Source organism: Sorex araneus, chromosome 4 (assembly GCF_027595985.1).
Source record: "Sorex araneus isolate mSorAra2 chromosome 4, mSorAra2.pri, whole genome shotgun sequence".
NCBI lineage: Eukaryota > Metazoa > Chordata > Mammalia > Eulipotyphla > Soricidae > Sorex > Sorex araneus.
In genome coordinates this window covers 72,072,257-72,143,691 of record NC_073305.1, presented here as the reverse complement: position 1 = coordinate 72,143,691, position 71,435 = coordinate 72,072,257, and the positions used below count along the sequence as shown (strand labels likewise).

The window sequence follows — 71,435 nt, the reverse complement described above, 5'->3', positions numbered from 1 at the left end:
CGAGGTGTGATCCCTGAGCACAGAGCCAGAAGTAACCTGAGAGCCAGACCACCAGTCCCAGAACTGGGAGTCACAGATGGGGGGCGGGTGTCTGGGTGTCCCCTGCACATCCCCCACTGAGGAGGGTCCAGGCAGGGGAAACAAGGAGCAGCCGTGTCCCTGAGCTTGTGTCCACAGATGTGTGGCTCTCAAGGCTGCCCTGCGGAGGATGCAGCCAGCCATGGTCCCCACACCAGGCTGAGGCCGCTGCTGCCCCGGCCATCCCCGCTGGCATGCGGGGCCCGTGAGCAGCAGGAGGCCGCACACCTCCTACCTCAGACCCTGAATCCCGAGTCTAGGGGGGCACCAGCCTGTCAGCCAGAGGCTGCAACACCCCCAGGCCAGAGCGGGGGGTTGGAGGCCTGGGAATCTAGATAAGGGAAGGGGGAGGGGTTCCCTGAGGGCCTGGGAATCTAGATGTGAGAAGTGGGGGGTCCCCCAGGGGCTTAGGAATCCAGACAAGAGGATGGGGGTCTACGGGGGCTCCCTGGGGTCCCAGGGATCTAGATGAGGGGGAGGGCTCCCTGGCGAGAAGGGGTGGAGGGCCTGAGGCACAGGGAGCTGCCGGATCAGGAGGCCCAGGCCGAGCGCAGGAACTTGGGAAGGGTCCCTTGGGGGCGGAGGGGGGTGAGCGAGGCTCCGGAGCCGCTACCCAGGACTCCTGACACTGCCTGGTCACGTGAGGATGTCCCTGGTCCCCACCCCATCACACCGGCCAGAAGCCCTTCGGAGCAAGCTCTGTCCCGGGTGCACAGGCCGAGCCAGCCAAGGAGAGGACGCTGCAGCCGTCAGACCCCTCCTCATCTCCCATCTCCCCTGCCAGCCCACAGTGCCGTGGGCAGACTCTCACTCCCACCTGCGGGAAGAGAGGTTCAAGCAACTGCTGCCCAGTGGCTGAGGGACAGAAGCCACGCCCCCACACCAGCCTGTCCCTCCCCACCAGTTCCTGGAATCCTGGGAGAACCCAGGAAAGAGAGGAAGGCGGCGGGGGGGGGGGGGGGGGGGGAGAGGAGGATACTCCAGCATTGCAGGTGGGCGTGTGCATAGGACCCCTCCAGCCCCCTCCCTACCCTGGCAATGCTGCTGCTCCAAGCTCCCCCTCCCCCTCAGCCGCCCATCCCTCCGCACAGGGGCACCCACTAGAAGCCCAGGGCAAGGGCGAGAGAAGGCCTCGGGGCCGGCACCCAGTGGGCAGCATTTATTGTTCGTGCCTCGAACACTCAGGCCTGTGCTGTGCTGGGCGCAGAGGCAGGCAGGGAGTTGGGGTCTGGGCTGAGAAAGTGGGGGCTCATTCCCATCTCCTCCGACTACACATTCCCTCACCAGCCCCCATGCCAAGGCCAGTGGGCTGCAGACCCGGGAGGGGCTTCCCTGAGTGGCCAGGGGCTGCTGGGCCCCCCACGGCGTCCTCAGTGCCCCCGGCAGCTGTAGCCCCGCAGCCCAGCCCCAAGAGCAGTGTGGGGCCCACGTGAGCCGTGAGAGGGCCTCGCCCCCAGAGTGCCAGCCCCGAGTCCACTCATCGGGGCCGCTTGCTGTCCAGGATGGCTCGCCAGTCGTCAGCCCAGGACTGCAGTCGGCGCTGGGGGGGCTGCAGCTGCACGTGGCGGTTATGGCAGGCGGTGAAGAGGATGTGCTCCCAGCTGGGGTGGGGCTCGGCCCCTGCGGGAGGAAAAGCAACACTCAGGTGAGCCGGGAGCCAGAGGCTGCACCCTAGGGGGTGGGGCGAGCAGCCAGCCCCTGCCACAGCTTCCCGGGGAAGCCAGCTCCTGGTGGGCAGTGCCTGCCAGCATCACCTGGACGCCCCCAGGAAGCACAGGGTCCATGGAGCTAGGCGCTTGGCAGAGTGACCATGGGGTGGTCACAGCCACGGCCACTGTGGGGTTGACCTTGTCGCCCTGCAGACTCAAGTCCCAACTCTGGCTTTGGTTTTGGTTTGGGGGCCACACCTGGCGGTGCTCAGGCCTGGGGGACCATGTGGGTGCTGGGAATCAAACCCAGGTTGGCCGTGGGTAAGGAGGAACCCTACCCACTGCACTGCACTGTCTCTCTGGCCCCTCAGCCCGACCCGTTAGCCCCCTGTCCTGCACTGGCCAGGGGTGAACCATTAACTCCACAACCCCATCCTCACCCCAACTTCAAACCCTCATGTGTGCATGTCCACCGGGGCACTGCTGGGAGCACCCCATAGACCCTGACAGAGGGAGGTGGGCAGTGGTGCTGGCTGGGCTCGCTCTGTCCGCTCACAGCCTCTGCCGGCACCCAGTGGGAGAGGTCAGGCTGGAACAGATGTGGCTGTGACCCCCTGTCCAGGTTGGCTCTGCACCCTACCAGGAAGGGAAGAGGGTGGGCTGCCTCCATGGCGGACCTGTGACCCTGCACCCTGCCTGCCCAGCGAGACGCCCCAGAAATTGCCTCTCTCCTTTTGTGTCTGTTCCAGGTGGACTTGTCTGGAGTTTGAGAGGAGAATTGGCCAGCCAGGGGCAGATTCACCTCTGAGACCACCTCCAGCTGAAGAGATAATGTGTCACTTCTGTTTTAGAGATGAGGTTCTGTCTGAATTGCTGTGGAGATCAGAAAAGGGTTCTGCTGGGGGCCAGAGAGATAGCACTAGGTTAAGGCACTGGCCATGCATGCAGCTGCCCCTGTGTGACCCTAGCACCCCGAAAGGTCTCCTGAGCCCTGCCAAGAGTGGGGACCCCTCTCAAAAAGTGGAGGGGCTCTGGCTAAGAACAAATACTTGGAGTCGAATCCTGGCTCCTATTTTAGGAAGGAAGTGAGGCTGCGAGGACCACAGGGCTCAATACTTCCCCAGGCTTTCCCCAGATCACTTTCCAGAGATGGCTCTTCCAGGCAGGAGGTGGTGGGCACGGGGCTAGGGGTGGGCAGGAGGCAGCTCTGCCTGTGGGATCTGAGCGGCTGTTCACCTTCTGCAAGCCACTTGCCTGTGATGTCTGGCCGGTCATCTATAAGGAGGTCAGCGGAAACCACGGTCTTGTCATGGGTCAGCACGATGTGTTCCAGAAAGTCCGTGCCTAAGTGCTTCTCCACCCAGGCATACTGCACAAAGCGGGGGAGAAGAAAGCACCCGCCATCAGACTGGAAAGCCGCGCCTGGCAGACGTGTCTGCTCCGGGCTGGGGAGGGAGCAGACCTGAGGTGGCTGCCTGCTCCCTGGGCCCCACCCTAGGGCAGCAGAAGCGCTCCCTGCCCACCACCCACCCCCCCACACCCACTGGGGACGAGGAGATGGGGGTGGGGCTCAGAGACACTGGAGCAGTGGGTGCCGTGCTACCCCAGCGAGGAGTCAGCAGGAAGCAGACCTGCTCCTTCCGTCCCTGGAGCCGGCTGTCATGAGCACTGAGCCAGTGAGCTAAGGTGCTGAGGGCAAGGCCTGAGAGCAGCGGAAGACTGGGGGCTGCCTAGGGAACCACCGGTGTGTGCAGGGGGTGGGAGGGAGAGGCGCGTCAGCACAAGGGCCTCCCACTGCCCCGGCCTGCAGCCCAGGCCCACGGGAGGCTGGAGGAGTCTGAGGGTCCCGCCCTCCTACTGCCAGGCAGTGGGCACCCCAGCCACTCCCACAGCACGGGGAGGGTCGAGGAGAGTCACCCCCGGCGCTCCAGAACCCCAGCCAGGTCCCCACATCCTTCAAAGCCTTTCTGAATCTCTGCCATCTACAAGCCAGCACGCCCCGCCCCCAGGACCAGAGTGGTGCTGGGCTGTACGGCTGCTGTGGCAGAGGAGCCAAGCAAATGAGCTCCCTCTGCGCCCCCCCCCCCCGCCACACCCCTGCCCTCCCGCAAGGGGCAGTGGGCAACAGACCACACACACAGGCGACTTTGGCCAGGGAAGAGAGGCCCTCACAAGCCCGCAAAGACCCCTTCGAAGAGAGGGAAGGTGACAAAGCAGCGAGCCAGGCAGAGCACGCACAGATGCCTCGTCCCCTCCAGCCTGCTGTCACCCCTCGCTCCCGGCCCAGTTGCACGGACTGTCACCTGGTCTCTGGACGGTGCCTGCAGCCCTCTGCCACTCATCCTCAGGCACAGACATGGAGATGCTTCTCCACACATGGCAGTCACCAGCCTCACAGCTGCATGTGTGTGCATAGGGACACATGCAGAGACAGACACACATGCAGACATGGACACACAGAGTGACACATATGAAGAGACAGATACAGGCATGCAGACACTGACACAAACACAGACTGAAACACATGCAGAGACATACACATGCAGACATGGACACACACAGAGACTGACACACATGCAGAGACAGACACGCATGTAGACATGGACACACATGCAGACAGACACATGCACAGACTAACACACATGTAGAGACACACACACAGACATGGACACACAAGCAGACTGTACCGTGACAGACACATATATATGTATGCACATACATACAAGTGTACATACCTAGTTGTACACTTGCATACACACATGTACATAACAGACATGCACCATGGCGTATATACTCTCACATGTGAAACATGAGCCCAATTGTGCATGCATGTGTGGACACGTGTACCCTCGCTCGCAGCCAGGCTCTGCTTTTGCCCAGCTGTCACTCCCTTTACCCTGACTTCTCAGACCAAGTTCCTGACTAGGGGTGGTCACAGGTGTTGCCCCCTATTTGCCTAATTACTTGTTTCACATCTCCCTGACCCCACTTGATTGCAAATTCCTTGAGGTCAGGGATGACATCTAAGCTTCCAGGGTCCCAAATGAAATATTAAAAAGTTCCTAGAGGGACCGGAGGGAGAGCAGAGGAGTTCAGGCCTTGCATAAGCCAACCCCGACTCAATCCCTGGCACTGCATACGTCCTCTGGGCTCCACAGGACTGAACCCTGAGCACTGCCTGCTTCCACAAGCTACTTGAACTAGTAAGTTTAACAAAGTAATGGGACACAAGGTCCCTTGCATTTCTATGTTCTTGGGTGCTGAGAGAAAGAAAACAAAATCATTTACAACAGTACCAAGATATGGACCAGCTGACTGCAGGCTGAGGAGGAGTTCCCTTGGTTCTCGTGCTCACTATTTCCGAAGCTTTTTGCCACCAAGTGAGCTCCATGGCCAGAGATCAAGACGCAGACCTACTCCCACTGGCGCCAAGTGCTATCTAGGGACAAGGCGAAGGCTGTACTTTGGTCTGGTCAGGAAATGCAGGGAGGCCCCTGTGGCTCATGGCTGAGGAGTCAGATGTGCAGAAGGCCTGGCACCTGGCTCTGTGTGTGTGTGTGTGTGTGTGGAGTGTGTGAATTCAGGATGCAGGGGACAGGCAGCAAAGACTTGATAGGTTATGGCCAGGAATGAGTGTGTGTGTGTGTGTGTGTGTGTGTAGAAATTTTAATAGAAATTTTAAGTGCAGAGTGGAACTGTTAAAAGGCTTTCACATAGTAGGCTGACATGATCTGTTTTATGAAAGAACCTCACTGGCTCTGAGTGGAAATGAAACAAAGACTGTTTAGGAGGCAGCTAGTAGCTCTGGGAAGAAATGAAAATGTGAAGACCCAGTGGCAACAGAAAAGTAGCAATTGCCACATATACTTTATAAACACTCTGACAGGAAATACAACCTCTGGTCTGCTCAAGTGATGTGGAGGATGTCACTTGGATGGCTGAGTGCTTCCAGCCTGCGAGAAGGGGATGGGCAGAGATGGGGACATCAGCGCCCCACCAGCGGATACTTCAGGAGTGTGTGTCTGTGTCTGTGTCTGTGTGTTGTTTTGGGGCCACAGCCAGAAGTGCTCAGGGCTTGCTCCTGGCTCTGAGCTTAGGGATCACTCCTGGTGGGACCCGGTAATTGAACCCAAGTCAGCCACAAGCAAGACAACCACCTCTGCGCCCCAGACACATCGTGTTTGACTGGTCCAGTCAGAGGCAAGTCCTGGGCGAAGGCTTCACAGGTGGGGTGGTCAGATAAAGTTGATGCTGAAATCCACAGGGAAGGATAACTGAAAATGGCCAGTGCAGCTCATTCTAACAGTGCAGAACAATAACTGACCATCCCATCTGCGATAACCATGGCGGAGACTTACTCTAGGCCCATGTTTCCCCAAGTGGCCAATATCGGCCCCGTAGGGGGAGGCTGGGAGACTGGGGACAGAGGAACCGTTGGCGCACTTTCTGCCTGTTCACTTAAGGAGACTGCTTGTACCCACAAGTGTATGGTCACCTAATCTTTGACAGAGGAGCTAAGAGTGTGAAATGGAGCAAGGAAAGCTTCTTCAGCAAGCGGTGATGAGGAAAACTGGTCAGTCACACATAAAAAAAGCAACCCAAACCCTTTTCTCATGTCATGCACAAAAGTCAATAAAAACTGAATTAAAGGCCCCAATATTAGATCTGAATTCATAAAATGTATCAAAAATATAGGCAGGACCCTTCATGACATCAATTCTAGAGACATCTTCAATGATTCAATGTTATCGGCCAAGCAAATGGAACAACAATAAACAAATGGGAATATATCAAACAAAGAAGCTTCTACATGGCAAAAGAAATAATGACCAGAATAAAAAGACATGCCACAGACTGTGGGAGACAATAATAGGTCACCAATATCCAAGATATCAAGAAGAAAACAGTAAGAAGAAAATAACAAATCCCATCAAAAAATGAGCAGAAGAGATGAACAGAAACTTTCTCAAAGGAGGCATACAGATGGCCAATGAGTATATGAAAAAAATGCTCCGCATCACTGATCATCAGGGAAATGAAAATAAAGACACCGAGATACTACCTCGCACCAGTGAGACTGGCACACTCCCCAAAGAATAACAACCCACGTTGGCGTGGATGTGGGAACAGCAACACTTATCCACTTGCTGGTGGGAATGTCGCCTGGTTCAGCCTTTCTGAACAATAAGAAAATATTTCAATAAACTAAGAACTGAGCTTCCATATAGCCCAGGACTCCACTTCTGTGTATCTAACCTCAGAGTCCAAGTATTCTCATCAGAAAAGACATCTATGCTCCTATGTTCATTGCGACACTATTCATAATGGCCAAAAAACCTGCAAACGCCAAGCCCAGTGTCCAAGAACAAATAGACAAAGAAACCATGATACATAGACACAATGGAATACCACTCAGCAATTTGGAGGGGAAAAAAAAGACAAAATCAAGCAATTTGCTGCTATGCAGATGATCTAGAGAGCATCATGCTGAGTGAAGTTAGTCAGAAGGAAACAGAAACAGCTAAGCAGAATTGCAGGGGAATAACAAAAGGCCAAAAGCAACAGAATCTAACACTGGTTGCCGGACTGAGCTCTCGGAGGCCATGGCTGGGGGCAGGGGAGGTCCCTGAGACGACAATGGGAGTTTGCTGTCCTGTCCCATCCTTGGAGCCCTCCATGGGCGGTGGGGCTCAGGGGACGGGACAGAACTACCCTCCCAGGGACCCTGTGTCTTCCACAGGTTCCGTGCAGAGAATGAGGCAGAACTGCCTGCTGTTGCTAGGGGAGCTCTCGGGCCAGGCCCTGCCATGCAGACAGAGGGTCCAGGGAGAGGAGGCAGAGGCGGTGGCGGCACCGGCCTGCAGGGGCCGGCACCTTGAAGTCAGGGGCAAGGCCCAGCTGCGTGCCTGCGCCTTACCTTCTCGTAGGGACAGTGTCTGTACATCCTGATAGGGCTCGTGCAGATGAGGATGTGCGTGCTGCGGGCAGAGAAGGAAGAGTGAGCACGGCCGCCGTCCCCCCACCCCGCCTGCCTTCCCATCCTCTGGCTGCTGGGTCCTCTCGGGGGCTGAGCCCCTCACCCGGATCAGAAGACACGCTGCCCTGGGTCCTTCCCCACCACCACCAATGCCCGGAAGCCGCTGAGTTTTGTGCAGCCAACCCACAGCACTGCCGAGCTCCATGCTCTCAGCCACGGGCCCAGGAAGAAGAGACTAAAAGAGGCAGGGTGAGCTACCCGCTGGAAAGTCAGGGCTCCTGCGGCACAGAACAGAAGACCTGGCATGTTCCGACCAAGTGTCGGGCAGTGGGCCGCAGAGGCAGGGGCCAGGGCCAGGCCCAGCCAAGTCCCTAAGGACAAATATTCCCTCGAGACAGGCAGAGGTGTTCCCCAGAGCTTGTGGCTGTTGGATCAATGCAGGTGGGCCACCTAGAAGGGCCTCTGGTGCTCCCACCCCACCAGCCCAGGCCTGAGCCCCATGGTCCACAATCCACCTCACCCTTCCCCCCCCAAGGCGCTCAGCCCCTGCTCCCGGAAACAGGCGTCACAGGAAGCCACTTATCTTGGCTCCCCCCTGCCTCAGAGATTTAGCCTTGCTGAAGAGTCTTCCTGAGTCTCCACTTTCTGCTACAGGTCCCGGACTCCAGGGAGCCAGACCCCAGCTGCCCTTCCCCACTGCTGCCACCCTGTCACCAACCCTGCCCTCCCCAGCCTCAGGGGCTCACTCAGTCCCTCCTGCCCTGGTTACACTCACACCCACAAACTCCCGGCTCCTACCCCTCTCATCTGGACACCTCCTCTCGACCCTGTCTCCTGTGTCCCTTCATTGCCACCTCCTGGACCTGGTGGTCACTTCTGCCAAATGCCTCTCTGCCCTCTGACCACCACCCACTCCTGTTCCAGCACACACATTCTAACACTGTCCACTCTATCCCTTGCCAAGACTGGGCTCTGCCATTCTTTCCTGGCCCCCGCCTCCCAGGACCTGTTCCTCCGTCCCTTCCACTGGGGCTCACGCCTGCCAACACTGCCTGATTTCTCTTCCTCCACTGAGGCCTGTCTGTCCTGGAAGAACCCAGCAATCAACTTCCCCCATCTCTACTCCAATGAATGTAACCGGAAGAAAACCTCCCATACTTGGTCCGACAGTTTTGCCTTAGAGCAGTGCCACAGCAAGCATGTGACCCTGCGGAGCACCCTGCTGTGTGCACACCCTGGCCCCCAGGACAGCCCCAGGCCTCAACTCCTCATCAACTCATGGCAGCATGGCATCCACTCGAGACAAGCCCCCCAGAAGCCCACTGATCGTCACATGGACTTTGCCCCTGTAAGACTCCCTTTCCCATCACCATCATTCAAACATGTGCTGTATCCCCCTTCCTTTTCATTTGTCGGGTTACAGCCAGCAGTGCTCATTATCTCTTGGTTCTGTGCTCAGGAGTGACACCTGGAAGTGCTTTGGGGACCATATGGAGTGTTGGGAATGGAATGAGGACCAGCTGTGTGCAAGGCAAAGTGCCATAGCTCCTATACTTTATCTCTGGTCCTTGTATCCCTTCTTAAAACAGAGAGAGGGAGCGGATGGAGCAATAGCACAGCAGGTAGGGCGTTTGCCTTGCACACGGTCGACCCAGGTTCGATTCCCAGCATCCCATATGGTTCCCTGAGCACCACCAGGAGTAATTCCTGAGTGCAGAGCCAGGAGTAACCCCTGTGCATCGCCGGGTGTGACCCCCCAAAAAAAAACAACACAGAGAGGGAAAGGGAGAGGGAGGAGGAGAGAGTGGGGGAGAGGGAGAGACAGGGGGAGGGGGAGAGGGAGAGGGAGAGGGGGTGATGGAGAGGGAGATCTTTATTGAGAAATAACCAGCATGCAATAAAAGGTACGTCAAAAGGATATAATTTAATGAATCTTTTTTTTTTGGCGGGGGGCGATACCCGGCGATGCACAGGGGTTACTCCTGGCTCATGCACTCAGGAATTACTCCTGGCGGTGCTTGGGGGACCATATGGGATGCTGGGAATCGAACCCGGGTGGGCTGCGTGCAAGGCAAACACCCTACCTGCTGTACTATTGCTCCAGCTCCTTAATTAATCTTTTTACTGGGCCCACACCCAGCAGAATTCAGAGGGCCACACTGTGCTGGGGATGGGCTCAGACCTTGCTGACGGTAAGCATGGGTTCCACCACCGAAGCCATATCCCTAGGCCCAGTACAGTAAGTTCTGATATGTGTGAAACAGATAATCACAATCAAGACAAGAAACACATCCAGCGACAAGAGATATAGCATGGTGGGTAGGGCACTTGCCGAAATAAAGAGAGAGAGAGAGAGAGAGACAGAGAGAGAGAGACAGAGAGAGAGAGAGAGACAGAGAGAGAAAGAAAGAAAGAAAGAAAGAAAGAAAGAAAGAAAGAAAGAAAGAAAGAAAGAAAGAAAGAAAGAAAGAAAGAAAGAAAGAAAGAAAGAAAGAAAGAAAGAGAGAGAGAGAGAAAGGAAGGAAGGAAAAGAAAGAGAGAGAAAGAAAGAGAGAAGGGGGAGGGGAGGAGAAGGGAGAGAAGGGAAGGAGACAAGAGAGGAGGGGAGGGAAGAAACACAGACACCATACATTGTCATTTCTCAGCTTGGCACTCCTGGTCCCTACTTCACCCCTTGGTTCCTGAGTCACCACTGATCTGCTGGACAATATATATTTTTTAATCATTTTGTTTTGGGGCCACACTCATCAGTGTTCAGGGCTTACTCCTGGCTCTGCACTCAGGATCACTACTGGTGAGGTGCAGAAGAGTAGTGCATGCAAGGCACTACCCACTGTATTACTGTTCCAGCCCCTATATTTTCTAGAATTTTATATAAATGGAAGCATAGAGTATATGTATTTTTTGTCTTCTGTCATTATCTGGAAAATTCATTCATGTTGTCAGATGTATCCAAAGTTCTTGGTGCATTTTTTTAAATTAGATAGGTATAATTTTTCAAGTGGACAGACTGAATTTTTATAAACAGTTTCATTTGAAATATAATTCACATCCCAAGGAGTTGTCCACTTTATGTACATAATTTAATAAATTTTAGTATATGAGATAATTTTATAATTACCAGTCAAACTCAGAATATTTTCATTTCTCCAAAAAGAAATCCTATTGTTCCTGGCAGTGACTTCCTAGTCCTGCTCTGAGGTGTAGGAAACCACTTTTTGATTTTTTTTTTGTCTCTATGAATTGCCAATTCTGAAGATGTTTGTTCACAGAACCCTCACTGGCTCCTTTTATTCAGCATGTTTTCGTGTATCCTATCCAGGGCAGAGCATATTAACGTGTCATATCTTCCTTTGTTCAGTCACAGCGCACGGTCTGAGCATTCTGCCTTCGGTTTACTTATTTATCAGTCAGCATGCATCTGTGTTGCGCCCACCTTCCTGTGACTAGTGCTGTCAGAAACATTCCTGCAAAAGCTTTTGCCTGGCTCCGTCCCCCTTTCTTATTCCTAAGAAATAGGACTGCTGGCTCACGGGGTAACTTCACATTTAATATTTTGAGAAAATGTTCTCCACAGCAGACATGCCATTTTATGATCCCACCCACAATGATGAGTGTTTCGAATTCTCTACATCTTGAAAGCAGTAAACGGTCATGGGTCTATTTTTACTCTAGTCATTTCATTGGTGCAAGTTGTTTCCTGCTTGTGGTTTGGGTTTGAATTCTCCTAATGACTATGGATGATAAAGCACACTTCTGTGCATTTATTGGCCATAGTACACTTTGTTTAGGGAAATGTTAATCTAGATTTATGGCCCCAAGTCTGTGTATTTAAACTCTAAGCTCGATCACATTCTCTCTTCACTCTCCCCCCATGTCATCAACCCATTCTAGTCACAGAATAATGTTATCTTTCTGCTGCTCAAATGGAAACGTCCTTGCTTTACTTGCTTTTTCTTAGACTGAGGGAGAAAGCAAATATTGGCTCTTCACAGGTCATCCTCCTGGTAAGGTTGGGTGGCGCCTTCTGCTCCACCTGAGGTAGCTCCTGCCCCACTTACTCCAACATATCACTTTGTTCATTTCCTTAGCAAAAAATATTGCCATCCGAAATTATTCTGTTCAATTGTTTCATCTTCCTTAATTTAACAAAAATTCCTTGCTGCCTGAGACATCAGGTATCTTTCATACAAACATATCCCCAGTCGCTAGCACATAAAAAGTGATAAAAATTCATTTTAGTGAATGAATGAAGAGTCTCTTATTTCAGGTTCCACAAGAGAATATTAAGAGACATGTTTAAACACAGCTTTGAAAGAGCAGTGTTTCCTTCAAAAGTACACCTCTAGGATGTCTTCCTCTATGATAAGAAGACTCGGTTTGACAAATGTTAATTACTGCTTAATACACATTTGGATTTATATCTATTACTATACACTTATGAGTGAAATATATGTGAAACAACAAAATTTGTGAGGTTGTAAGTGACTTGGTATCTTATATTTTAATCTTCAAATATTAACCATTTGTATGCTAGGGAGAATATGTCAACAGCAGAGCACATACCTCACCTGTATGAAGACTTGGATTTGAATCCCCAAATTGCAAGCAAGCAAAAATTAACCACAAGCCATAAGCTTTCTAAAAGCAAACTATTTTTTGTTTTGTTTTGTTTTCTTGAAGGGACCAAATTCAAAAACCCATTTCAATTACATGAGGAAATGCTCATTTGTTCAAATATCATAGATTTTTTTCATAGATTTCTTTGATTCAACATATATTGAAATCGATTCCAAACTCTGAGAAGTGTCAGTTGTGACTCACTTATCTATTGGCATTGACTCCAAATAAGTTATTTTGGTTGTGTTATACATCAAATATCCCCATAAAGATCATCCCTACTAAGGAAGCGCAGTTCACTGTGGAATAGACCATGCTAGTTGCTGGCGTGCTCATCTCTTAAGAGGGTGGCACCTGTCATGAAGTATCTGTTATATTCAAACTGTTCATCGCACTTGGTTTTGGCCCAACCATGGACTATTAAACAGAAATATCTACACAAATTACAGCTAGATGCTCTCTACAGCCTGGACATATACATAAAAACGAGAATCAGGGCTGGGGATGTAGCTTGGCTGAGAGACCTTGCCCTGGGCGTGAGAGGCACTGGGTTCAATCCATATCACTGCCACAAAACAAGAAAGAAAAAACAACCAAATGTCTATATAGAAATCATTAAATAAATTATAGATACATATGATAAATAACATGCAGTACTGATATGAACAATACCTAATGCTCTTGCTAAATAAAAAAGAATGCTACAAAGAACTCATTCTTAAAATAATAACCATTATGGAGTGTGTGTATGTATGTATGTATATATTTATGTGTATATATATATGTTCATCCAGCATTTGCTGATCTGACTTCAGGAAGCTTGAAGAGGAAGGGACAAGTAGAGACACAAAATCTCAGCTTGAGTACAAACCCAGGGGGATGGGACAGAGGACTGGGAGGACCATGAGGGTCAGAGAAGACCCCTTTTAAGGAAGGACATTCAAAGTGCTTTCAGTGGAAAGATAAGAGCCTGGTGACCATGCAAAGACACAGTGACCAAAGTGATGCACCACTGTGATGCGCTGGTGGCCCTGAGTACTGCTGGGCTTTGAATTCAGGGATCATTCCTGGTGGTTCTCAGGAGACTAAGGGAACTAACCCGGGGCCTCCTAATGGAAACATACACTCAGAATGTTAAGCTATCTCTCCAGCTCTCATTAAACTACATTTTAGTACAGGGGAAAGGCACATGTCTTACATACAGCCAACCCAGATTTAATCCCTGAGCCGCATATGGTCCCTCAAGCATCGCCAGGAGTGATCCCTGAGCACAGAGTCAGGAGTAAGCCCTGAACACAGTAGGTATTGCCCAACTCCCTCTACCCCCAAGAAAAGCTACGTTTTAAACCTGGTCTCGCCTGAGCAGTACAGTAGGTAGTGCATTTGCCTTGCACACATCTTGTGTGCATCAATGGCATCCCAGACGATCCCCCCAATCACTGCCAGGATTAATTCCTGAGTGCAGATCCAGGAGTAACCCTTGAGCATGGCAGATGTGGCCCCAAAACAAACAAAAAAAATCAATTTGGAGCTGGAGCAATAGTACAGTGGGTAGGGTGCTTGCCTTGTATACAGCCGACCCGGATCTGATCCCCAGTACCCCAAGTCCCACCTGGAGTGATCCCTGGGTGCCAATCAGGAGCAAGCCCTGAGCATGGTCAGGCATGGCGCCAAAACCAAAGAAATAATAAATAAACAAACAAACTTGATCTCTGTCTGCCTCAGCACAAGACATGCAATTATTCGCCAATATTCTGACTACACCCCTCTCTTTCTACATGACGGGCACTGACTGGCTACAGCAAACCTTCACCAGTTAACAGCTTCAGAGGAGGTGCTCCAACCAGGCATTTCCAGACCGGAATTTCTCAAAGGCATTCATAGGGCAGCTGTAGTGAGGGAAAGGGTTCCAGAATAGAATACATTTGAAAGGGCTGTATTCTCTGCCACCCCAGTGGGGACTGCATTGCATATCAGCAAATAAAAAACTCTGCAGAGTGCTACAGTCAAGAATCTTCATTGAAAAAAAAAAATCTTCATTGGATAGCCAGAATCTGGATAAAACCCCAGTGCCCGAGAACAGATGACTGGCTAAAGAAACTTTGGTACACCTACACAATGGAATACTATGCAGCTATTAGAAAAGATGAAGTCATGAAATTTGCATATAGGTGGATCAACATGGAAAGTATCATGTTGAGTGAAATGAGTCAGAAAGAGAGAGACAGACATAGAAAGATTACACTCATTTGTGGAATATAAAGTAACAGAATGGGAGACTAACACCTAAGAATAGTAGAGATAAGTATCAAGGAGTACTCCACAGCTTGGAAGCTTACCTCACAAGCTAGGTGAAGAAGCAGCTCTGATAGAGAAGGGATCACCAAGCAAAGGGTGCTAGGCGGGCCCACTAAGGATGGGAGATAAAGGCTGAAAATAAGACTATAGACCGAACAAGAAGCCTACTTAATACCTCTGTAGCAAACCACAACACCCAAAAAAGAGAGAGCGAGCAAATGGGAATGCCCTGCCACAGAGGCAGGGTGGGGCGAAGGAGACAGGGTGGGGGTGGTGGGAGGGATGCTGGGACCATTGGTGGTGGAAAATGGGCACTGATGGAGGGATGGGCACTCGATCACTGTATGACTGAAACGTAAGCATGAAAACCTATAAGTCTGTAACTTTGTCTCACGGTGATTCACTAATAAAAAAAATCCTCTATTGGAGGATAGAAAGACAGCTCATTGGTATGGAGCACATGCTTTAATACAGGAGGCCAGGCTTGATCAGGAACACATGGCCTCCCAAGCACAGCCAGGAGAGACCCCCAAGCACGGAGCTAGGATTTGGCTCTGAGCATCCTGGGTGGCACTAAATAAATAAATAAACAAAAGAAACATTCATTCAATGTGTTCTTTCACTGATTTTGCTAGAGTATTTAGTTGTTTGGGTTTTTCCCCCTGTTTTGTTTTGCTTTTTGTTTTATTGCAGTACCAGTGAGAGAAGAACCCAGGCCTTCATACAGGTCAAACATGTGCTCTACCACTGATCCACATCACCACTGCAGACTCAGTAAAAGTGTTGGAGAATAAGTTAAAGAGATAAGTGTATGCTTTGCATACAGGAGGTCCAGGTTTGCTCTCCAATACCACATGATTCCCCAGGCATTCTGGGAGTGACCCCAGAGCACAGAGCCAGGAATAGCTCTTGAACACCAGCTAATATGGCCCAACCACCCCCATACTAACAGAATAACAATAGCACTAACATTTACTGAGTACTTAATATGTATCAGGTACAGTTTGGGGGGCTTTCTCATTATCCTCATTTTACAGAATTCTCTGCATCCAGAATTCAATAACTTGACAACAGCAGAGAATCACAAGAAGTCCCAACATGAGGACGGACTGTGTAACCCTGAAGCCTGATGTCTATGCTAAGCAGTTCATCCAAATACAGCCAAAGATTGTGGTCCAGAACATCAACACAGACAAGAATAAGTACTCTGAAAACCTTCAATGTCGATACACAAATTCTGTACCTCTCCACATTCTTGCAACAGATGGAAGAAGTTATATACCCCTCTGCTGGAGGACCAGTTCAAATAAAAAACCAAAATTAAATAGTATTGATCTTCAGGAAATAGGCTCAAGACCAAAGTCCATTACTGATGACACAAATTTACAATTCAACTCAAACTCTAAGCATTTTGTATTCCTCTGATGTCAATTTATCATGTAAGAACTTTGAAAGCTGACAATTTGCAGGAGCATAGTGAAGGCCAAATTCAGATGTTAAATCTCAGCATAACTGTGACTAATAAAAATTAATCAGTTTTGTATGTCCTGACATAGTCAATTGATTTTTGCAGGGCTCCTCATTTTGGTGGGGGGATGCTAGAGGCCCTCCCAAAGCTCTTGGCCAACAGAGCCTGCAATTCACTGTGAGAACCCACAAATGTGGTGCTGCTTGGACCCTGAAGTGCTGAATTACCTGGGGCCTCGGGGTCTGCATTCACAATTCTCAGGGTACCATGGGATGCTGGGGACCAAACAAAGCATGTGCCTTAGGTTCTGTGTGATTTTTCCAGCCCCTGGTAAATCAACTTTTGATAAGAAGGTCAAAACAATTCGATGCAAAGAAGAGAAACTTTTCAACGAATGATTTTGCCTGTGATACATGTATGCAAAAGAATGAAAGGGGACCCCTTCTTAACACCACACAAAATGGATCAAAGACCGCAGGGTAAGTACTGAATCTTTAGAAGGAAACAGGAACAAGTCTTTGTGACCTTGGATTAGGGAAAGGATCCTTAGAGATGATAACAGCAAAAATACAAGTGAAAGTACAAAAGCCACTATATGGAATGCCTGACAACAGACAAATTGACCAAGAAGTTGTGGTACATATACACAATAGAGTTCCATGTCACTACAAAAACAAAAAAAAATAAGATTAAAAAAATGATAAAATCATTCTATGTTTAGTTTGCTTGTGGATATAACTGGGGGGGTATCGTGTTAAGTGGGAGAAGTCAGAGGGAGAAGGACAGATACTAGGTGTTCTCACTCATCTATGAGAACTTAGAAGGTGGCAGGCTGCAGACTTTTCATATCAGTACTATAGATATTAATACTACTGTAATCATGTAATGTAAACTATAATAAATTTAGTTTTTGGACTAGACAGACAGTACGAGGTAAGGTACTTGCCTGGCATGCAGCTGACCCTGGCTTGATACCCAACCTAGTATATGGTGTCCTGAACACCTTCAGGAGTAATTCCTGAGCATAGAGGCAGGAGTAAGCTCTGAGGCTATTTAAACACAGAAAGCAGAAAAGAGAAAAAAAAAAAGCAAATAAATTTAATTACAAAATAAATATGTTTGGAACCCAAGATGGCTCAAAGGGCTGGGGCCCATGCCTTATATGAGGCTGTCCAGGGCTGATTTCCCAGAGTGATGTTGGGTGTGACCCAAAAAACAATGTTTGCATTTAAAAGACCATCAATAAGGAAAAATAAAAATCCACAGAAATGAGAGGTTATATTTTCAAATCATATGTGTAATAAGAGACAATCTAAAACAGGTTGAAACCCACTGGTCTCTGAACCAGTATGCAGAATAGGTGCTGGGTCACAGGTGTAAAAAGGTTAAAGAACGCGGAAGTAGGGCCCGGTGAGATTGTATAGAGAGCACTGCTGCTGGGTTCAATCTCTGGCACCCCAGATGGCCCCCCAAGCACCTTTAGAAGTGATCCCTGAGCGCAGAGCCAGAAATAAGCCCTGAGCAATGCCTGGGATGGCCCAAAAACAACAACAACAACAAGAATAAATAATGCTGATCTAGAATATATTAAGAACCTTTACCAAGTGACAATTTTGAAAGAATACAATTTTTTTTTCTTTTTTGGGTCACACCCAGTGATGCACAGGGGTCACTCCTGGCTCATGCACTCAGGAATCACCCCTGGCAGTGCTCAGAGGACCATATGGGATGCTGGGATTCAAACCCAGGTTGGCCGCATGCAAGGCAAATGCCCTACCCGCTGTGTTATCACTCCAGCCCCATAAGAATACAATTTTTAAAAATAGTGAAGTATTTCAATAAATGTTTCTCAAAAAATAAGGTATGCAAATGACTAATAAGCACACAAAAAGATGTCCATATTTTCAGTTATCAGAGGAACAAAACAAAAGTCATAATGAAATATACTTCACACACTAGGATGGCTAGAGTGAAAAACAAAATAGCAAGTATTGGTGAAGAGGTACAGAAAAATGAAGCCCTCTTGTAATATGAGTTAACATATAAAATGGTGCTACACTTTGAAAAATAACTTAGCAGATCTCAAAATGTTAAATCGGAATTTACCCAGAAACCTTAGTCCGAGGCATAAAACCTAAGATAAATGAAAAATTCACACCCCCATAAACACACAAACAACATGAACATGAATATTCATAACAGTATGATTCATAATATCTAAAAAGTATATATAAAAGTAGATTTAAGCCAAATGGAAAAATGAATGAGCAAAAATTGGCCTACCGATACAATGGAGTATTATTCTACAATGGAAAGGAACAAAGAACCAATTTGAGCTACTACAACACGGATGAGGGGGAGGGAGAAAAAAAAAAAACGGATGAAGTGTTGAATTCAGTTGGGAGTGTTGAGTTCAGTTCGGTTTTTGTCGGGTTCAGTATCATGAAATGAGCTTGGCCTTAGGTAGGAGGTGGCAAGTGAGAAAGGAAGGAAGCGGAGGAAAGAGTCGGGGGCAAGGAGGTGCAGACACTTACTTTTCTAGGTTGGCCATCTCCTTCACAGCTTCAATGGCTCCTGGAAGAGGATCAAGGTCCAAAAAAAAATTCTCCGACTGCCATATGCTGATGGCCTTCTCCTAAGAAGACGAGAGAAGCAGGTGACTCTCCCACATTGCCTCACGGCAGGGAGAGTGAGTGGGGAAGGGCTGCTGGCAGAAGGTGGGTCTCCCAGGTCTGTGTGTCCAGCTGCCTGTGTGTCTGTCTCTGTCCTTGGGTGGGGGACACAGAGACACAGCTTGTGAGTGTTCTCTCTCTAGGGGTGTGTAACTTTTGCAAGGACCCAGCAGAGATGGGTTGAAGAGTCAGGGCTGAGGGCTCCAGAGCCAGCTGTGCCAGAGACACCCCTGCAGTCATCAGAGAACAAGGTGAAGGCCAACTTGCACCCCGGATTTGCTTGCCCCAAATGGTCAGAGGCATCATGGAGGCTCTGAGGTGGTCCAGGCCTTACTATGGCACTTGAGTCATTAGACTGGAGACCTGGAGGAACCCAGATATCCCTTAAGAGCGCTGCTGTGGGGCGAGGAAAATGGCTCAAAGGTTTGAAGCGGGGCTGGAGCCATAGCACAGCGGCTAGGGCATTTGCTTTGCACGCAGCAGACCCGGGTTCAATTCCCAGTATCCCCTATGGTCCCCCGAGCACCGCCGGGAGTAATTCCTGAGTGCATGAGCCAGGAGTAACCCCTGTGCATCGCCAGGTGTGACCCAAAAAGGAAAAAAAAAAAGGTTGAAGCATCACGCTTTGTATGCAAGAGCCCTGAATTGATCCTTGGCACCACATGGTCCTCATGGGACTATAAACCCTCCAAAGGAAAAAAAAAAAAAAAAGAGGAGCTGGGCTAGAGGCAGATGTGGCTCATATGGCAAAGCACATGTCTTGCATGAAGCCCTGGATGATCCTCAGCACAGCACCCTCCCACAGCAGACTGCAGGGCAGGTGGGAGCGGACGCCCCGATAATAGAAAGGCATGGAAGCCAGGCCTAAGAAGGGCTCGGCTCGTAGGGCTGGGCAGCACATCCTTGCTGACAAAGGCCCAAGGTCAAGCCCCAGCACTGCATGACCCCCAGGCATGACCCAAGGTGACCGGCAGTAGCAGACCGGAGTTACCATCACATCAACAGACCTGAGTCAGGCCAGTTGACCAAGGATCCCAGGAATGGCCCCAGGGGCCCCCTGGGCATTGTGTGAGTGTTGCTCCCCCTTGCAAATAAAAAGTTTGAAAGTCCCAAGTCTAGACCCTCATTTACACATGAGAAGAGCAGAGGCTCCAAAGGGAAAGGGCTTGCCACTAGCACAGACAGACCAGGTGGCTGAGCAGGACATGGAAGCTTGTCCCAGCCCTGGGCAAGCAGTTTCCACTTTATGCTGCTAGCCCAAATTCCTTTGCTGAACGACAGTTTCTAGGGCCAGAAGAAGGGACAGTGGTAACAAAGCAGAAGCTAAGCCTTAGCTTTGAAAAGTGGGAACGTGAAGCCCACCTGTGTGCGAAGGAAGACCACCTGCTGGGCTGGATGGTGCACGTTCCCCAGCAAATACAGCTACTACTAGCACACGCAAGTGCACTATGACTGGAATGTGCCCACAGTTCTCTTTAGAATTACACATACGAGCCTCCTGCTAGTAAGTTCTCTCCAGTGAGGCCCTTAGGTCTTACCAGAGGGAGAATGGACAAACCCCCCCAAATCACAGATGAGATGAGGGTCACAGAGCAGTTAGGGGGAATCTGGTCAGAACTGAACCCAGAGTCATATGGATTGGTGGAAAAGCATGTTCCACTTAGGGCCCATACTTTTTCTTGCTGTGAGACTCTGGATTCACTGCATCATTCTTAGCATCTGTCCTGCCTTCACTGATCTTCTCCCAAAACCTGCTCCAGCCTCTTCCTTTCTTCAGGTTCAGTTCCTCAACAGTCCTAACACTGACTCTAAGTCCACAGCCAAAAAGATAGTACAGAGGGTAGGGTGCTTGCATTGCATTTGACCAATCCAGCTTTGAGCCCCAGTACCCAATACAATCCCGCAAGACCTGCCAGGAGTGATCCTTGAGCACAGAGCAAGGAGCAAGGCCCTGAACACTGCTGGGTGAGGCCAAACCCTCCCCAACCCGCCTCCCCAAAAAGATTCTAATTCCACTCGGCTAAAAATGAGCTATATGCCCAACTTCTTCCCAGTTTTTCTCCCTGAGCACTATGAAGATTAAAACAATACAGACATAAGCGAGTGTTGTAAAGAAGAAATGCCTACATATGTAACCTGGGTGCTGGAGGCTGTCCTTAACCACAGATGCTGGCCCAGCCCAAACAAGCAAGGACCCAGGACGTGGTTCTTTAGACTTTGCTAGGGATAGAGTATGTGTTCATCTATTGGGGCCATTTCTTGCAATGTCCCCAGAAGCTGTAAGAAGCACCCCTTGTAAACTGCCTCCTGAGCATCTCTGTAGTTCTACTCCTTTGCCAAGTCCTGAGGAAATAGGGCTTCCTCTCCTGAGGCTTGGAGTCTGCACATCTGCACAAACAACTGAAAAACTGCTCTCCTTTTGAACACTGGAGTGGGTCTAGTTTCGACAGCCTAATGCACTTCTGGGTAAAAATAAGGTTGCCAAGTGCCAGTGCCACTCATGCCCGTAACTGAACCCATATGCTGCAGGGAAATGCAGCAACAGACGGCAAACACCAGAACAGTGGGTAGGGCACTTGCCTTGCACACAGCCAATCCAGGTTCAATCCCTGTAACCCAGAGGGTTCCCTGAGCCCACCAGGAGTGATCCCTGGGCACAGAGCCAGAAGTAAGTCCTGAGCACCATTGGGTGTGGCCAAAAAAAAAAAAAAGCAAATATATCAATAAATCAGAACAGCATTTTGCCAGGCTCAAGTTTCAAATGAGGTACCAGGAATGGGAGATTTATCCACAGGGGATGCAGGAAAGTGGTTTCTCAAGCATCTTCCTTTAAAGACAATATATGTATTCAATTTGGGGGATCCCAAACAGTGCTCAGGAGGTCTGTGTTTCCCTCTTGTGACTGTCTGCCAACTGGGCTATTCAGCTCAGGAGTCCGAAGAAACCAGACTGCCTGGTTCAGCAGTGCGGCAGTCACTGGCCCACATCAGTGGTGCCTGGATGAACATGTGGTGCTGGGATTTGTCCTGGGAGTGCCCTAACTGCTGGACTATCTCCCAGCCCCACACTCAATTTTTTAATAGCTGCCCTGAAGAAAACAAAATACGGTAAAGGTGTCCTTTTCAAGGCACTTGGAGCCAGCCAGGGAGAGATAGAACTTGAGGGAGGAAAAAAGCTAAGTCAGAGAGTCACACTTTCGGGGGTCTCTTATCAGCCAGGCCACCGGATGGAACCTGTCTCATCACCTTCCTAAGGGAGGGGCTGTCTCTCTCAAGAAAACCAACCTGTGGTGACCAAACAGGCTCTCACAGCAGGAGAGGCACTCCAGTGATGTCTCTTGATGTCTGTGCATGGCAAAATAGCTTAGTCCTTTTGCAAAATGGCTGACATGTATAAGCAAGCTATATAGGGGACACGCCTGGCTCAGCGATGCCCCCCATCACCCCTATTCCAATAGGTACTCAGAGCAGGGCACAGACCACTTAGGGGGCTGGGAGGGCTCATGAACTCTGCAGGACCACAGTCTTGGTTCCACCCCACCTTGGCTACTGACTCGCTAGGTGATAAGCCTCCCTGGTCTCCACTGCCACTGAGAACCACAGTCCCAGGGAAACGGGGCGGGGCGGGAAGGAAGAGGAGGAAAAGAATGGTAAAGGCTGGGCAAGAAAATGGAATGTGGTGGTCCGAGGGGCGAAGTCAAGGAGGGCTTCACTCGTAACTGCTTCTTTTATTTCCGAAAGAAAGGACGGCGCGGGATGCAGCTCCGAGCCGGAGCACAAGCCCGCTCGTGCAAGGCCCTGGGTTCGAGCCGGGGGAGAGAGATTTTTAAAGCCAAGGCCCGGGCGGTGACCCGCGGCGCGGGGCGGGGGTGCTCACGCTCAGCCCGGGCCGCAGGCGGCCGTACTGCTCCGACAGCCAGAAGCCGCGCCGGTCCTCCAGCGCCACGAAGGGCTGCTCGGGGAAGCGCGCGCGGAACTTGCGGAGGAAGCCGCCCTCGAAGTCGGCCAGCACGCCGTCCATGTCCAGCAGCACCCGCAGGGCGCGGCGCATCATGGCCCCGCGCCGCTCGGCCCAGGGACATGACGGCGCCGATGGGAAGCGCCGCGCCGGGCGCGCGCGCGCGGTATCGCGGCCGGGCGCGCGCAGGCGCCAGAGCGAGGCTGGGCCGCGCGCCCCCGCGGACGAGCGGCGTGCTACCTTAAAGGGACACGCGCCCGCGCCGCGCTCGCTGCTGGGGCGTGGCTTAAGCCCCCCTGGCTTCCCGGTGGCGTCTTCCCGCAGAGCCCCAGGCCTGGCCTCACTCTGCCCTGAGCTGCTACTCCCAGACGAAATGCAAAAGCAGTGCACGCCTTTGTCACGTGGGCTGTGGGCAAACTAGACAAGGTGCTGACATCCTGGAACCTACCTGTTGGCAATCAAACCAACAAAATAGGCAGAAATAAAGAAATACGCACACACATATATAGACACACAGACACACATACAACACACAGACACACACGATGATGATGATGATGATGATGATGATATATATATACTTCAGGGAGAGACAAAAGTAGAAAGAAACCAAAGGAAGGTGATGTATAGGGGCAAGAGCTGTAGTACAGCGGGTAGGGTGTTTTCCTCGCACGCAGCCGACCTGGGTTCAATCCCCAGCACCCCGTATGGTCCCCCAAGCACTGCCAGGAGTAACCCCTGAGCATCGCTGGGTGTGACCCAAAGAAAAAAAACAGAAAAAAAGGTGATGTACACTCTGACGGCCACTTTATATATTTTGTTAATATTTATTATGTATTTGTTTCATATATTGGTTTTAGAGTCAGTATCTGGAGAAAAGCCAGTATTAATACAGTAAGTGTCTTGCAAACATCACAAGACCCTAATAAAACTGGTGATTCAGAAAACTTTTTTTTTTTTTTTTGCTTTTTGGGTCACACCCGGCGATGCACAGGGGTTACTCCTGGCTCTGCACTCAGGAATTACCCCTGGCCGTGCTCAGGGGACCATATGGGATGGGAACCCGGGTCGGCCGCGTGCAAGGCAAAAGCCCTACTCGCTGTGCTATCTCTCCAGCCCCATGATTCAGAAAACTTTTAAAGACTTCACCCCCAGAATTGTTACGATAAACAAATGCAGTCAAGTTTCAGAATACAAAACTCAACGTACAAAAAATCTGTCCCATTTCTTTACTAAAAGCAAACTATCAGATAAATTAAAATCATTCCATTTACTGAGGGTCGGAGTGATAGTGCAGTGGGTAAGATGCTTGCCTTGCATGCGGCTGACCCAAGTTGGATCCCTGGTGTCCATATGGTTCCCAGAGCCCTGCCAGGAGTAATTGCTGAGAGGAGTAAGCCCTGAGCACAATCTGGTGTGCTCAAAAAACACATGTTTTTGTGCCCAAAAATCAAGACAAACCCAAATAATCCCATTTACCATTCTATAATAATAAGATTACTTATTATTATTATTATTATTATTCTATAATAATAAGATAACAAACAATCCTGAAATCTGTGTGGAAGCACACAAAACTCAAAGTAGTCAATACAATCTTTATCTGGGGCCAGAGATATAGTACAGCAGTTAGGTCACTTGCCTGGCACTCGGCTCACCTGGCTCGATCCCCAGCATCTCAGATGGTCCCTCAAGCTGCCAAGAGTGATCCCAGAGCACAGACCTGGAGTAAACTGAACCCTGCTGGGTACAAATCCAAAAAGCAAAGAAAAAAACAAAGCTGAGTAATTACATTCCCTAACTTCAAACAAATATATAGACCAACAAAACTATGGAGAACTAATTATGGAGAGCCCAGAAATAGCCCCCTGCTTGTGTAACCAATTAATTTATAACAAAGGAGACAAGCACAGACAATGTAGGGAACAAAAGCTCAAAGGGCTGGAGTGCATGCTGGAACCCCGAGTTCAGAGCCAGCACTGCATGGTTTGGGTTACCCAAAAATATAGATAGAAATAGATAGGTATGGTGCCACCTACCTGCACAAGGACCCGAGAGATAGTATAGTGAGTCTACTATACCTACTATAGTGAGTCTACTATACAACTTACCTTGCATGCAGCTGACCCCTATTTGATCCCTGGCATCCCATATGGTTCCACGACCATGGCCAGGAACAATCCCCAAGCATCACAGGTGTGGCCCCAAACCCCTCTTCCACACAAGATATATTCTGCACAGGGCAGGGAACAGGGCATAGGGGGGTTAGGTGCTTGCCTTGCATGCAGCCTGCCCAGGTTTGATCCCCAACACCACATATGTGGTTCTCTAAGCACTGCCAGGAGTGATCTTTGAGAGCAAAACCAGAAGTAATCCCTGGACACCACTGGTTGTCACACAAACTGCCTCCCCTTAAAAAAGAGAGAGAGAGAGAGGAGAGAGAGAGAGAAAGAAAAAAAGAACACTTCTGCACAGAAAATAAAATCATTGATTGAATTAAAGGACAACCTATTGATGGGAGAAAATGCTTGTAAATAATATGTGTATATAGATATTCAAAATATATACTTAAGACTCATATACCTCAAGAGCAAAAAAATTTTTTATGTGAAGTTAGTCAAAAGGAGAGGGGCAGATACAGAATGATTTGTCTCATATGTGAGATAAAAAGAAATATAACTAGACGAAGGCAAAGAACATGAGAACTGGTCTATAGAACTGAGCTTAGAATGAAGGGAATATTAAGACAATGATGGAGAGAAGTGAACACTCTTGGGGAGTGTGGCGCTGGTATGCATAAACCCTACCTTGAACAGTGTTGCAAACGATGAAGCCTCAAATACAATTTAAGAAAGAGAGAAACTCACAAATAAACCTTCAAAGAAGAAGAGAGGTACACACTGCAGAGATGCCTGCAGACCCTTCGCCAGGGCAACCCAGAGGGGCTCCAGTGAGTCCCATCACCTGCCCCAAAAGAGCCCTGGCAGCCAAAAACCTCCAGATCTCAATCGCCACCATGCTCACGGCCGATTTCCACAGGCTCAGACAAGCCTCATGGATGAGTGAAACTGCTGAAAAACCCAGGTAAGTGGGACTTGTGACCAAAATCTCCAGGCTCGAATGGAGTCAAATGGATGACCTCTGTCATCTCCCTGTGCTTACGTAGCCCGGTAGCCTAGTAGTGATGGCCACGAACTGCCTCTGGCACCATATAAGCTCATTAACAGCCCTAATCCAGGGACTCACAAACAAACATTGGAAGAGGAAGAGAGCAGCACACCTCAGAGATGCCTCTGGACCCCCAAATCATCATCCAGTTAAAAATTTAATTCTAGCTGTATCACCCTATTTAAAATCTTAGAATTCCTGGAGATTCTAAGGCACCTCATACTCTATACAAGGGCTTAATGGGTCCATCTTCACATCCTTTCCTCCAAGGAAAACTTTTTGGATCATCATTAGCAGATTATTCACAACAAGCAATACAAAATAAATTATTTAGGTCCTTGGGGAGAGGCTTTGGGATTGGGGTGGAATAACTTGAAATATGGTGGTGGGAAGGTGTAATGGTGATGGGATTGGTATTGATATATGGGATGTAATCAATTACTGTGAACCAATTTATAAAAATAAAATACAATTCATTTTTAAAAAGAAAGAGAGAGAGAAAATGGATAGAATATTTTAAAAGTTTCCCCCAAGAAAGCATATAGGTGACCAACAGGCACATAAAAAGATGTTCAACAATACCACTCATCAGAGAAATAAAATTCAGAAGCACAATGAGACATCACTTCTTACCTATGAAGTAAGTATTATTAAAAGACAAGAAGCAACGTTAGCAAGGATATAGACAAAGGGAATGTTTGTACACTGTTACTGGGAAAGTGAACAGGTGCAACCACTACAAAGAGTATCATGAAAAGTGGGTTTGGGTCACACTCTGTGCTGCACAGAACTTACTCCTGGCTTTGTACTCAGGGATCACTCGTAAAGATGCTTAGTGCAGTGCCAGGAATTGAACCAGGTCAGCCATATCTCAGGCATATGCCCTACCCACTGCACTATCTGGCCCTAAAATTTTAAGTATAACTACTCTCTGATCCACCAACTGAACTTCTGAGTATCCAAAGAAGATGAAGAAAAGTAATCTCAACAAGACATGTATGCCCCTACACTCACTATAACATAATTTACAATAGTCAAAATATGGAAACATAGTTAAGTATCCACTGATGGATTTATTTTATTTTATTTTATTTTATTTATTTGCTTTTTGGGTCACACCCAGTGATGCTCAGGGGTTATTCCTGGATCTGCACTCAGGAATTGCTCCTGGAAGTGCTCGGGGGACTATATGGGATGCTGAGAATTGAACCTGGGTCAGCCGCATGCAAGGCAAACGCCCTACCTGCTGTGCTATCACTCTAGCTCTTGATGGGTTAATCTTAAAATCCATATATAAGTATATATGCAGACACACTGCTATGTTAATGATTAATTCACAAAATGTATAAACTATTGCTGTTTAAGATGACCTTAGTGGACTTTGAGGGCATTATTCCAGGTGAAATAAGAAAAACAGAGAAAGACAGTTTTCACAAATATGTGGAATCTTTAAAATGAAATATCAAAGACTCGTGGTTGTAAGAGACAGAAAGTGGGGTGGGCAAATGGGTTAAAGGGGTAAAAAGGTAGAGATTTCCAAATATAAAATAAATCAGCCATGGGTATAAAATCAACAGTGACACGGCAACTCTCATTAACACCACTGCATTGCATATTTGCTCTTTGTCTGCTTTATGATTTATTTTAAATTCTTGGTTACAATAGTTAATGTTTACGGTATTGATGTACAAAATTACTATGTAGTGCATATTGGAAAGTTACCAGGAAAGCAGATCTTAAAAGTTTTTATAACCTTGGGCCAGAGAGATGGGGACATTAAGCACTTTCCTTGCACTCAGCTGACCTGGGTTCGATCTCCTGGGTTCAATCCCTGACACTGCATATGGTTTCCCAAGCTCCACCAAGAGTGATTTCTGAGCACATGACCAGGAATAAGCCCAAAACACAGCCAGGTGTGACACCCCAAACAAAAAAGTCCTTATAACTATGAATGATGGATTTCAACAGGTAAATTGTGATCATTTCACAACATATGTATCAAATTATTATATTATATAATACCATATTATGTTTCTGAAACCGATATTTCAAGTTTACCTCAACATTTTTAAATGGTGACTTTTAAGCCTAGAGGGATAGTTCAGTATCTTAGAGCACCTGCCTAACAAGTGTAAGGTCACAAGTTCAAATCCTCAGTTCCACATGCTTCAATGCAGTCCTAGCTATTCTGCCTTTTCATTTGTTTCCATCATTTTTTAGTCAAACCGGCTGCGCTCAGGACTTACTCCTGAGTCTGTGTTCAAAGATCACTCCTGGCAGGGCTCAGGGGACCATACAGAGTGTTGGGGGTTAAACCTGAGTCAGCCACATTCAAGGCAATTGCCTTAGCTACTGTACTCTCTCTCCAGCCCTTTCTCTGGTTTTTTGAGTCTGGTAGTTCTGTTTGATATCCACAGTCAGTGTTGCAAGCACTTTTCATCTGCACCACAGCTAGATGAGTGTAAAACATCGCAGAAGAAGTGAAACCACCAGCAAGCACTGCAGCTTAAATAAATGAGCACCACAGACAGGATATTGCACCCCCTGGTAGGCACATGTGTGAGTACTACAACAGCACCCCGAAAGCACCATGGCCATTACTTGAGAGCCTGAACTAGGAGTGCTCACCCCCAGAAAGCACTGTGCAAGTTCCACAACTAAAGAAGTGCAAACCAGGGCCGGAGTGATAGTATAGCAGGTAGGGGGCTTACTTTGCATGCAGCCAATCCCTGGGATCCCACCTGGTTCCCTCAGCACGACCTGGTGTGATCCCTGAGTGCAGAACCAGGAGTAAGCTCTGAGCAGCGCTAGGTATGACAAAAAAAAAAACCCAAAAATTAAAAGTAAAATTTTGGTCAATTGGTTGGTTTTGATTTGGGGGCCATACCCAGCGGTGCTCAGGATTTATTTAGGGATCACTCCTGGCAGGGCCAGAGGACCATGTGGGGTACCTGGAATCAAACTTGGGCCAGCCATGTGCAAGGCAAATGTCCTTCCCATGCGTACTATCTCTCCAGCCCCTGTCTTTCAGTTTTATGTACAAAAACCAAAAGGCATGATGATGCTCTGATAGAGAGAGGGGAAATTGGGTTGGTGATCAGGAACAACCTATTGTTGGAGGTAATGTTGGAGAAGAAACATAAAAATCCAGGAGCCAAAGAGACAAGTGGTGCAGATAGCAAATGTAGCAAGATCATAGCCTTCACTCATTTATTTATTTAACACGTTTTCTGAGTAACCACTGTGTTGGGCAGTGGGTATCAAGTGTTGAACAAAGTTCCAAGGCCCCTAAACTTATGATTTTGCATCTTTCTGAAAGTGCAGGGAAGGAAGGAGAGGTGGTCAGGGCCAGGATGTAATCAGTGTAGTATGACTGAAGAAGGACACATACTGTGGTGTCCTACTATTCAGACTCAGATCTGGTGGCCCTCACTATCCCATGCACACACACACACACCCCCCCACACACACATAAGCAAACACAGTACTGGTATTCTCCTGACATCTCTTGGAATCCAGATCAGAGATCAGGCCTTGTTCATTCCTGCATCCCCAATGAATAAATGAATGAATGAGTGACTGACTAAATGTGATCCCTGCAATAACCATGTTTAGTATTCTTTGACCCCTCCTAAGATTTCCTACCATGTTTCTCCACCTCAAAATTTATTCTTAAAAAAAATTCACTCTTCAATTACACCAATATGTCTTTCTTCATACTTACATTATCATTAAAATTTTCATACAGATAAGTTGAACAACCATGCAATAAATATATGTATGTCCACACTGAATTACTAGTTTGCTAGAACTGCTTTGGCACATATCAATTTGTTCATCCTTACTCCTATTGACGTGCCTTGTGCAGTTTCTACTTGGGTTATTACAAAGAATGCTGCTGTGCATATCCATGCAATGATCCCATAGTCCTGTGAGCTGGGGGTACCCAGACCACCTGAGAGACGCTAGGGGCCTCCATGGCTGCACTCAGCAATGCTCCAGGTCCAGTGTGTGCACTGTTTTATCTCCTGGCACTGCTTTGTTTCTGTTTTTGCTTTTCTTATGCCACACGTGGCAGTGCCGAGGAGCTAGACCCAGAAATGCTTGAGAGATTGTGCTGGAGATCAAACCCAGGTCTCCTGGATGTGAAAGCATATGTGCCGGGGCTATTTCTGGTCAACACTGAGTTTTTTAGTTTAGTTTTTGTTTGGGGGCCACACACAGCAGTACTCAGGCCTTACTCCTGGCTCTGTGTTCAGGGATCACTCCTTGTAGCGCTCAGGGGATATTACAGGGTGCCAGGGATGGAACCAGCTTGTCTGCGTGTAAGGCAAGCACCTTACCCACTACTATCTCTTTGGTCCAGTAATGAGTTTTTATACACTGAGGTAACAATTTTTTATCTCAATTATACATTTATGTCTATAATGTTATCTCAATTATACAATTATTTATATATATATACATTTCAGGCATACAACTTTATATGTTGACATCTATATGTCATACACTATGACCACCACCAAAATCCTAGTTTCCACCCTCACCATACAGTTGACACCTTTTGCCCGTCTTATGCCGCCGGCACCCCTCCCCCCACCATCCATCTCCTTTCCCTCAAAAACCACCATCTTATTATATGAATCTAGATGTTTGGTTTTCTTTTAAAATGGTTTTATTTCTGTGCTTCTTTTTAAGGGAGTGGAGAGATTTGGGTCACACATGGCAGTGATTGAAGGTTATTCCCAGTTCTGTGTCTGGGATCCCTCCTGGCAGTGCTCAGGGCACCGGTTGGTACTGGAAGCCATGCCCAGTTATCCTGCAGCGTCTCAGGCCTCTGGAGCTAACTCTTTGGTTCCTGTTCGCTTTGATTCTTTATCTTCCACATCTGAGTGAATTCGCAGTGGTTGAGATAGACGGTAGAAAATGCGGTAGTTGTCTTTCTCTTTCTGACTTGCTTCATTGGACATAATCCCCTTGAGGTCCATCTATTTTGTTGCAAATGCCAAGATTTCATCTTTTTTTTTTCAGTATAGTGTTACACTGTGTGTACAGACCAGTTTTTTATTCACTCATCTCTGATGGGCACTGAGATTGTTCCTGCTTCTTGACTACTGTGAGTAATGCTGCAATGAACATGGTTGCATTTCAACTTTTGTGTTTGTTTTCATACTCTCTGCCAAAATGCTAAGAAGAAGAATAGCTGAATGATATGGCATATTTATTAATTGTCTAATAAATCTCCACACGCAACTGAGTCCTATACTAAGTTCCTCCCTGACTGGGGATTTTCTTTTGCTTTTTCCAGTAAACCTTTCCATTAAAAAAAGAAAAGTCTCTATACTCTTTTCCATAGTGGTTATAGCAATTTACATTTCCACCAATTTAGGATAACATTGACTTGTCCTTTTTCCCTGGCTGCAGGGAGCTTTAGGTTTATAAAGATAAATACTCCCGTTTCCTCGTATTCATCTTTAACTTCTCTGTGCTCTGTTTTCTCTACCTGATAATCACCTATTTCCCCTAAGAAGTATCTATGACTTGTAAAGTCATATTCCTCAGAAAACTCTGAATTTGTATTTGTAAGTGAAATATTCCTTTTTTCCTTCCCTTATGTCCTTTTGCATAGTTTACTTCAGAGCAATGTCCTTTTTGTATAGACACAGGAAGATAGCTTATGCTATGCTTTTGTAATGGGGGAGTTAATTGACTCTGGATAATATTCACCCCTGGGCATCTGCTTTCTCGACTTAAGCCTCAGTTGCCCTTAGTTCCTAGCACCCCAAAAGCAGGGTCCAAACAAGGGCAAGCTGTGAGCTACTCTGGCATCGAAATGGGCCAGGCCAAGCACCATAATACTTAACTCTAAGCTAAGAGCACAGTCAAGAACAAATTCTGTCGTGATCCAAATAATAACAACTGGATTAGGTCCCTGCTAGGGTTAGGAAAGACTGATCTGGCCTGAGCACTGTAGTCTGTGATCTATAGCGAGATGTTCCCAGGAAAGCCACCCTACAAGACTAATATTTCTCTTACCGTGTCCATACAAAATGACTAGAAAGTAAATCTAAGCAAAATAAATCTAAGTAAAGTAAATCTAAGATGTTGTTGGACTAAGGAAAGGAGAAACACACCTCTAGAAGGTATTTGGCCCTTGAGTGGATCTCTTGGCTACAGGAGATTTTTGTCTTAGAAGAACATCCCTTCTAAGGAACGGTTTTCATATGTTGATTCTGCTACCTGACCTAGGTGTAGTTGCTACCTGGAACACGTGGAAGTAAGGCAGGAAACCAAGGCTGCAAGACAGAGCACGGAGAGACTAGCATGGGGGACAGGAGGAGACGGGAATGAGGGGCAGTGTGAAACTGGAACGGGGCACTTAGTGAGACTGGAACAAGCATGTGGGGAGAATGGAATAAACAGCAACTGATCACCGACCAGCATGGCAGACCTGTTCCCTCCTTCATGCGTTTGCTGGTGGTGGCTGCGGGCCGGGGTGGGGGAAGCGGCTCATGGCTACTGAACCATGCCACCGCTGCTGTTCACTTGTCTACTTTGTGATTACACACGCCTGCAATGAGCAAAGTTTTCCTTTTCCTCACATCTTTGATAATACTTGTTTTCCTTTGGTTACCTTAAATGGGATGAGATAATCTATCATTTCAGTTTTACTTTTATTTTTGGTGGAGAAGCACACCTGGCAGTGCTCAGGGCTTACTCCTGGCACTGTGCTCAGGGATCACTCCTGGTAGAGCTCAGGGATGACATGGAGTGTTGGGGATTGAACCCGGTCAGTCGTGTGCAATGCAAGTGCCCTACCTACTCTTTAATCTTCATTTCTCTATTGATAAGGAATCATGAACATCTTGAGTATATAGAAAATCTGTACATCTTCTTTGATGAAATTTCCATTTAGCTCCTCTGGTAGATTTTTTTAGGTTTAATTTTATTTATTGGTTTTTTTGTTTTGTTTTGTTTTCTTTTCTTTTTGGGTCACACCTGGCGATGCACAGGGGTTACTCCTTGCTCTGCACTCAGGAATTCCTCCTGGTGGTGCTCAGGGGACCATATGGGACGCTGGGATTTGAACCCGGGTCAGCCGCGTGCAAGGCAAACGCCCTACCCGCTGTGCTATCGCTCCAGCCCTATTTATTGGTTTTGACCTATAAAATAAAATGACATGTTAATAAAATTGAAAAACCAGGACTGGAGTGATAGCACAGCAGGTAGGGTATTTACCTTGCATGCAGCTGACCCGGGTTCGATTCCCAGCATCGCATATGGTCCCCTGAGCACTGCAGGAGTAATTCTTGAGTGCATGAACCAGGAGTAACCCCTGACAGAGATAGCAAGAAAACGAATAATAAATAAACTTGAAACTAAAGAGTTCAGGAAATACGTTAAGGCACTTTCCTTGTATGCACAGCTCACCCCTGTTCTATCCTCCAAGCACTATATACAGTTCCCTGAGCACTGCCAGAAGTGATATCTTAGCACAGAGCCAGGAGAAAGCACTGAGCACACTCAGGTGTAGCCACCAGATAAGAGTCCCCATTATTGGGGCTAAAGCGATAGCACAGCGGGTAGGGCATTTGCCTTGCATGCGGCCAACCCGGGTTCGATTCCCAGCATCCCATATAGTCCCCTGAGCACTGCCAGGAGTAATTCCTGAGTGCAGACCCAGGAGTAACCGCTGTGCATTGCCAGGTATGACCCAAAAAAAAAAAAAGAGTCCCCATTATTGGTCTCCTTTTCTGCCATGTTTTAAATTTTTTCAGTTATCTTGTTACTTCCAGGTAAGATTTCTTTTTCCTTTTCTAGATTCTCCTATGTATTTCTCTGGGATGAATTTCTTCCATGGTTGTTTGTCTGAAGAATTCTTTATTCCTCTTTCAAATCTGAGTAATAACCAACACTGAGCCAGCAGAGGTTCCTGAAGAGGAACATCTTTAAAACATTAGGTAACTGGAATCCCTTTGTTCTTCTATTATTAGAGCTAGGACTTCCCAAGTGGCCAGTCCACTTAAGGATGCACCTCCAGAAGAAAACCAGGTCAAAGCCCTACCCCCATGCCCCGCGCTCACTCACAGCAGCGTGATTCCCAATAAGGAAACAGCTGCAGTCAAGGCAGACACATTTGAACTCAAGCTCACAAATACAGCCAGAGTCTCAAGTAAAATGGCCTGTTCCCAAAGGACTGTTCCAAAGGCCAGCTCTCCCCTAATAAAAGCTGCTCAATTTCAAAGTCAACCAGAGGCTGGCACTAGAAAGGAGTGGCTGGTATTTTATACCCATGGTGTGTGGCTGATTACTCTCAGAGAAAACAGGCACTTTGGTCAAGACAAGAAATTACAAATACCCACTCTGGAGGGCTCCACCCCAAGTAGTAAAGAATGGGTCTAGAAGGAGACATGAGCTGACACACTCCTGGGTGGTCTTCCTTTGCAGCCCTGCACAGACTCCGAGTGCGCTACCTCAAACAAAAAGTGCTCTGGTGAGCTGCATGTCCCCTCCAAATCAACAGGTACTAACCCTTCGTATAGCCTCTGAGGGGCTCCTATTGAGTAGAGAGAATTTTCTTTCTACCCTGGGGCAGGGAGACAACATCAAAATGTATCAGAGAAGCAAGACACGTGGGGTACTATAGTCTACTAGTTGCACATGCATAGAAATTACTTTCCGGAGCACTTCCAGGAGTGATCCCTGAGCACAGAGCCAGGAATAAGCCCTGAGCAGAATCCATTGTGATCTACAATAAAAATATATAAATAAAACAATGAATTTTATTATGTGGATTAAATATTTGAAATAACTGGAAAGATAAATTATAAAAAGTAGCCTGTGGCCAGTGAGATAGCACAGCAAGTTAAGGTGCTGGCTTTGCATGTGGCCAACCTGGGCTCAAGCTTCATCACCACATAAGATTGCCTGAAAATGATCAGAAGTGGTCACTGAGCACAGAGCCTGGAGCAAGTCCGGAGCACAGCCAGGTGTGACCCCAACATTAACAAGAGTAGTTTTTTAATTGATATGTAATTTACATATAGCACAGTTAATTTTGGTGTACAGCATAATGGCTTGATAAAGTATATATTAAGAAATAAACATTTTATTGTATATAAACAGTAAGTAGAAAGAGATATCTTCACAGTTATTTTAATATCCCTGTCTTAGTAACTGAATAAGTATTCAGAAAACCAGTAAGGAAATGGAAGACTTGAATGAAACTGTCAACCAATCTAAACTAAAATTTGTATAACAATTTACTTAACAACATGCATATACTTGTCCACTATACCAGGAATGCTACCAGAGTAGACCATATTCTGAGTATAAAACTAACCTCAATACATGTACAAAATACCCATACCTTATAAAACATGTCTTCATGTCATGTGGAGTAAAATGACAACAATAAATTTTAAAATGACTTGAGGAGCCAGAGGAATAGTACAGAAGGTCCGGTACTTGCCTTATATGCAGGCAATCTGGATTTGATCCCCAACATCCCATATGGTTCCTGGAGCCCACCAGGAATGATTCCTGAGTACAGAACCAGGAATAAGCCCTGAACACATCAGGGTGTGCCTCTGCCCCCCTCCCCCCAAAAAAGACTTGAAAGGTCTCTGGAAATACTTCTAAATAACATATATTTTAAAAATTCATCAAAAGGAAACTAGTACTCAGACTTGAATGAGATTAGACAGAAATATCAAAATTTTAGAAATGCCATTAAAGCAGTATTTTCTTTTTTACTCTTTGGGTCACACTCAGCAATGCTTGGGGGTTATTGCTGGTTTTGCACTCAGGAATTACTTCTGGGGGTGCATGGGTGGACCTTATGGAATGCTGGGGATCAAAACCAGGTCAGCTGCGTGCAAATCAAATGCCCTACCCACTGTGCTATCACTCCAGCCCTGAAAGCAGTAATTTTTTAAATAGTCATTTGACTAGAGAAATGACATAAATGCTAAAAAAAAATGAAAAAAGTTCAACATTATTAGTAATCAGGAAATTGCAAGTTAAAAAACACAATTAGAGGGCCAGAGAGATGACTCTAAGGACTGGAGTGCATATTTTGCATACAGGAACCCTGGACTCAATCCCTGGCACTGTTCCATCCCCTAAATCTGCCAGGGAGTGATTCTAGATTACTGAGCCAGGAGACTCTAAGCACTTCCAGGTGCAGTTCAAAAACCAAAAATGAACAACAACCAAAAAACATACAAAGACATATACCTGCTTTGTAGGGTCTCTGTGAAATTACCATGTGATGCTGTAAAAAATTTTTTCTTAAGTGCGGGCTGAGATTTAGGTTTTGTAGTCCATAATTCCATCAGGTGCCCTTGAGTTGCAAATCCTTTCTGGCTATTATTGACTCATCAGAAACAGGAAGGGAGGGCTTAACAGCTTGAGCTCCAACAAACTGGGCTTGACGGTGCTGGTCTTCCCAAGAAGGAAATGCTCCTATGGCTGGGGTGGAAACTTGTAGCTGCTAATCCAATAGAAGAAAACATGAATTTGGAAATATGAGGTTCTCTGAAGCCAGTAATGTACTTAAGACTGCAGGAAAATTTTCTTGTGGGGGGCTGTAGATAGGACAGAAGGTAGTGTGCTTGTCTTGCATGCACCCCACCTTGGTTTGATTCCACCATATCCCATAGAGTCCCTGAGCCTTACCAGGAGTGATCTTTGAGCACAGAATCAGGAGTAAACCCTGAACACTGCTGGGTATTAAAAAAAAAACACACCTTGGACTGGGGCAGATAGTACAATGGGTAAGGCACTTGCCTTACATGTGGTTGACCCAGATTTGATGCCCACGCCCCACTAGGAGTGGTCCCTGAGCAAAGAGCCAGGATTAAGCCCTGAGCATTGCTGGATGTGGCTCAAAAAGGCAAGAAAAAAATTCTTAGAGAGGATTACAAGATGATGGATGGGGCATATTTTTGTTCAGTTCATTTTTTCCCCCTCACTCCACACTCTGCTGCTATATCATATCCTTTGTTGCTACTGTCCCACTGACTGAACTGAATGGTTTTCCTTTTTCAACCCCCTTATTTCACACACACACACACACACACACACAATGGAGAGTGTGAATTTAAAGCCCAGGCTCTTTGGATTTAGACTAGGTTTAAATCCTAGCTAGTAGCTGCATGTCTTGAACAAACCCCTAAATGTCTCTAAGCATCCGTCTCCTAAACAGTGTGAAGTGCCATATTTTTTCTAACAAATGAGGATAGGCTAAGTCATCCTGCAGTAAAAGTCAACCCCCAAACCTCAGTGGCTGGACAAAAGCTACTTATCACTAAGTATGGGAGACAATTTCTTTTTTTCTTTTTTTGCTTTTTGGGTCACACCCAGCGATGCTCAGGGGTTACTCCTGGCTTTGCACTCAGGAATTACTCCTGGCAGTGCTTGGGGGACCATATGGGATGCCGGGGATTGAACCCAGGTCGGCCGCATGCAAGGCAAACGCCCTACCCACTGTGCTATCGCTCCGGCCCCTATGGGAGACAATTTCTAAAATGGTCAGTAAACCCTGCCTTTTGGAAGGCAATGCTGGATTTAAGATTGTTCCTGTCTCTGCACCCAGGGATCACTCCTGGCAGGACTCAAGAGACCTTATGGGATTCCAGGGATTGAACTACGGCTGGGCATGTGTAAGGCAAGCACCTTAACCTTTGTGCTATTCCTCTGATCCCTCACTATGGCCTTTCGTTCTGCTGAACCTTCTCTGGATTGTCCTGTCATCTTTCAGAGTCTTATGCCTCAGTTCAGTTCCTGCACCTCCTGAGGGAATCCAGCTGTTGAGCGTTTGAACGGACAAAAAGGAGTGACAACAATAGGATAACAGTTACTCCTTTTTTAAAGATCATATCTTGGTATTATAAGTTCCAGAAGCTCATTGCTCTGGGTCTCCCTAACTAATTACCCGCTGGCCTCACAATCACAGCCCTCTACAGTCTAAGAGGTACTGTGAGCAGAGGCACCAAACTGCATCAGGACAGAATTCCTCATACACAGAAATTGTGAGATAGTGAAAGTTTTCTGAAATACTAAATGTTAAGTTTCTAAATTGTGGGATTGTTTAATAACAGGTGCAGTGTGGGTTGGGACGGGGTGCTCAGTTAGAGGTGCTCGTGAGAAAGGCCTGGCTGATAGTTTCCATATTAACAACTGCTGCCAAAATCACTTCAGTGATCAACTGAATACGTACAGGAGCAATAGTACAGTTAGTAAGGTAATTGCCTTGCAAACAGCCAACCCATGTTTTGTCCCTGGCACCCCAAGTCCCGCCAAGAGTCACCCCTCAGCACAGAGCCAGGAGCAAGCCCTGAGCACCACCAGGCATAACCCCAAAACAAACAAAATAAATTTATTAATTGACAGTCAGAAAAACTTTTCACTACAGTCTTAGTTTTGTCCTCTTAGCAAAATAAAGTTAAAATCTGATTTTTAAAGTGCTTGCCTTGAACACAGCTGACTTGGGTTCAATCACCAGCAACACATGAGGGTCTCCCAAGCATGCCAGAGTGATCCCTGAGTGAAGAGCCAGGAGTGTTTGCTTGGGTGTGGTCTAAACACAAACAGACAGACAAAAAAAAAGTCACAAAGGACTAAACTTCATTTGGACCATTGCCACTTCGGCAACAGCCACAGAAGAGGCCGATGCTACTTTAATGTATTTCTCCCCAATCACTTGTCAGTCCCAGTGGCATATAAACTGGACTTTTTCCTCAGAAGGTGGAGAGGTCAAAGGATAGAGCTCTTTGTGTCAGTCTATTTTCCTCCTAGTCTATTTCCCTCATCATTCACTTTGAAAATTAAGGGCTTGCTCCACATAAAACTTACCCAGAAGAAATCAAAAGCTAATTTCAAAAGGATTTTTATTTTATTCTTGATTTTTTTCCCCAATTTTGGGCCACACCTAGTGGTGCTCAGGCTTTACTCCTGGTTCTGCCCTCAGAGACCACTCCTGGTGCTTAGGGAACTGTATGGGGTCTAGGGATTGAACCAGGTTCAGCCGCATACAAGGCAATGCCCTACCCGCTGTACTATTTCTCTAGCCCTGTATTTCAAAGTTTTAACAAATGAAAGATAACATGACAAAAATAGATAAAAGAAAAATAAAACCCCCATAATAGGACAACATATTTCTGGGGAGGGGCTGCTTGCATCTTGTTCTTATTAAAAGCTGGTTGATCCCTTCATTACCCTGTAGGGGTAAATGAAGATGTTTTGAAGTCTTTCACTACTCTAGTATAGTTGGATTTCAGCCTGAAGGAGCCCAGGATGAGAATGATTTATATGTGATGGTCTAAACAGTCTTGCTGGACTCAGGAAAATAGGGGGGCTTGATTTAGGGAAAATGACAGGGCGTTGGGGATGAGAACTTGGCCATTTTTCTGTGTACTTGCCAACCCTGCAGTGTGGCAGAAAGGTCTTGGTATTTTGTCTTGTTCCCTAAAAATCTGACAATTTCCCAGGATGGAGGGAGGAGCTGAGAGACACTGAGGCAGGTGGGAGAACTGCTCCCAGGGGAGGGTGGAGAGAACCCAGGTCCAATGGGTGGGGAGTGGGGAGGAGGAGGAGCAGGGTGGGGTGCCGGGGCCACTGCTGTGAGCTTGGCAGCAGTGGAGAGGGTGGAGGAGGTCCTGCTGCTGGAGAGGGCTGCTGTTAGGAACATCCTGAGAGCATGCAGGATGCGACAGCGACAGTGCATAGCTAGGGCAAGAGCAGGAAGAGTGCAGAGCCATGGGCGAGCCCTGGGAGCCTTGCCTGCCCTGACCACTGAGGAAGCAGGGGAAGCCCTGACTCCTAGAGATCAAAAGCTGTCACGGAGAGCTGCTCAGCTCCAATAAAGAATCCTGGGCACTGGAGAGATAGTACAGCGAATAAGTTCTTGTGGCTACCTTCTCCTGTTACTCCCCAGACACCTCACCAGCAATATCTGTCTATCTATTTTCAAGGTACAGTTACAACTATTATATTTCATACTACAATAATTTCCTAATACCTCTCTTAAGCTGTCGGTGTGAAGTCAATCTTCTCTAAATGCACACCTGGGAAAGGGATGTAGTCCAATGGAGCTTATAACTGGTCTATTTCCGGACTGGTCCCTTCCCTAGCACTGAAACATAACAGATGAAAACAGAGGGCCGAAGTGGTAACACAGTGGGTAGGGAGACTGTATTGCACATGGCCAGCCCCGGACTTGACCCCCAGTGCCCCCATATGATCCTTCAAAGCCCGCTAGGAGTGATCCGTAAGTGCAGAGTGAGCCATGAGCATCTCTGGGCATGACATTCCCGCCTCCAAAAGACAAAAGCACTTAAATTTTTCTGGGAGCCACACCCAGCAGTGCCCAGGGCTTACTCCTGGCTCTGCATCCAGGGATCACTCCTGGAGGGGCTCGGAGGACCGTGCGGTTCTGGGAACTGAATCCGGCTCAGTCACGTGCAAGCAAGTGCTTTACCCACTGCCATTTTTTTTGTGGCCCTGATAAAAGTTCTTACCTAGCACAGTTCTACTAAGTGCTAGACAGTGTTTTATGTGGTTGGGGAGTCATTGTAAAGACTTCTGCTGATAGAGGGGGGGAAAGGCAAAGGGAGATTTGGCCGTAAACACAAAGCTACCCAATGGAAGTAACGACATGTAATTCAGGCCGCCTGTCTCTAAACTGTCTGGCCTACGGTATTAAGCCTCGTGGAAACGCCAAGAGGTGAGCCGTGCTTGAAAAACCGGGCAGTGGCAAACAGGAGGGCTGTCCACGAGCGTTTGCCCCACGGGCACTCTGCCCGGCCCCGCCGACCACAGGGTGCGCTTTCACCGACACACAGAACCGCGGGGAAGGCGCCAACTTCCGGCTCCGGTGAGCGGCGGAGCTTGGAGCGAGGAAATCGTGTCGCCCTGCAGGGAAGATATCGCGGTACTTGGCCGGCGGAAATGACGTCAAGCCTCTACCGCGGCCTCTGGTGGATCGCCGCGGCCCCTCCTCCCAGAGCGGCCGCCTTTTCCCGCGCGAGCTGCCTCTGCTGCTCGGGCCGCCTGGGGGAAACATGGCGTCTGCCCTGGAGCAATTCGTGAACAGTGTCCGACAGCTCTCGGCTCAAGGTGAGGCCCTGGGCGGGCCCGCTGCCCCGGGGACGGGCCTGCATGCCCCAGCCAGCGGCGCGCACGGCCGGGACCGCCCTGTTTAGCCACCAGTCTGCTCTCCGGGGCTGGGCTCGGGGTCGCGGCGCTCACACCGGGGCGGGAGCGAGCACGGCGGAGTGTGAGCACCTCCCCCCTCCCCACACATTCTCCCTTTTGCCGGCGGCGCGGCGCGCGGCGCGCGGCGACCGGGCTGCCTCCCTTCCCTCGGGCCGGCCGCATCTCCTCCCCCCTGCCCGGGCCCCTTACACCGGGCGCTCCGCTTGACAGTTTAGGGGTGATGACTTCCGCCCGACGCCCTCCGGAGCGCTCATTGGTCCTCGCTTCCGCCTTTGCCTGCAGTGATTGGCGCGCCTGCCCGTCTGTTTGGGCGCTGCCTGGCCGCCGCCAGACTAGGCCTCGCGCAGCCGGTGCGAGGAGACTTCTTGCTGGGTGTTTGGGCTTCAGGGCTCTCCTTGGCCGGCCCCCCAGCTGCCTGCTGGCGCCCGCTGCCTAAGCCTCCTCGCCTATTTTAAGGCTTACAGAATGCCGAGGGAACGCTGGCTTGTAACGTTTATAGAGCTAGTATTGTGGCCCCGATTACTTTGCCCTTAATTTTCATGCCGTTTGATCCATTCATCTCATAGTGCTCTGGACTTAAAAGTAGTTTAGCTGCGGACTGTGAAGACCCCTTAGACCATTCTGTTCATCTCTCAAATAAAAACAAGCCCCTTCAACAAGTCCTTAACAGAAATGTTAAATTGAGTTTTAAAAAAAAAAAGAAGAAGCCATGTAAAAGCACTGGGAACGGTGAGTCACGTGGAGTGCAGTGAATAGTTACATATTACTGTAAAGACCGCTGTTTCTAAGAAACCTGGAACATGATGACCTTGGACAAACCATCTTCGTGTTCTAGGGCCTCATCCCTGGTTGTAAACAGAGTGGTGCTAGTAGTCTTGTAAGGCTGCCTCGAACTGATGCGCTGTGGAATAAGAGAGATGAGGTTACTCTCACTGACAGAAATTAGGTGAAGCATAGACTCGTGATCATTGTGAGTGCAGAAAACACGTGTTCATGCCACAAGCAATAATTTCAAATTCTAAGATATGCTCTAAAGATTTGTGTTTGAATCCTGTTTCAGTCTCTTCCCATTGAGCCATTTACAGAATGGAGCTGGGGCTGTTGATGATCTTCAAGTGGAATGACTTACCTGAAAGCCTTGTATGCCTGCTCTGTGCAGGGCAGAACGCTCCTCTAAGGAATAGCCAAACAGATAAATGGCGTCCTTTCACCAAACCTGCTTTACTTCTGTTCCTCTGGCTAACTGCAAATTGGTTTCTGTGTTTGTTAGAAAATTCTGAGTTTTCTAATCGGTGCTTTTACATGAAGGGAATATCACAATTTCCAACTTGCTCTGATTAGAGGAAATTTCATTTGCCACATCTGTACATCCGTAGTTGAATTCATGTGTGTCTGTGTTTCCGCCACACCCATGATCCTCAGGGGTTACCTCTGGCTTACACTCAGGAATTACTCCTGGTGGTGCTTAGAAGACAATATGGGATGCCGGAGTTCCAACCTAGGTGGGCCTGTGCAAGGCAAGTGCCCTAACTGCTGTACTATCTCTAACCCCAATATAATTGAACTCATTTTGCACCCAGTACATGTCAATTTAATTTTAACAGATCCATAGGCCCTCCGCTATCTTTTGATACCATAGTGACCTAGCTTATCTTTTATTATCATTGGTGGAAGAGGGATTTCCAAGTGAAGTTCAGGGAATCCATGGGCTATCAGAGTTTGGTGCCAGGGTCAGAGGACCATAATGAGCTGTGCTACCTAGTCTGTGTACTTCCAGGATCTATATCTGGGGGTCCTTGGCAGACCATGCTGTGCTGGGAATCAAACTGGATAACGTGTTGACGTGTCTCTCCCTCACTCCTCCCATGTTACAGCAAGTTATCATTGGGTATTAAGTTGGGAGAATAGAATAAACTGAAGTGTTTCTCAGTATTTCAAATTGTTGTAAGTATATTTAGGACGGTGGGTAAAAGTTTTAATAGACAGTTCAGTTAAATCATTACTTAATGTCATACCTGTTAATGAGATACATAGTAAAATGAGAGTTGACATTTTTCTAGTTCATCTTATTAATATCTTGAAAGATGTTATGTAATAAAGGCATAGATCTTTTAAAGTAAGTTTTTGTTTTGGAGTGCAGTGTGATACTGATATAGTGTTTTCTTTAAAAGTAGCGTAGGGGGGGCTGGAGTGATAACTCAGTGGGTAGGGCATTTGCCTTGCACGCGGCCGACCCAGGTTCGATTCCCAGCATCCCATATGGTCCCCTGAGCTCCGCCAGGGGTAATTCCTGAGTGCAGAGCCAGGAGTGACCCCTGTGCATTGCCAGGTGTGACCCAAAAAGCGAAAATAAATAAATAAATAAATAAATAAATAAATAAATAAAAGTAGCATAGGGACTAGGAGATAGCTGAGTGGTCTGGGATGGAGTTTGGTCCCATCGCATAGCTGTCAGCCTTTGCCGGGTGGTCCTGGCGGTCCCTGTCGCTACAGGGTCTGAGCAGCTCTGCATCCTCAAACCCTAACTTTGAGCCATCAGATTTGGTTGACTGTCATCAGGAATGGCCCCCTAGCTCCCTGAACACTGCTTAGGAGTGTTGCTCCCCAATACTCCAAAGTATAGAAACCTCAATAGTCATATAGAGAGTTTGGTTTTGTTTGGGGGGGAGTTGTTATTTGTTTGTTTTTGGCCCATGCTCAGCAATACTCGGATTACTCCTGGGTCTGCACTCAGCAATCACTTTTGGTGGAGTGAACCATAATGGGATGCTGGAGATCAAACCCCAGTTAGCTATGTGCAAGGAAAGCTCCTTATTCCCTGTACTGTCTTTCTAGCCCCTCTCATTATCTTAAAACATCTAAATGGCATGTTTATTTATTTTTTTTAACTTTAAACTACTTCTTATTATTTTTATTATTTTTTTTTAAATTTTATCACCATGTGGAAAGTTACAGAGTTCTCGGGTTTATGTCTCAGTTATACCATATTCAAACACCATCCCTTCACCAGTGCCCATATTCCACCACCAAAATCCCCGGTATACCCCCCCCCCCCAACTGTATAACTGATGAATTTCACTTCATTTTCTCTTCACCTTGATTACGTTCAATATTTCAACACAAAACTCACTATTGTTGTGGGAGTTATACCCCCAAACAAGATAGCCCTAATAAGGAAGCATTTGATAATTAGTTTTCCATTAAAAGATTGTATGTTTTCAGGTTTTTAAAAAGTCCCGATTCGGGACTCGGATGTGTCCCAGTCCCGAATCCTGGAGCCGTGTTAGTTGCTGCGCAGTGTCGCCAGGGCTCCATCTGGAGAAGGTATGCTGGCGGCACCTCCTCCTTCCAGCTCCCCGGTGTTGCTGGCCCCAATTCGGGTCCGGAGCATTTTCCGGGCCGCGCTGCTCACCAGAATGCCTGCCGCTTCTCTGTTGATTGTGGAAGATGGCGTAAATTGCATGTTTAAAATCTAAGTGATTATAACAGCTGGCAAGGACCTTGCTTTGCATACAGCTAACTGGGTTCGATGCATTTGGTCCCATGAACACCACCAGGAGTGATCTCTGAGCGCATGGGCCAGCCTGGGTTCAATCGCCACCACCAAATATGGTCCTGAGCAGAGACAGGAGTAAGTCCTGAGCACTGTCAGGTGTGGCCCAAAACTCAAAAACAATAATAAAATAAGGGGAACAATGATCAAATACTGAGTAAAAATTAACTGGTATTGGTAGCTTGAGGTTCAAAATGTGAAAGAAAGCTATTTAAAGAAACTAAAGTGGGACTGGGGAAATAGTACAGCAGTAAGGTGTTCATTTTGCATTCCTGGGTTTAGTCCCCAGCACGCCTGGAGTAAGCCTGAGCAGAGCCAGGAGTAAGCCCTGCCCATGGTCAGGTGTGGCACCAAACCCAGAGAACAAACAAGAAACTAAAAAGATGGCTGCTCCCAGACTCCCTCCCCCCACCTCCTCACCCGCCCCAATCAGAATGACAGCTATGGAGGGATTTGAAAGTAACCTACTGTCACCAGAAACCCAGTAAAATCAGTGAGTCTAGGTGTTGGTTGCCTTGCATGTGGCTGACCTGAGTTTAATGCCCAGCACCCATATGGTCCCCCAAGCCTGCCAGGAGGGATTTCGGGTGCAGAGCCAGGAGAAACCCTGGAGAATAAACATACAGTGTGATGACACTGTGGATCATTAGGATATTTAGTCGGGAGTAGAAGGTTTGGACCGTACCCAGCAGTGCTCAGGGCTTACTCCTGTCTCAGCTCAGGAGTGCTGCTGGCAATTGAACCCATGTGCAAAGTAGATGCTCATGGTACTATCGCTCTTGGCCTTAGGAAATTAATTTTTTAAACAAGCTACTTGTTGATTGGCTGCTGAGCAAGCATTGTATTCTGAAGCTGGACAAATAGAGCACCTGCTTTAATCGACCACCATAATCCCAGGTGATGCAAGCAGGATGCTGAGAGGACAGATATCCAAGTTCACCGTGAGATGAGATGAAGGACCAGGGAAGACCTAGACTGACTGTAAAAGGAAGTGTGTAAGATGATGGGAGAGTGAATGAAAGAATGCTAGCAGGGAAAACCGTGTAGAGGCTGAGAAGGGACTGTGAATAGTGACTGAATTTTCTGAAAGTTGTTTGATCAAAGAGGAGGTGTATGAGGGGAAGTAGTATATCAGCAGAGCTGAGGTATTTGGATTTATTTAAGTCTTTGGAGTGCTTGACTGAATTTGCATTTTAGTAAGATCACATTTGGTACCGGTATGGAATATGGAGTGAAAACCTAGAATGATTGAAGTTGTCAGACCATTTAGAAACTTTACGACACAGTCCAGACAGAAAGTGGTGATCTGAATTAAGCATAGAGAGAGAGAAAGGAATGGAATTGAGAGGTTCAGGAAGTAAAATTGTAATTGCTATCCTACTTGCTAACATTTGAGCTGCAGAAAAAGAAGTGGTGGTGATAATAATGTACACATTTCTGAATCAGGGATATGGAGAAGAGAAGCACTGTAGCACTGCATCACTGTTGTCCAGTTGTTCATCGATTTGCTCGGGCGGGCACCAGTAATGTCTCCATTGTGAGACTTGTTGTTACTGTTTTTGGCATATTGAATACACCCCAGGTAGCTTGTCAGGCTCCTCAGTGTGGGCAGGATACTCTCGGTAGCTTGCTGGGCTCTCCAAGAGGGATGGAGGAGTCTAACCCGGGTGGGCTGCATGCAAGGCAAACGCCCTACCTGCTGTGCTAATGCACTGCCTGGAGAGGAGAAGGAATTTGTAGACCAGTTAGAAATAGGAGACCTGGTTTTGGAGCCACAAGCAAGGTCACTTCACTTCTCTGACCCTCTGACTCCTTACCTGAAATAAAAGAGAAATCCTGGGGCTGGAGGGATGGGTAAGACACTTGCTCTGCATGCAGCCAACCTGGATTCAATCCATGGCACCACACATGATTTCCCCAAGCTCTGCCAGGAATGATCTCTGAGCACAGTCAGGAGTAAGTCCCAGGCACAACTGGACATAGCCCCCAAAACTAAGACTGGGGCGACAGTACAGCTCTTAGGATGCCTTGCCTTGTACACAGCTGACCTGAGCCAGGTTTGCTCCCCAGTGCTCCATATGGTTCTCCAAGCCTGGAGTGATCCCTGAGCACCTGGAGTGTGGCCCAACCCTCCCTGCACCCCTATCCGTTCCTCCCCAAATCATCCTGGGTACCTCATCCTCTACGGTGTAAAGTTAGTGATTGGACTTTCTTTAGTTTGGATAGTGCTGTATCTGAATGATGGTTATTTTGTTTTCCAGGGCAAATGACTCAGCTTTGTGAACTGATCAACAAGAGTGGTGAGCTTCTTGCGAAGAACCTGTCCCATTTGGACACTGTGCTTGGGGCTCTGGATGTACAGGAGCACTCCTTGGGAGTCCTTGCTGTTTTGTAAGGGACCTCTTTTATGGTTTCATGCTTGCTAAAACCAAACTCAGTACCCTTTCTGGCTTTATTGAATGTAAGACGTGTTATGAAACTCTTTTGCAGAACTAGAGTTCATTTTACATTTTACTTATCATTTCTTCTTAAATTTGGGTTTTTTATCATTGTTTAACTGATGTTTGTATAAATTTTGAAATTTTATTTTTGAAAATGAATGCCTTTCTTAGTGTGCATAATAGTCTCCATTCATCTGGATACATGAGATTGTCCCAGTTTTTAACTTGGAAAGAAAATAGGGAAGAGCACAGAAACAGTGGAATGTATAGAATGCATCACCAGTAAGCGGAAGCAGTAGAGCTTTGAGTTTCCTTCAGACATATTTAAGCTGTTTAAGACCAAATTGAGTAGACCCATTTCTGTTGGGGTCTTTTTAGCTTTGAGTATGGACAATAAATTAATTTTTTTCTTCATATTTGAGTTGGGGTATCAGTTGTCATGAATATTGAAATAATACAAATAAGAGAAATTGAACTAAAGGAATTGAACTGGCCTCACTCGTGGTAGTATTCCTTATACAAAGGTACATATTAGGAATAGTTTAGAGGGCTGGAGAAGTAGATTAGCGTGTAGGGTGCTTGCCCTGCATATAGCCAACCTGGATTTTATTCTTTGCACCGCATATTGTTCCCCAGGTTCAGTCGGGGGTGATACCTGAGCACAGACCCAGGAGTAAGCCCTGAGCACAGCCAGGTGTGGCCCTACACCAAAAGGACTAGTTTAGAGAGAGAAAAATTATCAGAATAAAAGGGTCTAGTGATATGTTCTGCAGTATACAGTAGCCATTAGCCATATATGATTATTTACATGTAAAGTAATTAGAATTAAATTTGCAGATTTGGTTCTTTAGTTATGTGGCTGCACTTCAAGTATTACTAGTAGCTTCTGAGCAATGCTCATTATTTGCTATGTTTTTCTGATTAAAAAACACTGCGCACATGATTTTTTTGTACACATATAAACTTACACATTTATATCCATACATGAAAACATTTTGAAGCTTTATGGTAGTTTCTCGAAGTGGGAGTGTGGTAGAGGATATAGTTAGAGGGCTCAGTCTGTTCACATAAAGAGATTTCCAGTGTGGTTTTCTGAGAAGGGAACAGGACTGCAAATAAATTTGGGAACCTTTGCTGTAAGGTTTTTATTTATCACTATTCAACAAGAACCTGGATGTATGAGAATCCTGAATTTATCTACCAGTTTTGAACTTCATATATTTTATTTGTTTTGGTTTGGGGTGATACTTGGTGGTGCTCAGGGCTTACACTTGGCTCTGAACTCAGGGATTATTGCTAGAGGGGGTTGGGGGACCAAAGGGGTGTTGGGAATTGAACTCGGTTAACTGCAAGGCAAGCACCTTACCACTGTATTACTGCTTTACCCCATCATCACTTTTTTTTTTTTTTTTTAGTTTTTGGGTCACACCTCGTGATGCACAGGGGTTACTCCTGGCTCTACACTCAAGAATTACTCTTGGGGCTGGAGTGATAGCATAGCGGGTAGGGCGTTTGCCTTGCACGCGGCCGACCCGGGTTCAAATCCCAGCATCCCATATGGTCCCCTGAGCACCGCCGGGGGTGATTCCTGAGTGCAGAGCCAGGAGTAACCCCTGTGCATCGCCAGGTGTGACCCAAAAACCAAAAACCAAAAAAAAAAAAAAAAAAAAGAATTACTCTTGATGGTGCTCAGGGAATCATATGGGGTGCTGGGGGTCAAACCCAGGTTGGCCTCATGCAAACAAATGCCCTACCCACTGTGCTATTGCTCTAGCACCCCCATCATCATTTTTTCTTTTTTTTTTTTTTTCCTTTTATTTGGGCTATACCCGGCGATGCACTGGGGTTACTCCTGGCTTTGCGCTCAGGAATTACTCCTGGCGATGCTCAGGGACCATTTGGGATACTGGGAATTGAACCCCGGTCAGCCACATGCAAGGCAAACACCCTATCCGCTGTGCTATTACTCCAGCCCCCATCGTCATTTTTAGTTTTAAAAATTTAATTTTGGCTTTGGTTAAAATTTATCCCATCTGGGCTCAGGGATTACTCCTGGCAGTGCTCAGGGACCAAATACGGTGCTGGAGATCATGCATGGTTTTTTGGGCACTACTGGTGGGGCCTGAGGGCTACTCCCAGCTCAGGTCTCCAGGGAATCCTGTGGCCCCAGGATTATACCCAAGTCTTTTGAGCTATCTTTCCCTACCTCTGGTTCTTAATTTTTTTAAAAAATAAATTTATCAATTTTTATTTTAGCATGGTGGGGTTCTGTGTTGCTTTTTGGTTTTTAATTTTAAAAAATTTTTTTTTTTTTTTTTTTTTTTTTTTGCTTTTTGGGTCACACCCGGCGATGCACAGGGGTTACTCCTGGCTCATGCACTCAGGAATCACCACTGGCGGTGCTCAGGGGACCATATGGGATGCTGGGATTCGAACCCGGGTCGGCCGCGTGCAAGGCAAACGCCCTACCCGCTGTGCTATCACTCCAGCCCCAAATTTTAAAAAATTTTATGACCCAGAGTTTTGAAGGCAGGATGGACTTTCCCTGATTGAAATATCAGGATAAATTAATTCTTTTCTTTTTATTCTAGGTTTGTGAAGTTTTCTATGCCCAGTGTTCCTGACTTCGAAACATTATTCTCACAGGTTCAGCTCTTCATCAGTACTTGTAATGGGGAGCACATTCGATATGCAACAGACACTTGTAAGCTAACTAACATTTTATTCTTTTCCATTGGATGTCTTTTGCCCTTTTAGTCATTTATATTATCATTTTGTTATTGTTATGTCTAGTTGCTGGGCTTTGCCATCAGCTAACAAATGCACTTGTGGAAAGAAAACAGGTAAGAAATGTTACTCAAGTTTTCAGTTCTCTTATATAGCTAACCTACACAGTAAACTGATTTGTTAAGGTTCCAGATTAGTACTTGTCACGCTAACACTTAGATCTATGCATGGGTGTTTGAGAGCACACAAAACGTTTGTAGACAGAATAGCTGCTTCTCATTCCATTTGGGGGAGGCGTAGGGCACAGAGGTGCCGCCCCAGCTCCTGTTCTTGCTCCTGCGGGCTTAGGAGCTACAAGACATCCTAATGCCCTGGACGTGCTGACATACTGCTACTTTTCTCTTTATTTGTGAAACTTAACTTCTGGGGGCTGGAGCAATAGTACAGTGGGGTGGGCGCTTGCTTTGCATGCTACTGACCCAAGTTTAATTCCAACACCCCCATCCCTGAGTGCCGTCAGGAGTAAGCCCTGAGCACCACCATTGTGGCCCAAAAAAGGGCAAGGAAAAAAAAAAAAGAAACTAAAATTTTTAGCTTCTAGTTATGACATAATTTTAATTTCACAAAAATTTGTAAGAATAATGAATTCCCATGTCACCTTCACAAAGATTGTCCAAATGCTTACATTTCTCACCCTTTTCTATTTCTAAGACATTGGAAAGTAAATGGTCATTATGATGGTCCTACCCTATGTAGTGTTTCCTAAAAATTAACACAATCTCAGGCTGGAATGATAGCACAGCCACAGCGGGTAGGGCGTTTGCCTTGCACTTGGCTGACCCAGGTTTGATTCCCAGCATCCCACATGGTCCCCCAGCACTGCCAGGAGTTATTCCTGAGTGCAGAGCCAGAAGTTAACCCCTGTGCATCGCCGGGTGTGACCCAAAAAAAGCAAAAACAAACAAAATTAACACAATCTCTTGTGATTGTATAATGATGATCAGAATCCAGGAAAGGAGTATTAATCTAATACTATAATAAAATTTGCTGACTATATTCAGATTTTGCCATCGTTTCACCAATGTCCTTTCTAAAAAACAAAAATCTTGACCATGACCAGCATGGCATTGTCATGTCTCTTTAGTATCCTTTAGTCTGAAACAGTTCTTTGTTCATGTGATATTGACACTAGCTAAACTTTCAAGATTTTTTTTTTAATTTGAAATTGAATGTTAAGACTTAACCTAAATACATTGAGAATAAAAATAGCCAGTTATTATGTTACTAGGAGTACTGAATAAAGTATGGTTTGAAAGGGATGATTTTTTTAAAAGGCTGTTATTATTGAAAAACATCTCTATGTTATTCAGCTAGCTTGTAACCATATCTCCGATCCAGAAACCTGAATATTTATTTAAAACCAGACCAGGAAATAGCTCATTTGTGGTTTGTGATACCTTTTTCAGTAGTAATTTACTGTCATTTAAGAAATGTCTTTAATCATTGATGCTTCTTGATTGTGACTTAATTAACACTAATTGTAGAGCCAGCATCAATGGACTAAAGAGAATTGATGGGTGATACTTAGACTGCTTTGTAGGAACTGGCTAACATTGGACCAGAGAACTAACAGTTTGAGCATATGCTTCTCATGTGGAAGGCTCAGGTTCGATCCCCTGCACTATATGTCCCCTGAGCACTGCCAGGAGCAACCTGTGCACTGCCAGGTGAGACCAAAACAAAAAAAAGAAATGGCCTGCAACCTTAACCATGCTTAGGTTTCTTAGACGTATACTCTGATCAAATGTAGATGATTTGAAATTTTTCATTTTACTGTAAATAAAATGAACTATTGGGAAAGTAATACTGTATTTGAGTCTTAGTCCTCATTGTAACAATAACTTTATTTGAAAAATGGTGCTGAAGATCAGAGAGATAGTACAGGGGGTTAGGTGTTTGCCATGCATGCGTCTGGTCTAAGTTCAAATCCCTGGCTCTACATATGGTCCCCTAAGCATTGCTAGGTCACTCCTGAACACAGGGCCAGAAATAGCCCCTGAGTACTTCTGGGTGAGACCCAAATCTCCCCACCACCCCAAAAAATGTAAAATGGTGCTGAGTTATTCTAAATCTCTAAATATCACATGAAACAGCTTAATAAAACTTTCTGACTAGGGACAGAAATTTCTTGAGATAGTGTGGAAACCTCATGTGTTATTTAAAGGAACCTATCAATTAGTGTTATTTTTCATTTGTAAGTGACAACATAAGATCCAATATGCTGCCATCTTTGAGAACTTATCTGAAAGAGATGTCATTTCTGACAGCCCCTGCGAGGAATTGGCATCCTTAAGCAAGCCATAGACAAGATGCAGATGAATACAAACCAGCTGACCTCAATACATGCTGATCTCTGCCAGGTAAGAAGCCAAATAGAGCTACTTAGATGAGCCAGAGGTGAAAGGTTGGTTATGGTTTTGCTTGACACAGTTTAGATGAGTGAGGGCAATTTAATGGAGACTTCGTCTGTGTAGGATTTGAAATATGTATTAGTAAGGGATTTTTCAGCAGTTTCTTATATGCAGAATGGACCTCAGTTGCAGTGTCTCTCGAACAGACAGAATTATATACTTTAGAAATTCAGTTCCTTGTCTTTTTTAAGGAATTGTGGAAGCTGAGAATAAAAAACAATAACTTCTTAGGCTTTAAAATGTGACTTATTTTATTTTGCAAGTTATTTTTTCTCCAAGATCCATAAGGCAAAAGAAAGGGTGTGTACAATGAAGTCTCCCTAAGCCCACTGTTTTTAGCCCCTCATCTTCTCTCCAAAGGAAACCATTATTAGCAATTCCTCTGTACTCTTCCAAAGATATTTTATGAACATACAAGCAAATATGTGTATGTTTTTCTCTCTCCTTTTAAGCCATCATAATAATAATCTATGCAAACTCTTAGATACTTTGCTTTTTTCTACATAATATCTTGGAGAAGATGCCCCATCAGTGCATTCCAGCTGTATAATATTTCATATGGGTTTAACAATTCCTATGTGAATTTCGATTGTTTCCTTAATGAATAACGTGGTGCATGGGTTATTTCAAACACATGTTCTAGTTTCACATGAAGTGTTTTTTTTCCTTTAAATTCTTTTAAAAACTGTTTGAAGTGTAGTACTCACACAGTAAAAGTGCACTCCTCTTAAATGTACAGTGAACTGTGCCTGTGTGTGACCTTGTGCCAGCACCGACCAGATAAAGCGCTCTGCTATGTACTTGCTTTCTGGGGTTGCACCTTTCCCTCCCTGCACTTACCCAAAAGGAACTGAGAAGGAATAATTGAAAAAGTTCACTCCCCCCACATACTTTATGCTGGTTTATTCCTATTCTTCTTGCTCAGCTAAATGAAAATGGAAACACTTGTTTTACCATCTATAAAGAGATGGGCAGTAGGTGGGCTGCATAATAGCTGATTGATAAATTAAAAGTGTGGAGTGCCCATTTGTGGAGTATAAACTAACATCACATGAGGCTTACACCCAAGGACAGTAGATACAAGGGCCAGGGAGGTTGCCCCATAGCTGGAAGACTGCTTCATGAGCAGAGGGGAGAAGGCAGATGGAATAGAGAAGGGATCACTAAGAAAATGATGGCTGGAGGAACCAGTTGGGACGGGAGATACATGCCGAAAGCAGATAATGGACCAAACATGATGACTTCTCAGTGTCTGTGTTGCGAGCTGTAATGCTCAAAAGTAGAGAGAGAATATGGGGAATATTGTCTGCCTTAGAGGCAGGGGGAGGGTGGGTGAGGGGGGTAGACCAGGGATATTGGTGGTGGGGAATGTGCACTGGTGGAGGGATGGGTGTTTGATCATTGTGAGATTGTAACCCAAACATTAAAGCTTGTAACTATCTCACAGTGATTCAATAAATTTTAAAAATTTAAAAAGCAACCACTGTTGGAGAGGATGTGGGGAGAAAGGGACCCTTCTACACTGCTGGTGGGAATGCCGACTAGTTCAGCCCTTTTGGAAAACAATATGGACGATTCTCAAAAAACTAGAGGTTGAACTCCCATTTAACCCAGCAATACCACTGCTGGGAATATATCCCAGAGAAGCAAAAAAGTATAGTCGAAATGACATCTGCACTTATATGTTCATCGCAGCACTGTTTACAATAACCAGAATCTGGAAAAAACCTGAGTGCCCTAGAACAGATGACTGGTTGAAGAAACTTTGGTACATCTATACAATGGAATACTATGCAGCTGTTAGAAAAAAGGAGGTCAAGAATTTTGTAGTCAAGTGGATGGGCATGAAAAGTTTCATGCTGAGTGAAATGAGTCAGAAAGAGAGAGACAGACATAGAAAGATTGCACTCATCTATGGTATATAGAATAACAGAGTGGGAGACTAACACCCAAGAACTGTAGAAATAAGTACCAGGAGGTTGACTCCATGGCTTCGAGGCTGGCCTCACTTTCCGGGGAAAGGTCAACTCAGAGAAGCGATCACCAACTACATTGTAGTCGAAGGCCATGTGGGGGAAGGGAGTTGCGGGCTGAATGAGGGCTAGAGACTGAGCACAGCGGCCACTCAACATCTTTATTGCAAACCACAACAGCTAATTAGAGAGAGAAAACAGAAGGGAATGCCTTGCCACAGTGGCAGGGTGGGGTGGGGGGGAGATGGGATTGGGGAGGGTGGGAGGGACACTGGGTTTACGGGTGGTGGAGAATGGGCACTGGTGAAGGGATGGGTTCCCAAACTTTGTATGAGGGAAGTATAAGCACAAAAGTGTATAAATCTGTAACTGTACCCTCACGGTGATTCTCTAATTAAAAATAAATAAATTAAAAAAAAATAAAATAAAAAACAAAAAAAAAAAAAAAAAAAAGAAAAAAAGAAAATGCCCTTTTCTCCTTTCTCACGGAAATGGAATCATTTGTGAGCATTTGAAATATTTTTATTAATAAAATGTTAGACAAAAAATATCATTTCAGTAGCTTTCTATAATCTGGATTTATTCCTTCTGCTAAATGATGGTGTAATATAAATTTCTTCAGCTTTGTTTGCTGGCAAAATGCTTTAAGCCCGCCCTTCCCTACCTTGATGTGGACATGATGGATATCTGTAAAGAGAATGGTGCCTATGATGCAAAGCACTTTTTATGTTACTATTATTATGGAGGAATGATCTATACTGGGCTGAAGAACTTCGAAAGAGCACTCTACTTTTATGAACAGGTAATCATCTCTCTAAATGTTTTTGAAGTTGTTCTAAACTTATATAATAGAAGAATCCACTTCTACAGCTAGAAACCTGGGCCTCTGAGTCTGTAATGGATATCCTTTCAAAAATTTTCTTTGGGGCCAGAGAGACAGTACAGGAATTTAAGGCGCTTTCCTTGCATGTGGCTAATTACAGTTAGGTCCCTGGCACCATATATGCCTCTCCCCCAAATCCCTCTATCACCAGTAGCAATAAAAACAGCATAAATGGTGGGGTCTCATCGAGGGCTTCCCACTGCACCTGGTCTGCTTTGGGTAAAGTTGTATACATCTTCACCTTTACAACTTACATTGCTTATAGGGAAGTAATGGAATGATCATTTGAAGTGTCTATTTTTTGCTTTTTTTTGCTTTTTGGGTCACACCCGGCGATGCACAGGCATTACTCCTGGCTGTGCACTCAGGAACCACCCCTGGCGGTGCTCAGGGAACCATGTGGGATGCTGGGATTCGAACCTGGGTCGGCCGCGTGCAAGGCAAATGCCCTACCCGCTGTGCTATCACTCCAGCCCCTTGAAGTGTCTTAATGTCCTAAATCCATGTGTGATTTTTTTGTTACGTTTTATTCAATAAATAAAACATTTTTCACAGTTTGAAATTCAAAGGGTATTAAGTAGTACACATTGAAAAGTCTCCTTCACCTTGGTCTGTGTCTATAATGAGACATATTCCACAATTTGGTGCAGTAGTCTACGTTTACTCAAGTATGAAAAAGAGATAATATGGTACTGGCTGGTAACAATGTTGTTGGTTTTTTTTTTCTTTTTATTCACAAGTTAGTGAAATACTGACACATAAATACGCATGTGCTTCGCAGTGATTTAGCATTACCTCAGTGAGTGGGGCTTGTTAGGCATTGCCAAGGGTCACTTGGGAAAGATCAGCAGAAGGGCAGGGAACATGTGTTTAAAGCATGTGTATACTCAAGGAAAGTGACTATAAGTCATCCACGTGACTTCTCTTAATACATGGCATAGTGAAAAGTTGCACTTTTTTAAAAAAAAACTGTAAATACATACTTTATCACCACTGAATGAATTTCTTTCATATCTTCAAATAACTGATGATCAGAAAAATACCAAGATGATGTGGGCATTGAAAAGGCAGAAACTTATGCAATGTGCTTAGGAAGTATTTCCTTCTTTGGAACTGGAGCGATAGTACAGTGGGTAAGATACTTGCTGTACACACGGCCTACCTACCTGGATTCAATCCCTGACACTCATATGGTCCCCGAGCCCACTAGGAGTGACCCCTGAGTGCAGAGCTAGAAGAAGCCCATGAATGTCATGGGGTGTGGTCCAAAAACCAACCCCCCAAAAAAGAAAAGAAGGAAGTAATAAAAAATAAGACTTGGTGAGGATGAAGTTGGACCTTCATAAATGAAGTGGGATTGTAGAAGGGTATGGTCACTGCAGAATGTAGTTTGGGAGTCCCTCAAAATTTTAAATGTAATTCCATATGACTCAAAAATTTCATTGCTAAGAATGTACCCATGGGAAGTTTAGACAAATACCCACACAAAAATATTTACACTAATGTTCTTAGCCCCATTATTCACAGTGGCCAAAAGGTGTGATAACCCAGATCCCCATCTGTTGAGGCATGAACAAAGTGTTGGATACATGGGGATGAGGTCCTGATACATGAATGAGTTGCAACATGAGTGAGCTTTGAAAACACGTCAAAGAAAAAACTCACAGGACCAGAGAGAGCTCAGTGGACTGAACATGTTCCTTGCACGCAGAGGCCCCAGTTCAGTTCCTGCATCGCTAGTAACAATTCCCAGGCCAAGCACCAAGCCAGGAGTAGTCCCAGAGCACTGCCAAATATAGCTCTGAAATACATCTCCGAAGACTATATATATACAAATATATCTCCGAAGACTATATGTTTATGATACCATGTGTATGAAATGTGCAGAATAGACATTCGTAAAATAGTAATCATTGGTTAGCATCAAAGGTGGGGGGAGAGATTAGCTAATAGGTATGGAAGTTCTTTTGGGGAGATGAAAATGTTTTGAAATTAGATAATGATGATAAGCAATGATATCAAGGTTAAATATTGTATGAATCATGTCTCTATTAATGCTGTTCTTTAAAATTGTTATGAATGCCTCAGAAATTCACTCTTAGCAATGCTTGTCGAGCCACCAGGACCTCACCTGGTGGTATTGATGCGGCCATGTAGTTCTAGAGATCGAACTCAGGGCCTTGCACGTGCATGTTGTGTCCTGTACTACTTGAGCTAATAATTGGTTTCAATATTATTGGTGGTATTTAATAGTGGCTATACCCCATGGTTTAGGGAGCAAAGGGGGCACCAGCAGGGCCAGATGATGCTAGGATTGAACTCGAGGCCTCAGAGGTGGAAGCATATGCTCTACCACTTGAACCATAACCCTGGCCCTTGTTGCTTAAAGTGAAAAATGTGGTTGATTTTTCCGGCTTGCCCTGTATACACTAAATATTCTTCTTTTTCCAGGCTATAACGACTCCTGCTATGGCAGTCAGTCATATCATGTTGGAATCATATAAAAAGTATATTCTAGTCTCTTTGATATTACTTGGCAAAGTACAACAGCTACCGAAATACACATCTCAAATTGTGGGTAGATTCATTAAGGTGAGTTTTTAAAATAAAACTGGTATCTCACATGACTTGCATAAGTCCATGAGGAAATTGTTATTGTAAAAAATATCATAAAATATAATGTTCTCAGAACCCTATTGTGGTTTTCAAGGCTCTGGCTTGCCTATTTTGCTGGGATGGGGTGGGAAGGAGGGAGAGGGTGATTGGGGCTGGGGTAAGTCCTTAGGAAGAGTGGTGGGCAGGATAGGCTTAGGGTAGTGATTCTTATTTTGCCAGATAGCCAGTGAGCTGGCCTCTCCAAAAGGGGCTCTTACAAAGGGAGGTTTTCACAACTTCATTACAAGAATTGGGGGCTTATAAAAATATCATACATAGTGCAAAGAACAGAGGTTTAGAATATGGGCTTGAATCTCATCTCTTCACGTGTGCCTCATGTGTCTGTAGTCTATTGAACCTCCCAATTTCTTAATATCTAGAATAGAGGATAATATGTATTAAATGCCTAAAGCAGCTCAAGTTCTAATTAGGCTCTCAGCCGCTGTTAATTCTGTTGTTCTTATTCTCTTACTAGCAAAAGTGCAGGTGTATGTATGCTTGTGAGAGAGAGACAAAGAGCCAGAAGGGAAGGGGAAGGATTTGTGAGAAAGATGGAAATTTTGCCTTCCTAAAATAATTTCTCAGAAACAAAACAGTGATAAAGAAAATGCATGCCTTTTCTAGTGCACTGTACATTGACCTGCTGTATAGTTATTTCCTCTGCATGACAAATTGGGCTTATTGATAATAAATAATTCAATCAATTTCTCTTCTTGGTCTTAGAAATTAGAATTTGCTTTAAGTAAATTATAGTGTATTAGATGGCAATATAGAGTATTAGATGTGTACTTGCTCAATATACAGTATGTTTTCTATTTCCTCATCTATTGTTATTCCTCTAATTATTTAATATGATTTTTCCCCACCTTCAAAACTTTAGCCTCTTAGCAATGCATACCATGAGTTAGCACAAGTTTATTCAACTAATAATCCCTCAGAACTTCGCAACCTGGTGAACAAGCACAGTGAAACGTTTACTCGTGATAACAACATGGGGCTGGTGAAGCAGTGCTTGTCGTCTCTGTATAAGAAGAATATTCAAAGGCTAACAAAGGTACGCAAGGAGCTGCCCGCAGGCAGTGTCTCCCAGCTGTCCCAAGCATGTGTTTCTCCCGGTTCTTTCTCTTTCTTGTTGCCAAGAAGCAGGTACAGGGATAAAGTACATCACAGTTTGGCTTACTCCTGGGTCTGCATTCAGGGATGCAGTGATGGGATGGGATTGCTGGGGATTGAACCAGGTCGGTCTCATGCAAGGCAAATCCCCTACCCATTGTACTCTTGCTTCAGCCCTCAGAGTGTCTATACTAAAAGAATTCTTGCAGCTGATGTCTTAGAAAGGGCTTCACTTTTACCTTTTGATCTTTTCAAGGCTAGAGTAGGCACAGAAGAGGCAAGAGATATGGCTGCATTTGGGGGGCCAGAGAAAGGTGGCCTACAAGAGGGGGGAAACTCCACAAGCAGATCAGCAGTAATAATGATGCAGATATGTCACTTGTAATTGGCCATGGAACCTCTCAGGAAGAACACATCTCTCTCTCTCTCTCTCTCTCTCTCTCTCTCTCTCTCTCTCTCTCTCTCTCTCTCTCTCTCTCGCATTTGAGGTTAATACATTGGTATCACTGTATCACTGTCATCCCATTGTTCATCAATTTACTCGAGCGGGCGCCAGTACGGTCTCCATTTGTCCCAGCCCTGAGATTTTCGCAGCCTCTCCTTACTCGTTTTCCCCAACGATTGGAGGCTCTTTCAGGGCCAGGGAAATGAGACCTGTATTGTTACTGTATTTGGCATATTGAATACACCATGGGTAGCTTGTCAGGCTCTTCAGTGCAGATACTCTCCGTAGCTTGCTGGGCTCTCCAAGAGGCATATGATGATGTGTCGCGCAGCCGCTTTGTGGCCTCACGGTCCAGGAACATGTTCACTCATGCGTGAGGCTTGGCCCAAGTGTGTGGAAAGTGGCCTGCAACATGGCCGCAGTTGGGTAGTGGAGGTCGGCTGCTGGAGCTGGGTTCTTTGGGGCAGGGAGGGCTCTCACCCGCCCCCCTCTGAGGCACCCCTGGCTCGGAGTCCAGTGGCATGGTTATGGGGGCCTCGTTTTATCTTCCCTTCGGGAGAAGCAGCCGTGAGTTGTGGAAGGTGGCCGGTGAAGAGATTATCTGATGCACACACTCATAAGCCACGTTGGTATCACTACATTTAGCCAACCAGGTTCAGCTCACTTCTGCAACATCGTGCAGAGCTAGTGATAGAGATTGCACAGGACGGCTCGTCTCTGCTTACACTTCTTGTTTGGGCAGAGCACTACTCTGGACATTACTGTATAGACCAGGGTGCGTGAGCTTTGTAATAGTCAAGCTATAGAAGATAAGCCAAGTGTATCATTTTTACTTTCAGAATGAAAATAACCTACTAAAGTTTTTAAATATCCTTATTGTCAAGTGTTCAAATACTGCTCAAAAGCTAAGGGAGGGCTGGAGCGATAGCACAGCGGGTAGGGCATTTGCCTTGCATGCGACCGACCTGGGTTCGATCCCCAGCATCCCATATGGTCCCCTGAGCACCGCCAGGAGTAACTCCTGAGTGCAAAGCCAGGAGTAACCCCTGTGCATCGCCGGGTGAGACCCAAAAAGAAAAAAGAAAAAAGCTAAAGGAAAATGCAATGCTACATGAGTTTGGAAAGATGGTCTGCTAGTAATAGGAAACCAACTAAGAACAACTGAAGTAGAGGAATTGCGGGTGGAGGGATGAGGCAGTAGAGCAGGTTGCCATGCATGCAGCTAACCCAGGTTGAGTCCCTGGCACCGCAGATGATCCTGAGTGCAGAACCAGGAATAAGTCCTGAGCACTGCTGGGTGGAGCCCCCAGGAATCAAAATGTCAACAAGAAAGCCTGCCACAAGTGTGTGTGTGGGGGGAGGGGGGTATAGGTTGGGGGTGGGGATGAAGTGAGGACCAAGAAGGAACCACCATGACAATGGTAGTTGGATATGATCACTTTGGATAAGAACTGAGTGCTGAAAGGGGTAAAGGGATACACATGATCCCCTTTCAGTAACAGTATTGCAAACCACAGTGCTTAACAGGAAGAGAGGGAGAGGGAGAGAGAGAGAGGGAGGGAGGGAGATGGTAGAGGGGGAGGGAGGAAGAACAGGAGAGGAGAAGAGTGGAGAGGAGAGGAGAGGAGAGGAGAGATAGAGAGATCTGCTGGAGAAGCAGGCAGCCGGGGGTGGGGGCGATGAGCAGGTGTGCAGGTAGAAGGAAACTAGGAGCAGTGGTGGCAGGAAGTGTGCACTGGTGAAGTGATGGGGGTTAAACATTTTATGACTGAAACCCAATCATGAACAACTTTTAAATCACTCTCACAGTGATTCAATTTAAAAAAATTTTTTTAGTGTTAACAAGGATAAAAGGCAATTTATGTTTGGAATTTTTTTGGTTTTATTCTATTTATTTTGGTTTAGAAGCAGTGCTAAGGGCTTACTTCTCATTCTGCATTTAGGAATGACTCCTGGTGACAGTTGGGGGACCACATGGGGTGCCAGGGATTGAACCCAGGCCAGTCGCATGCAAGACAGGCACCCTGCGCACTGTACAATCTGTAGCCCCTTGGTCAGCTGCTTTATTAATGGACATTGAGGTAGAAGTGTGTGTTTGGTTTCAGTTTCGGGCCACACTTGGCAGTGCTCAGGGGTTACTCCTGGGTCTGCACTCAGGACCGAGTGTACTAGCAGTCCAGTCCCAGGAAGTTTATTTACTTTTAAATAGAAAAAATGGTTGTGTATACCTAGAAATCCTCTTTTTTGAGTCCTCATTTGTAATTAGTTATGTAATATAATTTTTGAAAGTAACAGTTTTTTTTTCTCAGATGCTACTTTCTGAACTGTCTTTATATTTTGGTCATTGTCTTATCAGGAATTTTCAAGATTGAGATTTTAACATTAACTTTAAAAATGCCTTTGTTGTAAATTCTGTCTGCTGACATAAAATATATATGTATATATATGTGTGTGTGTATATATGTATATATATAGAGAGAGAGAGAGAGGAGAAAGAGAGAGAGGAGAGAGAGGAGAAAGAGACAGAGAGAGAAGAAGGGTCGGAGCGATAGTACAGCAGGAAGGGCATTTGCCTTGCACGCAGCCAACCCAGGTTTGATCCCTGGCATCCCATATGGTCCCCTAAGCACTGCCTGGAGTGATTCCTGAGTGCAGAGCCAGGAGTAACCCCTGAGCATCGCCAGGTGTGGCTCAAAAAGCGCCCCCCCTCAAAAAAAAAGAAAGAGCTCTTTTAATTTATTCCTGGAAAGGGACATGTTCGAGTCTCAAGCAGAGTAGTGACCCATTTTGGTTTCCTTCCAACTCCCACTTGTTTACACATGTTAGCCTGAACCTTTTTAATTTTTTTTTTGCTTTTTTTTGGGGGGGTCACACCCCATGTTGCACAGGGGTTACTTCTGACTCAGGAACTCAGGAATTACTCCTGGCGGTGCTCAGGGGACCATATGGGATGCTGGGAATCAAACCCAGGTTGGCTGCGTGCAAGGCAAACACCCTACCCACTGTGCTATCGCTCCAGCCCCTAGCCTGGAGCTTTACGGATGCATGTGATAGAGTGACATTCTCAATTTTTTTTTAATTTTTATTTTTTTTAGTGGTTAAAGCATTTAAAATTTAAATTTCAAAAGATACAAAATTTTCCATCAAGTTCCTTGTATGACAACTAGCTCTTTTCTTTTTCAAAGAGACAAACCTGGTAAACCTGGCATTAACAGTTTTCGGGGTACAATCACATGTACCTTTATGCATGAGCTGTCACACACAGATAAATATTTTTTTCTTTTAAGCTAATATTATCATTATCCTGTGCTCATTTCCTCTCTCAATATTTATAAACGCAACTTTGCTTTTTTTATTTTTCTTGATTCTAAGGGATTTAACCCATGCCTCATCCATGTGAAGCAGGCCTTCCACTTAGGTGCATCTCTGGCCCTTACATGCTCCTTTTTTGTATTTAGTCATGTATATATCTTGGATTTCTTTTCAGCTCACGAAGAGTGCCCTCACATTTCTCCCTCCAGAGTAATCCCTGTGCATCGCCGGGTGTGACCCCCCCCAAAAAAAATAATCAAACCCAGAGCCTCATACATGCAAAACATGCACTCCACACCTCTGGTTGCTCAGAGGCTACACCTGGCTCATTCATTGCTCAGGGGTCACTCTTGACGATGCTCCAGAGACCATGTGGTGCCAGGGATTAAGCCCAGGCCTCCTTGCCTGCAGAGCAAGCACTTAGCCTTTTGAGCTGTTTCCCCAGCCAGCCTGATCCCCAACCCTTCAATCTTTTTTATAGCTGCAAAGTAATCCTGTTAAACACTTTTCCAGTATTTGTCCATTCCTCTCAGTGGATATTGAGGTGTTCTTAAATTATTTTGCTACCATAAGCAGCAAAGCTGAATAAACTTACACCTGATTTATTTCATACCTATAGAGTACTGATGTCCAAAACCACTCGGTTTATCTGTGTCAAGTCACCTTTACAAACAAAATGGCATTTTGTTTAGTAATAGAAAATAAATTTTTAAAGAACTCTGCACAAGTAAAATATAACTTCCTCAGTTGTTTCTGCGATTAATTCTGCCTCTAAATTTCAGACCTTTTTAACACTATCATTACAAGATATGGCAAGTCGTGTGCAGTTATCTGGTCCTCAGGAAGCAGAAAAATATGTCCTACATATGGTAAGTTTTCATGTTCTAGAAATTCATAGATGTTTGTCCTTGTAACAGTAAAAGGAATTTTATTTATGTTAGTGAAATGGATAAGTTTTATTAAAAGGGGAAAAGAGGGGCTGGAACGATAGCACAGTGGGTAGGGCATTTGCCTTGTACTTGGCTGACCCAGGCTCGATTCCCAGCATGCCAGGAGTAACTCCTGAGTGCAAAGCCAGGAGATAACCCCTGTGCATTGCCGGGTGTGACCCAAAAATTAAATAAATAAATAAATAAATAAATAAATAAATAAATAAATAAATAAATAAATAAATGGGGAAAAGAAAACAGGCTTCTCTAGAGAGAGAGGAAGGTTCCATGAAGTAAAAAGAAAGGAACCACACACCCCAGTTGAGAGGAAGGTGATTCTGGAGTCGACCAGTAAGTGGTTTTTATTATAGAAAATAGGAGAAAGGGTGAAACCATCCAAAGTCAACCAGCATGTGATCACTTTGGCTTATATTCTTACAGTGCAGTGTAGAGAGGCCTGGGGATAGTTCAGTAGTGAAGCTTCTACCTTCCAAGAGTGAGTCTGGTCGTGGCATCAGCCCACATGCTGAACATTACCCCACTGTCACTGCTCTTTGCAACTCTCAGTGTTCAGCACAGAGCACCCCAGCTTAGTGTGGCACCCTGCCACCAAGGGTGGGACCTGATCAGTGCAGCAAGACAGGGACGGGAGGGGAAGAAAAGAAAAGGAAATGTGAACTAGAGTATAAGTTACATGAAGGTGTGATGTTTTGTTGGGTTTTGTTTATTTTGTAATGAAGCATAATGTTTCTGGAACAGTTTGAAGTTCATAGCAGAATGGGGGGTAGAGCTATTATAGAACCCCTACCCTTCACATGCAAAACTTCCCCATTATGAACATTTTCTTTTTTTCTTCTATCATTTTATTTAGTAATAGAAAATAAATTTTCAAAGAACTCTGTACAAGTAAAATAAAACCTCCTCAGTTGTTTCTAGCTGTGATTAATTCTGCCTCTAAGCTTCAGACCTTTTTAGCACTATCATTATAAGATATGGCAAGTTGTGTGCAGTGGGACATCCACAATGGTACATTTGTTAAAATTGATGACCCTATATCAAAATATTATTAATACTCAAAGTCCATAGTTTACATTAGGGTTCACTCTTGGTGTATATTCTTGGAGTTTGGACAATTGTATGACATGCAGCCATCCTTATAGAGAGCATTCACCGCCCCAGTAACTCTCTGTGCGCTGCCTCTTCACCCCGCCACCCTTGCAACCGCTGATCCCTTTAATGCCTCCTTATTTTTGCTTTTTCCTTATAGAGACTAATCTCTTTTTCTTTTTTTGCGGGGAGGAGATACACCCGGCGATGCACAGGGATTACTCCTGGCTCATGCCCTCAGGAGTTACTCCTGGCTGTGCTCGGTGGACCATATGGGATGCTGGGAATCAGAACCCAGGTCGGCCAAGTACAAGGCAAATGCCCTACCCGCTGTGCTATCGCTCCAGCCCTGAGACTGTAATCTTTTCAGGTAGACTTTTTTCATTTTGCAGTGTGCATTTAAGGGTATTTTGTGTCTTTTCATGTTTAATCACTCATTTTTAAATTTTATTTTTATAAAATACCTGCTCTCTGCCTACATTTCCCTTTTTTATTCCACTCTATGAGTTTTTCTTCCCATTTCTGACTAGATGGGCATCCATCTTTTTTTAAATGAGGCTGCTCTTGAAACAAAGCAGTATTAACAATGGGTAGAGCACTTGCCTTGCACACATCTGAGCTGGCATCCCATATTGTCCCCCAAAACCTGCCAGGAGTGACTGAGTAGAACCAGGAGTAAGCCCTGAGCAATGCTGGGTGTGGCCCCAAAATAAACAAAATTAGGCTGCTCTGAGTGGTCATGTAATTATTACATGTTGGGCTGGTTGCTGTTTTATTAAACAGCATTTGTCCATCCAGGGTGAGAAAGCAGTATGGCAGGTAAGATCTGTTTTAACAAATGGACTGATTGTCATCACTCTGGGGAGCAATTTGTTAGAAGTAACAGTAATAGTTTGAGACTCGTTGACTTCTCACTTTTTAACTCAGGGATGAGATTTGGTTAGGAGGCTCAATTAATCAGTCTCCAGTCCTTGATACAAATAATTTAGACCTTGAAGCCATTATGGAATTTGCTCGCATTGGCAGGACAGTTTTCTTGAAGGATCAGTAGATAATGTAACATTCTGTTTTTATGGGTGAAACAAAAATGTGTTAGGGTCTCACCTTTTAGGAGGCAAGAGCAATGTAAATTATATATTGATAAAAATTGGTGTTTAAAAGTACAAGTGCACTTGCCTGTTTCCGTTGTGTAGAAGCCTGTGTTTCTCTCTCTCTTTATTTTTTTATTAAATCACCGTGAGAACATTTACAAAGCTTTCCAGTCTAAGTCTCGGTCATACAGTGATCAAACACCCCTCCCCTCACCAGTGCACACCCTCCACCACCAAGAACCCCAGTATATACCTATCCCACCCCTCCCCCCACCTATGTGGCAGATGATTTCCACCTTTCTCCGCTTTGATCACATTCAGTATTTCAACAAAAGATCCACCATTATTATTTGGAATTTTCCACAACATTCAGACCTGCCAAAAAGGCATCATTAGATAATTGGTTTTCTATTGCTGATATGAAGAGCATTTTGGATTTCTGATATTCTAGTAATAAGTCTGGAGGGATTTCTGCCAAAAGCCACTGGGTTCTGAGATTGTTTTGTATGCCTCTGGGATCATGGCCATTCAGGACCAGGAGCTGTTCGAGGGCGGCAACTCGGCCTCGTCGGAGTGGGGAGAGGGGCCAGTTCCACCCACCATTCCATGAGGCCCCACACATCACGTCACTGCAGTCTCATAGCTGGCTGTCCAATAGGCTCTGAAAAGGTGGCAGCTGTGCCGCTGGGGAGAACAGGCGGAAGGGACAAACACCTTTCTCCACCTGGGGTGGCACGGTGCTATAGTTTAATGCTCAGTCCAGATGCATTTCTGCCAAAAGCTGCTGGGTTCCGAAATTGGTTCGTGAGCCTCTGGGATAATGGCTGTTCAGGAACCAGGAGCTGTTCATGGGCGACAACTTGGGGCCTGTCTCTCTCTCTCTCTCTCCCCGCCCTTCTCCCTCTTGCCCCCCCCCACATCTTCAAAATCACTGTCTGTCATCCAGTGGCTCATCGATTTGTTTAAGCGGGCACCAGTAACGTCTCTCGTTGTGAGACTTATTGTTATTGTCGTTGGCATATCCAATATGCCACGGGTAGCTTGCCAGACTCTGCCGTGCGGGCTAGATATTCTCGGTAGCTTGCCGGGCTCACCGAGGGGGGCAGAGGAATCGACCTCGGGTCAGCTGCAATAGCACAGTGGTTGGGCGTTCGACTTTCATGCGGCAGACCCGAGTTCGATTCCTCCGCCCCTCTCGGTGAGCCCGGCAAGCTACCGAGAGTATCTAGCCCGCACGGCAGAGCCTGGCAAGCTACCCGTGGCGTATTGGATATGCCAAAGACAGTAACAATAAGTATCACAATGAGAGATGTTACTGGTGCCCGCTCGAACAAATCGATGAGCAACGGGATGACAGACAGAACCCCCAAAAGATCTTCAAAATAAGTTTCAATAAAACTATCTTGTTTCACCCAAATTAAAGGAAAAAAAAGTGCAAGTGCACTTTGAAAACATACTAGGAGTAGTGACAGAAAAGAATACCTAGTGTGTAATGTAGTTTTACTTACATTAAGTGTCTAGTATAGGCAGCTTCGTGGAGTAGAAAGTTGGTTGGTGTTTGCCAAAGACTGGAAGAATGGGGAGTGACTGCGTAACAAGTATGGGATCTCATTCTGGGCTGATGAAAGTGTCTGGTCCAGTAGAGGTGAGGGATGCATACCACTGCATCAAAATGCCACTGAATTGTACTCTTAAAAATGGGCCTCTAAGGTTTGCCTCAATTGAAAAATAAGTGCAGTGGTTGTGTGTTTGTGTTGCCCCCTTAAAATCTGTAATTGTGCCCAGCACATAGTGTGTAATAAATATATGTCCAATAGATGCTTTAAAATACTCATAAATATATTTGTGTCTTCTGTGCTTTTCCTTTATAGGCACTATATATTCACATACTGTATCTGTCTAAACTGCTTCCCTTGGTTCTTTTTTTTTATAGATAGAAGATGGTGAAATTTTTGCAAGTATTAATCAGAAGGACGGTATGGTCAGTTTTCATGATAATCCTGAGAAGTATAATAACCCAGCCATGCTTCATAACATTGATCAGGAGGTAAGTATGAACACCAGGTCTGATTATTTTTTTTTTCAACTGATGTTTTTCAAATTGCATTTGAAACAGTGGCCCTATGCTCCTGGAACCTTTTCATTTTCAATACAGGTGATTCCCAATTTATAAATATCTTAGTTCCAAGAGAGTTGATTTCAAAATACACAGGGCAGGGATGTAACTCAGCACTCAAGCACTTACAGTACATGTGTGGGAGCATGATTCTGTCCCCAGCACAAGGAGATAAATTCAGAATAAGCAGCTTAAGGCCTGGAGAGGTAGCTAACTGAGCATATACTTTGCGTGTAGGAGACTTGAATTTGTTCCCTTGAATTTGTACCACTGCATGGTACCCCAAGCACCACTGCTTATGACTCAAAACACAAAAGTACAAAAGTACCACCAGGCCCCCCAAACACCACTTGGATGACCCCTGGGCATTCCCATTATTGTGACCCAGAAGATCTCTCCTGCCCCCCAAAAATCCCAAATTTATTATAAACCAATAAGCTTTCCTATCTAAAACCTGCTTAACTCCTAAAACACTTGAAGGGCCTTAGAGTTAGTGCAATTCTATCTATACCCAACCCCCATTTATAATGTGGGGCTGGAGAGATAACTTGCAGCAGATAGGGCGTTTGCCTTGCACATGGTCAACCCAGCTTTGATTCCTGGCACCTTGTATAGTCTCCTGAGCCTGGCCAGGAGTAGGCTCTTAGAACTGCTGGGTGTGTCCCAGAAACCAAAGGTAAAAAGAAAAGAAAATACTCAGAGGGCCTGGAGAAAGAGCTCCATGGACTGGCACTGGCCTTGCATGCAGGAGGCCCACTTCAGTTCCAGGACTGCATGGCTCATGAGCACTGCAGGGTGTGGCCCAAAAACAAACAAACCGTACTTGAAGTTTCTAATAAGGAAGTCAGGAAATACTCTATCGGAATTGGTGTGAATAGGCCATGGGAGGTGGGCAGGGGAGAGGACAGAAGGAGAGCCATCCTACTGGACAGTAGTTGAGGGTCACGTTACTTCGGCCTCTTGTGGCTTTGCTCCTCTGAGTGCCGTTAAGGGTTCTGGGTATGAGCTGGGATGTGTGTGTTTCTTGTGTAGGGCAGTAGACTGAAATAACATTAAAGAAACTAGGTGCAGATCATTGTGAGATTGTAACCCAAACATGAAAGCTTATAATGATTTCATGGTGATTCAATAAAATTTAAAAAATAAAAAAATTTACAAATTAAGAAAAAAAAAGAAACTAAGTGCAGTGCATTAGTAACATGGTATATCTCCATGGTCCTTTTGTTGAAATTCAAAATTTAAGGCAAATTGCAGACAGAGATACTACAGAAAGTAAAGCACTTGCCTTGCACAAAGCTGACCCAGGTTTACTCCCCAGCACCTCATATGGTCCCCTGAGCCCACTGGAGTGATCCCTGAGTGCAGAGCCAGGAGTAAGCCCTGAGCACTGCTCGGTGTGCCCCAAAAAAACAAAACAAAAAGTCTAAAGAGCTCTTACATGATGGCGAGTGTTAGCTGAAATATTTAGTCTTTATTCCACTTAAGAGTGGGTGTTTTAGAGTGATTTTTTTTTTTTAAGTTTTATAGCAGAAGATACTGTGATTCTAGAATCCTGCCCTATGTCCACTTGGGGTGTTCAGTAATGTACAAGACTTGTACTGTGTACATAAGCTTTCTGAATATAACAAATTCCAACTTAAAAACCTATCTAGCTCCAGCGATTTGAGTTCAAGTGATTGTGAAACTTTAGCACATATTTATTTTCGTTTGTCTCTGCTCAGGGATCATTCCTGGTAGGGCTTGGGGAAACCATATGTAGTGCTGAAGATTGAATGTCGTTCCACTGTGTCCAAGACAAGAGCCCTACCCACTGTACAATTGCTCCAGCTCCACTATTTTTTTTTTCCATACCCAGCAATGCTCAGGGGTTACTTTTGTCACTACACTCAGGAATTATTCCTGTTGGTGCTCGGGTGTGTATGGGATGCTAGGGATCGAACCTGCGTCAGCCACTGCAGGCAAGCACGCTACCCACTGTACTATCTCTCCAGCCCTCCACACATTCTAATAATCAGAGTTAAAAAGGATATAGGGTTGGGCATAGGGCCCAGGTGAGAGAGTCCATACCTTTTATAATATCTAGAACACCCTGATTTCCATCCCTCATACTATATTCTCCCTCCTCTGCTCCCAGGATTGCCAGGTCCACATGGGTGTGACCCCAATCACAATCTCATTTTTTTAAGTAATAAATAATAAGTAGGATGTAATTGACCCAAACTAGCTTCCTTACCTCACCAAACATGTCTTATCATGCAGATGCTGAAGTGTATAGAGCTGGATGAGCGACTGAAGGCCATGGACCAGGAGATCACAGTGAATCCCCAGTTTGTGCAAAAGGTGATTGCAGCTGTCCTCATTAATAAGTGTTCTGGATGAAGAACACTTATTTTTTCTTTTTGCGTCACACCCAGCAATGCTCCCAGATCAGAAACATGAAATTGATTTCAATTTAAAAGTTTAATTGACAAAAAGTTTTTAAAAACCTTTACCATTAAGTTCAGAGAGACCCATTTGAGCATTTTCAAGTTACTAACTGAATACACTTTCAGCAGTGCCTAGGGTAGTTCCTAGAATTGCCTTCTCCCCATTCACACCGAAGACTGTCCTCCAGCAGGGATGGCACCAGGATTTCTTGTTTGGGCCTGGTGAGAACCACAATGATAAGGACAAACATAAAAAACCTGCCTTCCTTTTTTACAGAGCATGGGATCCCAAGAAGATGATTCAGGAAACAAACCATCCAGTTACTCTTGAAAACAGCATCCATCCTGAGTCCAACAAGAGAAACGATCACTTTGGCCAGTGGCAAGTGTTAGGAGGCTGCAGGGAGCACCAAGTCTGTTTCACCTGGACATTGTTTTGTTTTGACATCTTCAGTCTTTGTGCTGTCAGAAAACCATTCTCCCTGCAAAGAAAGGAAAAAAATTCAAACTTTCAAGTCTGTTTGTGGATTTATTTATCCTCAGATTAATGTTGTTACTGCATTAAAGCTACCTTTTTGTTTTAAATTACTTGGACATTGATGTGTCTTCTCTGTCACTTTTTTTCCTTTCCAAAGAGCTTTTTAAAGAGAACACATTTATTGTAAATAGAAACAGATGTTAGGGATTTTTTTTTTCTTTTTGCGTCATACCCAGCAATGCACAGGGGTTACTCTGGCTCTGCACTCAGGAATTACTCTGATGGTGCTCAGGGAACCATATGGGATGCTGGGAATCGAACCCAGGTTGGCTGCATGCAAGGCAAACACCTTAGCCGCTGTGCTAGCAGCTCAGATGTTAGGAATTTTTTTTTAAGTATTTAAATATGAAGTTGATATCAGTCACCTTGCAAGGTTGGGGGGGTGCACACTTCGTGATGCTCAGAGCTTATTCCTGGCTCTGTGCTCAGGACTCATGCGTAGTGGGCTGAGAGACCTTTTGTAGTGCTGAAGATGGAACACACATTGGCCACGTGCAAGACGAGGACACGACCTGCTGTACTATTGCTCTGACCCCAGGTTGCCTTATT

The 71,435-nt window shown here is 45.7% G+C and overlaps 2 protein-coding genes and 1 pseudogene across 3 annotated transcripts; 1 reads left to right on the top strand and 2 right to left on the bottom strand.

The window, feature by feature from the left end:
• Positions 1-1,222: 1,222 nt before the first annotated feature.
• NT5M (5',3'-nucleotidase, mitochondrial) lies at positions 1,223-22,900 on the bottom strand. Its single transcript, XM_012933695.2, has 5 exons — positions 22,639-22,900; positions 18,625-18,725; positions 7,645-7,705; positions 2,982-3,096; positions 1,223-1,698 (listed from the first exon to the last, which is right to left on the bottom strand). The coding sequence occupies exons 1-5, from the start codon at positions 22,813-22,815 to the stop codon at positions 1,556-1,558; spliced, it is 597 nt and encodes a 198-aa protein (XP_012789149.2). The 5' UTR covers positions 22,816-22,900; the 3' UTR covers positions 1,223-1,555.
• Positions 22,901-40,850: 17,950 nt separating this feature from the next.
• COPS3 (COP9 signalosome subunit 3) lies at positions 40,851-70,942 on the top strand. 2 transcript variants are annotated; one of them, XM_004612820.3, is made up of 12 exons: positions 40,851-41,007; positions 46,921-47,050; positions 49,692-49,804; positions 49,894-49,943; positions 52,155-52,247; positions 54,894-55,073; positions 57,606-57,746; positions 58,690-58,863; positions 63,462-63,548; positions 67,740-67,853; positions 70,182-70,262; positions 70,626-70,942. In XM_004612820.3, exons 1-12 carry the CDS (start codon positions 40,953-40,955, stop codon positions 70,677-70,679), a joined length of 1,272 nt encoding a protein of 423 aa, XP_004612877.1. In that variant the 5' UTR covers positions 40,851-40,952; the 3' UTR covers positions 70,680-70,942. The 2 variants fall into 2 exon arrangements, with proteins under 2 accessions (XP_004612877.1, XP_054992950.1); XM_055136975.1 differs by lacking the exons at positions 40,851-41,007; positions 49,894-49,943.
• Positions 59,963-60,070, bottom strand: LOC129404643 (small nucleolar RNA SNORA66; annotated as a pseudogene).
• Positions 70,943-71,435: the final 493 nt, after the last annotated feature.

Coding starts and splice junctions, on each gene's coding strand:
- NT5M (XM_012933695.2), bottom strand. CDS start 22,815: ATGATGCGCCGCGCCCTGCGGGTGCTGCTGGACATGGACGGCGTGCTG. Junction 3,097..7,644: donor GACACTGTCCCTACGAGAAG/GTAAGGCGCAGG, acceptor CGCTTTGTGCAG/TATGCCTGGGTGGAGAAGCA. Junction 1,699..2,981: donor TGACCGGCCAGACATCACAG/GCAAGTGGCTTG, acceptor TTCCTCCCGCAG/GGGCCGAGCCCCACCCCAGC.
- COPS3 (XM_004612820.3), top strand. CDS start 40,953: ATGGCGTCTGCCCTGGAGCAATTCGTGAACAGTGTCCGACAGCTCTCG. Junction 52,248..54,893: donor TACATGCTGATCTCTGCCAG/GTAAGAAGCCAA, acceptor AAATTTCTTCAG/CTTTGTTTGCTGGCAAAATG. Junction 70,263..70,625: donor ATCCCCAGTTTGTGCAAAAG/GTGATTGCAGCT, acceptor CCTTTTTTACAG/AGCATGGGATCCCAAGAAGA.